General features: G+C 35.1%; 5 protein-coding genes across 8 annotated transcripts in view; 2 read left to right on the top strand and 3 right to left on the bottom strand.

Moving 5' to 3' along the window:
* The window catches only part of LOC110114214, a 1,416-nt gene extending 287 nt beyond the window's left edge, over positions 1 to 1,129 (top strand). Inside the window, exon 1 of the mRNA XM_020847011.2 lies at positions 1 to 1,129. This exon is cut by the window's left edge and continues 287 nt beyond it. Within this exon, the coding sequence (XP_020702670.1) occupies positions 1 to 910 (910 nt within the window). The 3' untranslated portion in view covers positions 911 to 1,129.
* Positions 1,130 to 20,682: 19,553 nt separating this feature from the next.
* On the bottom strand, positions 20,683 to 26,219 carry LOC110114260 (branched-chain amino acid aminotransferase 2, chloroplastic). 3 transcript variants are annotated; one of them, XM_020847082.2, is made up of 11 exons: positions 26,103 to 26,214; positions 25,840 to 25,946; positions 25,648 to 25,727; positions 25,072 to 25,249; positions 24,757 to 24,936; positions 24,485 to 24,616; positions 23,979 to 24,077; positions 22,189 to 22,305; positions 21,863 to 21,958; positions 21,556 to 21,668; positions 20,683 to 20,961 (listed from the first exon to the last, which is right to left on the bottom strand). In XM_020847082.2, exons 2-11 carry the CDS (start codon positions 25,924 to 25,926, stop codon positions 20,847 to 20,849), a joined length of 1,197 nt encoding a protein of 398 aa, XP_020702741.1. In that variant the 5' UTR covers positions 25,927 to 25,946; positions 26,103 to 26,214; the 3' UTR covers positions 20,683 to 20,846. The 3 variants fall into 3 exon arrangements, with proteins under 3 accessions (XP_020702741.1, XP_020702740.1, XP_020702742.1); XM_020847081.2 differs by having other exon boundaries at positions 25,840 to 26,219; XM_020847083.2 differs by having other exon boundaries at positions 25,072 to 25,246; positions 25,840 to 26,219.
* Positions 26,220 to 34,746: 8,527 nt separating this feature from the next.
* LOC110114244 (branched-chain-amino-acid aminotransferase 5, chloroplastic) lies at positions 34,747 to 57,390 on the bottom strand. Of its 2 annotated transcripts, none has more exons than XM_020847059.2 (10): positions 57,100 to 57,387; positions 47,369 to 47,454; positions 44,879 to 45,053; positions 43,890 to 44,066; positions 43,675 to 43,806; positions 42,469 to 42,567; positions 41,158 to 41,274; positions 40,726 to 40,821; positions 39,874 to 39,986; positions 34,747 to 35,004 (listed from the first exon to the last, which is right to left on the bottom strand). In XM_020847059.2, the coding sequence occupies exons 1-10, from the start codon at positions 57,208 to 57,210 to the stop codon at positions 34,890 to 34,892; spliced, it is 1,221 nt and encodes a 406-aa protein (XP_020702718.1). In that variant the 5' UTR covers positions 57,211 to 57,387; the 3' UTR covers positions 34,747 to 34,889. The 2 variants fall into 2 exon arrangements, with proteins under 2 accessions (XP_020702718.1, XP_028550322.1); XM_028694489.1 differs by lacking the exon at positions 34,747 to 35,004 and adding an exon at positions 35,103 to 35,297 and having other exon boundaries at positions 57,100 to 57,390.
* A 2,312-nt stretch (positions 57,391 to 59,702) lies between these two features.
* Positions 59,703 to 65,285, top strand: LOC110114261 (putative lipase YOR059C). The gene is made up of 10 exons (XM_020847084.2): positions 59,703 to 60,151; positions 60,805 to 60,872; positions 61,621 to 61,691; positions 61,940 to 62,206; positions 62,817 to 62,977; positions 63,057 to 63,112; positions 63,870 to 63,922; positions 64,005 to 64,137; positions 64,825 to 64,922; positions 65,142 to 65,285. Exons 1-10 carry the CDS (start codon positions 59,946 to 59,948, stop codon positions 65,211 to 65,213), a joined length of 1,185 nt encoding a protein of 394 aa, XP_020702743.1. The 5' UTR covers positions 59,703 to 59,945; the 3' UTR covers positions 65,214 to 65,285.
* A 1,487-nt stretch (positions 65,286 to 66,772) lies between these two features.
* LOC110114229 (NKAP family protein-like) lies at positions 66,773 to 67,095 on the bottom strand. Its single transcript, XM_028694495.1, has one exon. It carries the CDS (start codon positions 67,067 to 67,069, stop codon positions 66,773 to 66,775), a length of 297 nt encoding a protein of 98 aa, XP_028550328.1. The 5' UTR covers positions 67,070 to 67,095.
* Between the last annotated feature and the right edge of the window lie 4,994 nt (positions 67,096 to 72,089).

The raw sequence follows: 72,089 nt of genomic DNA, 5'->3' as shown, positions 1-72,089 counted from the left end.
CGCTTCTTCCTTATTCGGTTTCTTCGTCAACTTCCCATGCGAAAACCCCTTCTTTCTCCCCGCTTCGTCCTCCTCCACCGCTCTATCCGAGCTTGGCTCCGTCCAGATCCTCGACTCCCGCGCCGGATGGCTTCTCCTTCGCGATCTCGTCACTTCCTCCCTCCGCCTCTTTCACCCCTTCTTCAACAAAACCCTAGCCGTAGTTCAACCCTCGCTTGAAAACCCTACCACCGTTTACAACGCCCTTCTTCCCGATCCATACTCATTCAATCCTGTTCGCCGATTTCGAATCCTCCGTGTTTTGACGAAACCCTCGTCCCGTCCCATGATTGAGATTTTCTCGTCGGAATCCCCCGGTGAATGGAAAAAGATCCAATCTTTATGCAATATTCGTATTCGGCGCTGCTGCTTGGAGGTACATCCCGTTTTGGTGAACGGATATGTTCATTGGCTGAAAGGCGATTGTCAAATTCTTGCTTTGGATGAAGTAAACTACGAATTTTCGATTCTAGGGCTTCCGAGGGAGCTTCCTCTTTATATTATTAATCGTTGGTTGGGCAAATTCAATGATCGGCTCTGCTACTCTTACTTGGAGGAATCTGTATTGTATGTGTGGGTTCTTGTTGATCGATTTCACTGTGAATGGCATTTGGAATGTCAAATTAAGATGGGGAGATTTCAAGAGTTAGGTCAGCCCAACCAGGCCAAGCTTCTTGCTTTTGGTGTTGGAGGGAGTTCAAATGTTGCATTTCTTGGTTTGATGGGGAAGATCTTCTCGCTTGATTTGGGGAGTGGAGAATTGAGAGAGGTTGGTAATGCTGGTTTTGAGGTCGATCATGTCTTCCCTTACAATTTTGTGGAAGCTGATTGGTCCGTTTCTTCCATTATTGACTGTGAGGCACTGCTGTGAGTTTTCTGCAGTGCAAATCTTTACTCTTTTCTTTTTACATCTTAGTTATAGTGTCATTGTATTGTTCTTTTGTTATTTCCAATATGCTGAAAGAGGGAAACTTGTATTTATGTGTAGCATATTGTAGCATAAACTTGCTTTATATTAAACAAAGCAGGGATATTCTTTTTTTGTCGGATGAAATTTCTGACTGGCAATTTTTTCCTCAAGTTTTTGTTATATTTTACCTTTGCTTAATTCAGATGTTGTTGCAACAGTTTGTTAAAGCGAGTTTTTCATTTCCATATATAAGAGGAATGAAATCTATGATGACAAGACATTTCTAGTTTGTAATACATAACATTATTTGTGAGATGCAGTAATTGGGGATCATATGAGACATTTATAGTTTTCACCATGGTTTTTCTTTGGTTTAAAAGATCTATGAAATTTTAGAACAATATAATATTTGAAAAATATGCGAAAGAGAAGTTTTAGGGGCTGTTTGGTGTGCTATCCTTGGAAAAATTTAAGCAAGATTTAGCTTAAATCCTAACAAGTCTGATATTTAAGGATTTAAATTATACTATTTTGATAAATCACATTTATGACCCAATATTAGGCAAATATAGGAATTTTTAAATTCCACAATTCATAGGATTTAAGAAATTTTCATTCTCACGTATCTTAAATTCTAAAATAAATGACCAAACAATTTATTAGTATTTATTAAGATTTAATATGTGGGTCTTCGACAGGATTCTGCTTAGTGGGGAACACAATGCAAATGTTAACGATTGTGTTATCCCGTAGGACAAAACGATCGTAGGCCTTTACACTCTACGCAAGCAGGCCAATGGAAGAGCAGATGATATCATATATACGATTAGTCATGGAGGATAGCAGCTTTCACCTACACACCTCGATGAAAAATAATATATATAACCTAATCAAAGTCACGAGATTTACCCCATTCGATAGTTGTCATTTCAAACAAATTTTTCATGTGTTAATTCTCTCAAAATTTACTAAATCTGGGTTCATAAGATTTACGAAATCTTGCATGAGTTAAATCCTACTTGTAGCCAACCCCTTAGATTTTACATCATTTTCAACTTAGAATTGCATGAATTTTATAGGGTGAACTAATAAACTGATTGGATGCAAGAAAAAAAAATCTGGGAAGCTTGCTCCAATAACAATGTTAAAAACAAATATTTGCTCTTAATGATTTATGTTGGTTTTATCATTGAATTATTTAATGAAGGGATTGAAAAAAGGGAAAGTTATTAAGTTGGATGGATCAAAGCCAACATAAAACTCTAATCTTTCCATCTTTTGTGGAGCTAGGCGAATATTTTATTTCATAAATATTTTTCTTTTATATTTTAAATAGCAGCATGTAGAAAAGTGAATTTTTTCTTTCTTGTTTGTTGTATTCATAGCTTACCTATTTCACGCACATAGCCTACTTGGGCATAAATTTACTTTTTTTTTACCACCCTAACTTTTCCCTTTTCCATGTTTTCTCAATGAAGTATGTGTTTGCAAAAATTTACCCCTAACCTGCTACTTTGGAAGTGATTAATGAGCCTTGAAGCGAGCTTAAGGATGACAATAACCATGAAACTTGTATGTTCTAAGGAAGGACGTTTAATTTCAACCCTTCAAGCATACATTTTTAATCATATCTAATTTTGCTTCAAAGAAAATTGTTTGTTACACAAATATTTTATCTTTATAATGCAAGTTTTCTTAATGGCAAATACTATTTAAATTCTATAATTTTATTGTCAAAATTTTCAATAAATCAATTTATTCTTGTACCACTTTATTTGTTACGAACATGCACTAAGATCAATTACTTAGTGTTTAAGAATACATGCTAGACAAATTACTTGGAGGATTTGTGGGCTCTAAAAGATGCTCATGAGCTCGCGAGGTGATCTTTCTCTTTGAACTTTTTTAAAGTTTAGGGATTAGATGCCAATTAACATGGAGTTTTTAAAGGCATTCTATTTGATTTTCCCATATGTTGTTGAGATAGAATTTTGAGTTATCTAAGGTTTATATCAGATCTAAGGGATCAAGGCTACTTATGTCATAAATTCTTATGGTTAATTACATCTTAAGCACACTACTCTAGGTTAAGGTCATTTCACACTTTGAATTAGTAGTTAAATTTGTTTTTGTATTTGGGGATGGATGGTCAAAATATGCTATAATTCCTTTATCTTGGGTTAATTTAGTGGTCCTCGTCTACCAAAGATGGAGGGATTGAAAATCTTATCATTAAGAGACTATGATTAGCATTCTTTTCAGATCGTTAGTGGATCGGGGAGGCAAGCATGCTTAATAATACTCTTTGTTGGTGTGTTCCAATGGTTTGAACTTAAATAAATCATTTCAAGAAGATTTGTATGATTGTCAACCATGTAGATGTATGTTTAGGTGACCAAAGGATTGCATGGGTCTTGTTACTATAGCCGACATCAAGTCACCCACTATATTAAAAAAAAAAGACTCCTATGGGTGGTCCGTGAGAAACCTTTATGATTAGCCATTGGGTGCATCACGCTAAAATACGTGTATGACATTTTTATAGTTTCCTCTATATATGTAGTGATATGAGGCGTCGTAGTTTGAGATGAAAAAAGAGATAAATAAATTGATAGATAAAAATAGAGAGAGAGAGAGAGAGAGAGAGAGAGAGAGAGAGAGAGAGAGAGGTGGTTTGCGAGGGAGCTTGAGAGAGTGAGGGAGTTAGGCACGCGACGGGGGAGAGGAGAGAGTTGTGAGTGGGCAAGTGGTATATATATATGTATGGGGGGGGGCGCAAAAAAAGGCCATTAAGGCCATTTTACTATGCTTATTATCTTCCTAGGTGTGCATGTGAAGGTGAGGCGTGGGTTAGGGGCTTCATTTCCTTTGTTTTTCCATTTTAGGGGGCATTATGATTTATGGTAGGGAGAGAGTAGCATTGTGAATGAGTTTGGAGGGGATTAGAAATTGTATAAGAGTTGGAATCCAAAATCTTTAGCTTAAGGTTTGGATTTTTTAATGTGACCATGTGGGAGAGTAGTTAGTTATGTAGTTGAAGCAATAATTCATGTTATAAAATAAAAATAAAGTAACATAATTCTTACCAAAAACTATTGTGGGTTTTGACTAATGTCAAGATATTATGTGAAGAAGTTCTTCAATTCAAATGCATTTAAAAAGTTATCTTTTACATTAATAGATATTCCTTCTATATCACATAGAGTTCAAAACTAAGTTAATAAAAATTTAAAATTCAAATGGTGAGGGGAGTGGGGAGAGGGGAAGGTGGACGTGGATAGCTTGCATTGTGGGTAAGTTGTTGTAGAGCCTTGATTCTTGCATTGAAATCTTTATTGTATTTGAACTTTTCTTAGATAACCACTCCATTCTTGAGTCAATATGGATTTATAGACTAATTTTCAACCTAATCACAACAGACTTTTAAATCACTCACAAGTAACTTTTAAAAATCAAGATTATAAGGATGGTTGAAACATCTCATGCAAAATATTGCGAAAAACTGTTGGGTTTGGCTGGAAATGAACTTGGACTGCTGCATCAATTCTACCGCATCTTTTGGAACTCTGCTCTACACAGTTAAAATAGATCTAGTCCTATAATGGTCAGTAGAAATTTGCTCCAATCATCCATGTTGCTGTTAGGGTGATGGAGTGTTTGTATTTGTAGCAACATCAACTGGCGCAATGACTATAGATGCTAAAAAACTTGCATGTGAAAGCATCTTTGAAAATGGGTTTATGTTTTCTGTTAAGCGGGTTAATGTGTAAAATCTAATGCTTTAAAATCCTTCTAATGCTCTTATACAAAAAGAGAAGTGGTTAGAAAGCTTGATTCATGTTTTCACCCTATGGGTATTTATATACAAATCATGTTTATAACAATATAGGAAACTATGCAATTCACAAGAAGAGAAATAGGTATAGTTTATTTGAAATGTTACAATGTTCTTAGATGGCTTGGCCATTGGCCCCAAGTCAACAATCCATATTAGGAAACCTTCCAAACTAAGCCTACCATCATACCTCCCTCGTAATTCCTTTTCAAGTCACCAATACGTGTGAGTAAACCGTCCATATTGGTTTTTGTCATGTGCAGAAATTGTATGCTATGGGCTTTGGGTTTATTCCTTACCAAAAAAGTTGATTGAAGCATTTATTTGTAATCTCAGCACTCCCTCTCAAGCTAAATGATAGAGATCTACCATTCCAATTTTGCATAGAATACTTTTAAATGCAGGATTGCAAAGAATTTTGTTGAATATATCGATGAGTTGAGTACATGTAGAAACATACAACAAAATATAAATTAACATACACTCTAGTTTTTCTTTTATGAAATGCCCATCCAAGCCACATATATGGTTCATGTATTGGACTGTGGATAATGTTGATTATCACAATATATTCTCATAGTGACTTTCAATTTGAATTTTTAAACATTTTAATGTAACTTTAATCCATAGAAGTCACATGTACTTTGAATGATTGCTCTAAATTCAAGTTCATCTCTTGAATTTGAAACAACATGTTATTTATTGCTTCACCATGTTATAAGATTTCCTCCTAATAGTTTGCAATATCTTGTAGTGGGTCTCATATCCATTGGTGATTCCACATTATTAAAATCAATATAAACTTCGATTTGTAGCATATTTTTTTGTAGAGGATCCCTTTTACAAGCTTTGATCTTGAAGGTTTGAGAACTCTATAAGTGGGTTGAATGTGAGATTTTTATTTTATTTGTGCATAAATTGATTTATGATAATCGTTGCAAAAGTCAATTATTATGTTCATTTTAACAACATGGGCAAATGTTTCTCGATAATTTATCCCATACAGTTAAGTGTATACTTTTACTATTGTTGACCTCACTTTCTTTGGATCCATCGTAGTGGTTAGGGATTCCTGATTTTTCAAATCTGGTTTAAATTGAATCAACAAACAAAACTAAATGGAGTCCTATCAATAAAATAAAATATCTTTTTTGCAATAAAAATTCAATTAAATCTGAACACAACCAACCAACTCGCTTGAAGTAGGATTAAACTGACCCATGTTAAATTAATTTAGTCACCAGTGTTCCGCATTAAACCTACTTGGTTGGGGTAATTTGACTTTGATCAAATAAAGCTAACCATAATTTACTCCGATCCATTTAGGTTTCGTTTGAGATAGCTTTCATATTGCTTTATAAAGCAGATTTTTAGTACAAACTTTTTTGTTTTGAAAAAAAAGATACTAGAAAGCAGTCCCAAACGAAGCCTTAATTTGGGTTAGGTCTAATTCAATTTGACTAGCCTAATCCCTTTTAAAAAAAGTCAACTATGCGCATTGTATTATAGTTGTACAAAACCTTCCTATATCTATTAAGTGGATGGATTGAATGGCTCAGACAAGCCATGACTTTCAGCTTTCCACTCGTTCCGCAACCTTCTCCCCGATTTTCTGTTGTAGGAAGCAGTTAAAGCTCACTAAGGGCATTAAAATTTGTTTATAGCCAATAGATCAAGGTGTATGCGAGGGTAGGATCGTAATCTTCCACTGTCCTATTAATATTTTGCCAAAAAATGGAACCCCTGGGATTTTGTTCGTCCGTCCCTAGCAGAAGGACGTGTGTGCGCTTTTCGGGTTCGTTTGCCCTTGGCATACTAGATGGCGAGAGGTAAGTCAGCCCTCTTTTCTATTCTATTCGATTCTTCCTCCTGGGCATTATCTTGTGCTCAGGGGCTTGAGTGTGCTGGCATTGAGAAGAGAGGCACTTGGTTTGTTTCAATTCTTTTTTTTTCTTACTTGTGTGTGAGAGAGGTCAATGGCAAAACTGTCTGGTGGATTGCGGTTGTAGTAGGTCGTTTGCAAGATTTGAGGAAGGTTTTTGGTCTATATTTTGTGAACCAGAGAAAAATTAGAAAAAAGCAAACTAGAAGGCTGTATACATTTTTAAGCAATGTGCATATTCTTGCTTAACATATCAAATGAGTAACCTATCTTCTATAAATTAAATGATATTCTTGCTTGTCATTCTGAGAAGGGACAAAAATAGTGATATAGTGGCTTTACTTGCTTCCATATCGACATTCAAGAACAATGTATGATAAATAGAGCTGTAATCTAGAGACTTAAATTTATAGTGGTATTATGTCTTGTTGTTAACGTTACAGTTGATGTTTTTATTTGATGACATACTTAGCCATTTGAACTTATTTTACTAACTTTTATATGGAGAGTTATGATTCATTTTAGCATGTAGTTAGTGCCAGACAATAATCTAAAAGCCTTGCAGGTATGTGTTTACACATCAATCCCTTCTTGTGATGATTCTTGGAGAGTTCATTTTTTGATGGAGTATAACATTCATTATATTTGGTTGATATAAATTTTTCTTACGTATTGTTTAAGCCCATTGATTTTAAGAATAAAGGAGACATTGATTATACACCGAATTAGCTGTGGAATACTTGTGCTTGATTTCAATGCATCTAGCTGTTGTGAATCTTGAAGAAGCTGATTGTCAAGTTTAAATGTATTATGTTTATATTATTTGGAAGAGTGAGTTGGTTGCCAAAGTTTATAAATTATAAGATATTTGTTCATTATATGTGTTCATTGATATGACATAATGATTGTAATATTTTATTGGTGGTTAATTTTTGCTGGTAAAGAGCTCACGAACAACAGAAATTCAACAATCATATACTACACTTCTTAGCTTCTTCTTTTCTGTCTAATGTTGAACATTAGGTTAGCCACTTCATGTTTGTTTTGTGATGTCATCGATGTCATATGAATTGATATTTATGAATGACAACCACATACCCATTTATAGGTTATAATGGTTTAGAACATGAAGCTCACTTTACCTATAATCCTTGTGGGAGATGTTGGATATAATATAGAATTCTTAGGCATTAGGTTTCTATTAGTCTTTAATCTTCATGAACATAAACATGTAACTTAGGGTCTACATCCTAGGGCAGACAACATAAATATAGGTTCACTATCCATAAGCATGTGCACTTCCCCATTTATCAGCATAGGACTAGATCTTTAAAATCTCTTAGTTTACAAGGATCGCTTTAATGAGGTAAGTCATGGTTGTTAACAATGATCCTCTGGTCGGCTAAGGGCAACGACGAACTTGAAACGATGGAACCATAAGATCTTGATCGAGGGTGTCATACCAACCTTCTAGGTTAGTGCACCCTTCAATCATCAACCTATCTGGACACTTAACTTATATGACCTAAGTAAGTCATCTCTAAGATTCAAATCAGTGATAAAATCATTAATAAGTAATAAACTAAATCATATATACATAAACACATACCTATCTAAGAGAGAAACATAATAAAATTGAATTTCACCTTATGCTTAAAGCAATACAATTCATATTACATTCAAATAAACCCAACACTAAATGAAATATAAAATTAACATAAATCAATAAATAAAATTAAAATGACATATACATAACTAATACAATCTAATCTAAAAATTCAATGAATTCAAATTTAAATGTAATGATTAATTTAAAAATGAAAAAAAGAATAAAAGATGATAAACATAAATAAAAAATTCAATAAAATTTAGAAAAATTCTAAAATTTTTTATAAATATATAAAATTATAATGGACAATAACTAAATAAATATTTCAATTAACTCTCCATTTACTCCTTCAAATTTAATAAATTCTCAATCAAACTTAGAAAATTTATTAAAAATTCAATAAAAATAAAAAAAATGAAATAAATTTTTACAATCTCATAAAATTATAACAAACAGTAGTCTACATAGAGTGAGTAATATTAAAATAAAAAAGTAAAATTTCTTTATGCATCGTTTAAAAGATAATAAAAAATCGTAAAATATTAATATTTGACTCTAAATCATCTCATATAAAAATTTAATATATTTTAAAATGAAAGTTGAAATATCAAACTAATAATAGAGTTGACCACATGCAGGACCTTGCACACAATAGACGTTGTATATAGGTCGTCAGCCTTAGACTCTTAGGTTAGGGTGTTTACTTTATGTCATATATTTCTTACATGCTCTTATATATTATTTGCTTATTTTTTTATTTTTTCATGCTTTATGTTGTATTTCATTTTTCTTATTTAGTTATAAATGTTAAGCTATTAATTACAAATTTAAAACTCCAAAATACAAATAAATCCATGCACATACACTAAATTTTGAGTTTTTGAGTTTGCAATTAATGACTTAACATTTACAATTAAATAGGAAAAATGAAATACAATATAAACTATGAAAAATAAAGAAACAAGCAGAAAACATATAAAAGGAAGTAAAAATATATGATAGAAGCTAAACATCATAACCTAATGGTCTAAGGCTAGTGGCCTATATGCAACTTCTAGTATCAGCTAGGTCGTGCGGGTGGTCATCCCTATTATGAGTTTGGGGTTATATTTAATTTTTATATAGGGGTGTTTTCAATTCAAATATTAATGTCTTACGATTTTTTATTTGCCTTTTAATTGATTTATAAACAAAATTTTATTTTTTTTATTTAATATTACTCTATTCTATGTAGACTATTGTTTGTTATAATTTTATGAGTTTTTTATGAATTTATTTCGCATTTTATTTTTATTTTTATTTTTATTGGTTTTTAATGTTTTTTTTTATTTTCTTTATGTTCTACATCATTTTGTAGTGTCAATGTCGATTTCTTCCCATAGTAAGAATGCCTAAATGCTTCGTCTCTAGCAGCGTAGAAGTTGATCGTGCGAGTTTGGGAAACGAAGTAAGCTGCTTTGTTAAAAAATAACAATATGTTTTTAAAAAACACCTCAATCAAATGGTGATATTGGGAGATGTGTGGCTTTTTCTATTAAACTTAATAGAACAGGGGGATCAAATTGGATAATCTTCCATTAGTTGAGGGACTAAATTGAGACAAAGTGAAGCTCTAAGACAAAATTGGACACCTACTAATAATCCGGGGACTATTTTAGACATTTTTCCTAGTATTTATTAGTAGTTTTCATGAATGCTCTTGTCAGTAATAAAATTCCTCCAAGATTGATGGTAATTATTGACATTAATATTTCACTCTCATTGCTGCTTAAGCTAGAAAATATGCATTCCTCATAGTGTCTGCAAGAATCTTATTATACTCTTAAAATTTATAAAATTTCTTTCAATAAGATGCAAAGTTATTGACTCATTATGGGGCTTAGAAAGCGGCATAACAGCATGTACGCTGGATGAATGAAACTGTAAAAATGCTTTTCCAAACTAGCACGTATTCTGCTCGAATATGCCATTTTTAATACTCGTATTGGAACTTTTTGATGCAGAACTGCATGTGGATAGCTAGACTAAACTTTTAGTTGATATGCATAAAAGGATGGCTCTACCATATTAAACTTTCTAGTTCAGCAACCTACTGGCAGAATTAGATTTTTCCTCTTAATGCCCATACCCAAGAGCACGATTAGAGAGAATTTGAAACTAATAGTTGAGATTAAAAACTCTTAGCTTATAAGCCCAAGGCTTAAGTTAAGCTTTCTGTCAGATTTAGAAGCACAAGAGCTTGGTGACAATAGTTTATTGCTTGCAAATTTTAGGGGCTTAAAAATGCAACATATTACACATGTTGCAGCCAAAATGCACGAATTTTGAATAGTTTTTTAATGTAAAAAAAAAAATCTGAAAATAAGGTTATTATTTGTAGACCCCTTGAGAAATTATTAAACCTTTCAGAATTGAAGTAGACACTCTTCCATTTCCAAGAGTTTCCATAGCTTGGAGATTCCACATTTTGAAAACCTAAAATTATAATTCCTAAGTTGGGAGTTTCGGCCAGATTCCCCTCTCCATTACTTAGTCTATTATTTCCTTTTCTTGGGAACTTAAACACAATTTTGTTAAACCTTTTCAAAGGCTTTGACGCCATCACTACCCCCAATCCATTTAAATTATAGGCCTAGCCTTAGGCCACACCTGTGAAATTTTCCATAGTAGCTACCGAAGTACTTGTTGGACCATCAACATAGGAGTAGATTTTTCCTGTTTTCTTTTCATTTGTTGTTGTTTCTATTTAGTTAATGTACTCCCATTTGATTTATAGCAATGAAATGAAATATTTAATTTCTCTCTTGTTACTTATTTTGATATCATGTCTTTATTACTTCCATATGAATTTTACTATTTGAGTATAAAGTATGTTTTCTTATTCCTTCATCAGGTTTAGTTTTGCTGGGATTTTTCGTCTTCTGGACCTAGGGTGTTGACATAGGAAAACTCCAACTGTCTATGTAGTTAATTGTGGAATTATCATGGGCATTATACACTTTTTTCTTTAAAAAAAGTAGAAAATTAGATTTCTCAGAATTATCGCATTCAAGCACATTTTGTTTTGAAAAGTTTTTTCTCATAACAAATTTTTTTTGAAAGAAAAATAATTTCTCAAACAAATTTGTGATAGCGGTTTAAAAAATAGAGTTTGTTTCAACTTGCCCTGTAATAAAGTTGTTTTAATTGCCATCTAACCTTTACCTATCTCAGCTATTTATTTTGAAAAGTTGTTTCAATTGCCATCTAACCTTTACCTATCTCAGCTATTTATTTTGAGCTTTGTATGTTATGTTTACCCAAAATTTGAAATTGCGCAATTTAGTATTGAGGTATTTTTTTAATAAGACTAGACGTAAACCTAAAGGTATGTTGAGGCGTAAACCTCAAAATTAAACCATTAAATCTAAAGGTGTTTTATGCCTTCATTGTCAATGTCCTTGACGTCGTTGTCGTCGTTTCTTCGCCAAGGTATAACGCTCTAAACTCAAAACCCCATTTTCGGCGCTCATAGCGCGCCGGTGGACCACCCTATGTGCTCTCGTAGCACTGTGGGAGAGAACCCGATGCGGCGCTTGCGGCGAGGCGGGTAGGCCTTGAAGCACTCTCATAGCATGATGAGGACGAAATTAAGTACCCGTGCGTGCCTTAGTGTGGCTGGGAAAGAAAGTTGCGCATTTCTAAACAAGTACCTCGAAGACCCCTAAGCGCTCTCGTAATGTGGTGGGGATTGAATATCGTGGCTAGCTGTAGCCCGACATTTACCTGAAGCCCTCTTGTAGCGTGGAGGGGAAGACCCGACTCCCAGAATTTTTCCTAAACAGGGTAGACATTAGAAGGCTGCCGAATTTTTCACTGACATGGGACCTGAATTTGAAAATTAATAGGGGATTGGACTTGAATTTGAACTAAATGCAAATGACTTGAACTTGAATATAACATAGTCGAACCAGATTCCTAATTAACAAATGCGCAATGATAATTAAAACGCAAACACTAATAGCCACTGTCATCAAAATGAACTAGCAATGTGGAGCAAAGCTTCAAGCATGACTTGCTTGCAAGTAATAATGCAAAACTTCTCAAATGGACATTAAATGATTATCAAATTGGTTGAAGCACAAGCATCAATGAACAAATTTATTGCGTAAATCACAAACTATAAAAAATAATAAAAGGCTTGCAATTGCTGACATGATTAACTTGCAAGCAATAAAGTCAAAGAAAATGAATAATTTGACTATAAGCGAATGCATAGAACCTTTATAACTCTGTGAATGATGATAAGTGACATACAATACTCATATTGTTCATGCTTGTGCAAATAATTTGAAATATCAACAAGCAACAAATACAACATCTTGTAGTCAATGTCAATATACGACCAAGCATATTAAGCGCTGCAAACAACAAAAGGGTTCAACATACAATGAATGACAAAGGTGTATTCCAAAAGTTCGAAGCAAATGCAATCCTCATGCAATCAATGTCACTTGATTGCAAGTGAATACACCAAAAACCTGTGAACAATGTAGCTTTTTGCAAACACACATAATAATGTGTATGGTGAATACAAGCCTCCAAAAGCATATGTAAGAAGGATGCAATAAATGCACATGTATGCTTTAATGCATCCAATGATGCGTGTAACTTACAAACAAATGCGTCAACTTCTCATGAGCTCTGAAAGTAGAAGTATAATGCATGCTATAAATCATCTTCAAAGTTAACAAAGAGCCTATAACATATGCAATAGCTCATTCACGAGCAACTGCAATAGACTTGTGAGTCTTTTGTGAACAACAAAATATATACAAATGGATGCAATATGCTTATAAACCTACAAGTGAACTCAAGGGGTATGCAATGAATACAAAGATGTCCCTCCGATCAATGCTAACTGGCTTGCAGATACATGCAGCAGCCCTACAACATGTATACATACACATGTGAAAGTACACATGCAAGCATGTTAACATGTATATATGTAAGAATATACACCCGCATGGATCCCGACGAGCATGTTGTTGGTACACGTGATGTCTGAGGATGTTGCGCGGGTCAAGAAATGAACTTAAGTTCAAGTCCAATCCTTCTCTTTGATAGGATGGGAGTTGACATGACTTGAAGTAATGAACAAATATACAGTTGCGACATCGACCGAGATTATTTGTTTTAATACGTTTAGATTAGGCCTTCAAGGCCTATAATCAGAAAAGTTTGCTAATAAAGACCTAAAGCCAAAAACAAACCTGATTCCCTGTCGACAAGGTTCAATCAATAAAATAAAATTGCCCATGATATCGATGATGGCCGCATTGATAAAAAAATCTCAATGCCAGTTGTTACCTTTTGCCAGTAAAAAATGCCTCACAAATTCTCAAATGCCCATAACAATTCTCAATAAAAAAAAAATCAAAATACAAGTATTTAAAATTGAAGTTAACCATCAAATACTTAAAGCAAAATCAATCCACCCTCCGCAATAATTTGCTGAGGTGGACATATCTAAAAATTACTTTAGCTCACAAAGAGCATATGTCTGATCGAGAATATTACTTGGATTCATTCTCAATTAATCTTTTACCAGTAAGTATGTGACATTAGTCATCTAACAGTGATTTGGCCAAATGACTCTGCAAATAACCTGTGATTTGGCCAAATTGCTCCTCGTGGTTGATGATTATGACCACGACCTTTTGACCTAGTGTTTAAGTCCAATGACTCCACTGTATTATGGTTATGTTAACCTCTAGATAAAGAGCAAAAAAAAAACAAAGATACCTCGTATCTATCAAGATCCCGCGAATTCAGCCTGAAATCCCGCTACGGTACACTATACTGCGCCGACGCCACTCCTTGCGTCTCTTCCCGGAAAACCTGCCCGAATCGCGTGCCACCTGACATTTTTCTCGTCGTTAAATACCGAACAAATGAAGCTTTTGGGCCTTCTTCCTCTCAGCAGACCTCACGCACACGAGAACTCCAAAGCTTCCTTGCGGTAATTGCTTCGACCCAACTCGATGCGGACATTTCCGATTGGAGCCCTCCTTTCGATCTCCCGCTTGACCTATCCCTTGTCGCTTCTTCTTCGTTTCTTCTCCACACGCAAAATATCTTCATGGCGTCAACCTCGCACGCATCATCCAGCATAGAGAGGAGAGAGAGAGAGAGACCACGCTACTCGCATAACCTGCCGACTACAGTAGCCCAGCTCGTCCCCTTTCTCCTACTGCAAGCCGAACACAGCCCCTCGTGTTCTAGACTGAACGCGCTTGACCGCTGTACAACTCCTTTATACAACCGACTTGGCCGTCCTGCACGTCGATTTCCGTAAACAGGATAGGGTATAATATTGTAATAATTATTTAAGTTTATTGATATATATATATTATATATATATATATAGTATATTATATACTATATATATGTGTGTGTGTGTGTGTGTGTGTAAGGGGAAGACAAAAAAAAAAAGAGAAGAGAGAGAGAGAGTGCGTGTTTTATTTTTGTAAAATCTTCGTCGTCGCCGGTCGCCAGGGTATAAATCCCTAAACTTGAGAGAGCCCACCCTCGACGATTGCAACGCGGCGAACAACCACCCATGCGCGCTTTTCTTAGTTTGGTGGAAGGAAGTTCGTCGCGGTGCTTGTGGCGAGGCGAGTAATCCCCTTTAAGTCCTTTTTCGGTGTTTGTGGCGCGCCATGGGACCACCCATGCACGATTTTCTTAGCGTGGTGGGAGGGAACTGGGTGCGGTGCTTACAACGAAGTAGGCGATCCATTTGCGCGCTTTTCTTAGTACGGCCGGGCAATAAAGAACTACTTTTTCTAAAAAAAAAGCTTTTAAAAAGCTCATGCACGCCTTTCTTAGCGTGGTGGATGACAAAAAAAACTACGGCCGCGGTGTCTCACAACACCAATCGTGCATGTCTTTCTTGACGTGGCGGGTAGGCAGCCTCTTAGTTTTTCCTCTAAACGGGGGAGACGACGGGAGATTGCCGAACTTGAAAAGAAATAAGATTTGGACCTAAATGAATTCGAACTTGAATTTGATTTGAATATCAAGTGAATCATAACTTGAGCATGACTCAAGGAGTTAAGACTTGAACACAAATGAACCTGAACTCAAGTTGGACTTGATTGGCATATTAAGCATGACTTGAACATTTGAACTTAAGCAAAGATTTGACTTGGACCGTAGAAGACTTGAAAATTTACATTGAACTTAAACTTGAAGTCAAGTAAATAATTACAAGAGACCTAATTGAATTATACAAGACTTGAACTTTTACACTGAAGTTGACTCAAATGAATGGAAGAGGTTCATTAAGAGCCTAAACTATACTTGAACTCAAGCAAGGACTTGAACTCGGACTTGAACTCTACAAGACAGCAGGGGACTTGAATTCGCATTTGATTTGAACTTCAGATGAGATGGACAAGGACTTTGATCAATGTTGAATTATACAAGACTTGAATTTGTTTGGACCACGAAGAACTATGATTGAATCTAATTCAAACTTGAACCTAACTTGAGTTTAAGTATAATTGAATTGAATGAGTTGTAAAGAGTTTCAATTTGACAATAACGCAATATTGTCAATGGGATATTAAGAAATCGTCATCTCAATTGAGATGTAAATGAACACATACATAAAACTCATGAACAAGAGGATTTGCGTATGACAATATGTTCATTGCACCATAAAGAACTTTCAATCGGCACAAGAGTAACATGATGATTACAGTGCCCACATCAGTGGGTCCACAAGCTCATGTGAAGAAGCTTAACGGTGTTAATGAGACAAGCTCTTAATGAATAGAGCTACTGTTAGAGATGAGGAAGAACTTGCAAATACAATCTGCTCGCAAACAACAGGGTCTCCTGCCAACATACTCATTGTAATATGCAATGAATATCAGGACATTCCTACGATAAGCAATAATTCAATGCTAAGCAAATACACAACCCCCTTTGCAAGTTGAGTGGTGATTAATTGGGGATAGACACTAGTTTCTACAAGCTGTTATAAGAGACTCACTTTACGTACTATGTAGCAGTTGAAAGCAGAAATGAAAGAGATGCAACATACAACATCTTGCCTACGAATTGGAGGAAGAATTTGTAGTGGATACCATGAATATGCAAGGAACATCATAATGTTTCTCCAATCAACGATGACCCATTTGTAGTTGAATGTACTAGTTCCCTATAGAGCATTAGAAGGCTAGATATGACAAGTGTAAAGGGGATATGTTGATAACATTAGTGTTTTGTGGACAATATCAGAATAAAGGCAAATGTGTTCAGACAAATCAGTGTAAGAGACCTCTCCATATATACAAGTGACAAAACTCCAAATGTACAAAATGACTTGTCCATGAGTGGTGTAGTGATAGGCTTGTGAGTAAAGTTTAGAGATCTAACAGAGTCCCTATAATGGATAGGGTGAGCACGAAAGTCTACAATAGTTGTTCACATCGCCCGCGATGATGTTATAACATGCATACATCTCTATCTCTCACGAGTGAAAAGGTAAGACATACAATACGCATGACAGCTCAATGTACACAATGAAGCTTGAATTGTATGCAAGAAGTCTGCCACAAATGCAGTGATATACTTACAAGTGATGGGTGTCGGTAAACAGTGAATGTTACAGTATTCTAGAGCCAAAATAGATCAACATACGAATGACTACAACAAATGTAAATGCATACGGGCCACTGTGAAAGACCTGTAGTACACCCAGTCTATTGTCCATAAGTAAAACACAAAAGTAACTATATCAAATGCAAGTGCTTATGAATTACAGTGGGAAACTCATCGTGCATACAACAAGCTATCTACGAGCATCTATAAATGCCAAGCAGGAGATTCATTAGTGCACTATGATCCACCTGCATGAAGCAACAAGTAGTGCACGACAGTCTACCTGTACAAAGTAGCAAACAATTCAATTTAGAAGCTGCTATACCACGCCACTGGATCTACAACATCCCTACAAGCAGACATAAGGCTTCTACGAGCTCCCAAATAGAATGTTGCATTCAAATAGCAGTTCCTCGCACAATTGATAGGCATCAAACATTCTAGAATACCCTCGTACATGCACCGTAGTTTGTATACACATAGGTACACAAAAAAGGCAAGTGCAATCATAAAACTTGTATGGGCCCTGGCGAGCGTGTTGTGGGAACACACGTAACGTCTAGGGATGCTGCGTGGGTCAATACGTTTGGACCTGATCCTCCTAAGCAAATAAATAGGAGTTGACAAGGTCCGATAAATAATTATAAAAAGCCCCCAAAGCCCCAAACACCCGCATGGGCCTCGACGAGCATGTTATAAGTACACACGTAACGTATAGGGATGTTGCGCGGGTTAATAAGTGAATTCAAATTTCAAGAAACTATCAATCACTAAATAAAAAACTTATCCACCCTCCGCAACAGTTTGCTAGGGTGGACAAATTAAAATTTACTTTAGCCTGCATAGAGCTAAATGCCTAGTCAAAAATATCACTAGGATCCATTCTCAAGCAATCTCCTACTAGTAAGGACGTGGTCGTGTCCTCTAATCGGCGGTTTTGCCGCCAAATGATATCGCATGATAAACGGTTATTACCCGGGGCCCTTTGAATCGAGTGGTTTTGCCGCCAAATGGCACCACAGATAGCGGTTATGGCCAGAGCCAATACGCTCCTTAGTGACATCAAATCCTTGATATATGAATCAATATGATATAATCGACAGGGCACAAAACTCTCTGTTAGCTAAGGTGGATTCAAATTTGTTCCTTTAGGCAAATACCGACCCCAGGTCTACAAGGTTACCCTTGGACGAAGCAACCCATGGCTTCTGACAAGTATCCTTCTGTCAGGTTGGGTCGACTACCTCCTCTACTAAGTAGACCAGGGATCACGATGGCCCGGGACTACGGAACCATGGATCTTGATCGGGTCCATCATTCATTCCCCCACCATCCGCTTTAAGTGCAAGATGGTGAAATTTAATATTTTAAATATCAAACTTCTTCCAACATCCAAACTTTTAAAATACACGTGCCCATAATGCTACTATATGCCAGATAACACGTATCTTTATGTATTTGATTGACTACTAGCCTTAATCGAAAGTTCTCTCTCATTACTGGGTGGGGTAATTAACTATATGGGCTTGCACCTATAGGAAACCAGAACTCGGATCATAAAGTCCTCGCAAAATGAGAGCAAAATCTATGGGTAGTGTCTTATCTACAAACCCATCTGCCTTTCAAAATTTAACCTGGAAATTAATTCCGTTAAAACTCCCCTCAAAGAAAATAAAAGCAATAGCGGGCGGAGGCCGGGGCCGAATTTTCGGAGCCCACAGGTTACAATCATATAGCCCGTATGCTCCCCATTGACTTCAAATCATTGAGATATGAATCAATAAGATAAAATCGATAGGGCACAAAGCCCTCTATTAGTTAAGGTGAATTTAAATTTGTCCCCTTAAAAAAATAAAGAAAGGGGTCCGCAGAGAGGGCGGGACATGAATTTTCGGAGCTCAAAGATATTTTTAGGATGCAAAATGATTTGGACCCAACTCTTGAAAAGTTGTCTTGCCGTACCAACTGATGACTAGTTCCATATTGTATTCCACATATTATACGCATCTAATCATCTGGAATTATTTCTTGAATTAGGCGGTGAGTAAATATTTGGTTGGCTACTAAGTAAATATTTGACAGGTGTTTAGAATACCAATTTTTTGTCAGTAGAGAGAGAGATAGATGAAGAGAGAAAGCGATGTAGACAGCCGTTCATTTCCTCTACACAGTTCTCTTTATTATGTGTTTATTTCTCTCTGTGTGTCTGAACTGACCATGTTTTTATCCTGTACTTGATTTGTTTGAACTGCTGTAGAAGATATCTTGGCTGATTTATTGTCATTTGCATCAAGAAGGAAAAAAATTGCATGAGAATGCTTCGACCAAAATCTGGTCAAGATGAGCTCTATAATTATTGGATTTGTGTTTAGATTAGTACTACATATATATCAAATAATTGTACTAATTTTAGATCAAATCAAACTGTGATAAAGCTCATTCTGACCATAATTCATTCATGATATATCTGATACAGTTTGTCTATGCAAAAACTCTGCTTTGATGGTTCAATTAGCTTCTATAGAATATATTCAGACTCTCCAAGTGATCAACATATTCTGCTCAAATTCATATTTGGCTGATTAAAGCTTCCTATTTTTTATGGAATCATAATGAATTTGATCACTTATTTGTAACTTTTTACAAGCTGTTTATGTTTGTTTCATTTTCTTTGGAAATGTTTCAAATTTCACCCGCTATTGATAGCACAAACTAACTTGTCCCCTTGATCAGTGAAATTTTCTAAGTATCAGTAGATGACCTGTGAGTAAGAGGCTGTACAAAATTTGACTGCTGAATACTTTGTTTCATGATTGTTAAATTCTTAAAACAACCCATTATTTGCAAATCACATTTATACATTTTCTATATGTAGGGCTGCAAATGAACTGAGTTTTAAATTGATAGCACAAACTTTGTTTCATGTAGGGCTGAATACTTCGTTCATGATATTCTGAGTGTTCATGTTTGGTTCATATTCAGTTCATTTAGTGCTTATCGAGTTTTAAACAAACAAGCATTGACGAGCTATAAACGAGATCTATTTCTAGATGTTCATCAACTTAACAAACGAGCTTTCGAGCCAACTTACAAACAAATGCATTGAGCATGTTCATGAATATATTTAGCGAAATTTTTTAATTAGCATATATTGTAGTATTTAATTGCTTTAAATTTTATTATTTAACAATAATTATATCATTATGTTATAATAAATATAAAATATTTATATTGATCAATTTTATAATCAAATATTAATTGAGTTTTTATCGAGCTTATTCAAGAGTTCTGAATCAAACACGAATCGAACTTCTTATCGAGCTTAATGTCAAGCTTGTTCACGAGCTTTAAATGATGTTGTTATGAACATAAATGAGCCTAACACATTAGTGTTGATGCTTGTTTATGAAATAATCGAGTATTTAAAATCTTGTTCAAGTTTGTTTGTTTAGTTAATTAAATGATCACAAACAAGTTATAATCGAAAACCGAACAACGAGTAGCTCGTTGAACATTTGGTTAGCTTGCAACCTTATCTTGCAATACTTATTTGTTTTTCATGAATGAATTGAATGGCAGACTGTTTCTTATGTTGGCACAATGCAATTGGAGAAAAAAAAAAAAAAAAACTATTCTTCCTTTGCCATTATGTGCTGTCATATTTATCTTGAAAAGTTTTGTTTCTCCTTTGGCATCTTTTCATCAAAATCTGCCAAGTAAGGCTTTGTTATGGTTTTATTTTCTGAAGACTTTAGTTGTGCTAACAGGTAAAAATCTTTCTTATTGTATTCCATCAAAAAGGACAAAGTTATTCCATATTTCTGATAAGATGACAAACGAGGACTGTGGACTCTTTAATCTTTACCTTTTTTTTAATCTTTTTAATGAAAATAATTCAAAATCAACTATGCAGGAGGTATTAGTCAATCTCAACCGTCCATCCTTTCTTATCTTCAGCAATGCCCATTTGGATATCTGTAAGGGATTTGTATAGCTTTCTGGATACAGCATCTTCTCCACAATTATATTTGTATCTACATCCACCAAAAAAAGGAAGTAATCATTATTTTGAATATTATCCTGTTAAGCACTTAACTGGCAAATTTATCTATCACAACTTAAAAACAAGAACATATTTAGATTAAAAAACAAGAACATATTTAGATTAAAAAAGTTTTGTTTTTATGATTTTTCTTCTTGTAATGAGTCTAAATTTTTTTCTTTCTTTTTCATCACATTATTTGTTCTTTTTATTTATTCAAGATCAAAGAGTTAATGGTAATTTTATTTTTATTTTTTTGGCTTTGGGATAACAAAACCTCAATCACCTGCAACATGAGCCATATACAGTAAAAAAATTTGTTAAAAAATGATACCGTATCATATAGACATTTTGGATGTATAATATGAAAGAGAAGCAATTTAATTGATATTTATCTGTCATTATGGTGAGAGATTATTACGTGCGGAGTTCGGATGCATCCGGAGGTTAATACGACAGCGTCAAGTTATGCAATGTATTATATATTATGTATTAGGTGATATGGCGTGTCCGGATTGATCTCTGGACATGTCCGGACATCGCACGGAATAATTTTTGCATTATGAGATGCCCATTTGATCCATACCTTTGACCTTTATAAGTTATGCTGTTTACTGGAGCTACTACTACAGCAGTTCCAGTGCAGAAGACTTCATCAGCATCAGTCAAGTCCTCCACAGAAACCAACCTTTCGTCAACCTGTTCATTTTGTGAAGGAAAAATAAATATTTCTTCCATGCAATGGTAAAAAATAAGGGAAATAAATTAATTTTTTAGGAAGAGGAGGATTAATTATATATTTTTATTTATCCAAAAAATTAACATAACATAAATATGTTGATTTATGCAAATTTTTAGGTGAGCTAAATATTACTCAAATCAATAAAACTAACCTCATAACCAAAGTCACGAGCAATTTCTATGATGCTTGCACGTGTGATTCCCTCAAGGATAGTTCCACGTGCCATTGGGGTAGATATTACATTATTCTGTTCAAATAATGTTCGAAGATTGTAAAAAATAATTTAAAGAAATTCTTAATTATTTCATTAAAAAAATGTATTAAGCATAATTTTGTAAAAGAGAAAAATGCTATCTATCTCAGTCATTGTAAGAAAATATTTTTTAATTGTATTTGTTTGATTTATGCTACACAAATTAATAGTTAGATGCATCAAAATATAATATAAATGAAAATTTTGTGTGAAAATCAAAATACCTTTCGGATAAATATGTTGCAGGAAGAAGCTTCTTCCAAATACTTGTTGTCAACAGCATCGAGAAATAGAACATCTGTAAATCCTTTCTTCTTAGCCTGCATTTGCGCCTTTAGAACCTACAAAAGGTGCATCAGAGGATGAAAAATTAGCCTTAAAAAGAAGTTAATCTTAAGTATAATACTTAACCTAAAAATCTTTAGCAGTATAGTAGATTATTGTCAAAGATTGTTAAAAGGCCCTTCCACATTGAGTAACCTAATGAGTAATGACTAAGTCAACTAAGAAAAACTACAACACATGGATGATCAGTTGACAATGATGATTTAGAGCATATTTGAGCACTTTTTGTAAGAGTTTCCTCTCCCTTTTCTGAGCAATTATTATATCCGGTGTCCGAATGAGTTCAAAGACCAATAACCACGCGCCATGTCACCTAAAACTCAGTATTTAGGACTCGGTATTGCTCGGTATACATTCGCACCATTCGATTTTTGACCGGATGTAATAATTTCTCCCCTTTTCCCCCTGAATATGCTATTTCTTTATGGTACCAATGCCATCTAACTTCAAGGGCTGCTGCTTCAATTCTGTTTCAAAATGATAAACCCTATTTTCCATCTTTCCTTATCATAACTACATTTTTGAAAAAGTAATTGGTTTTTTTTTTTTTTGCTCGAGTCCTTTTCTGTTACGGTCTCCTCTTCTATATTTTTTGCTAGGCTGGATGTTATGATACTCAGGTTGGGCCTTTATTGTCTAGTCTGGTCAATGATGAGGCGGTTTTCTGCCCAACCTTTGGATGGACTTGGCTTGCTGGCAACCTTGGTGGCTCCTTCTCTTGTAATGATTGGTGGCATTTGTTTGAACTATGGGGTGATGCTTGGTCTGTGCTTAGTGCTATCAATGGATGGTCCTTGCTTGCCTTCCGGATGATTGGTTGATTTTAGCTTCGTAATTTTTTTGATTTTTCTTGTTTGTCTTCGTTGTATTTTCCTTTTTGATGAAATAAAAGCGCTTTATATTAAAAAAAAAAACTACATCTTTGAAAAATCTCTCAAGAGTTAGCTCTAACTCGAACCTTAGCACTAAGTTGTTGAACTTGCCTAAGAAACTCATGAAGTTGCCCGTTGATCAAGGTTATTTGTCTAAAATGATTCTCCATTCACCTAGAATATTCGTCAATCGACTAGGCCTTCTCATTAGAAGAACTCTTCAAGGGTACTCAACCCTTGATTCATAATTTGCTTGAAATTCTCCTAACTGCGCGCTAGTGGCGCTCTACATGCCTAACTCACCAGCCACAAAGCATGCACTCTATAGATTTTATATATAATTATACAATGTAGCCATATCCATGATGAAAACCTTGATCCTTGCCTACAATTAAGGAGGTCATTGAGCGAGCGCTGGCACATAAAAATCTAATAAGAAATCATATAAGAAAAATCATACTATATAAATTTTATGCTAAATCATATGAAATCTCACTAAAAATCTACATAAATTCTTTTTCTCTTCGTTTTTTTTTTCCTATAATCCCTAGTCTGTTTAAACAAGTTTTTAGGCTTCCTTGTAGGCCAATTAATCTCCAAGAACAAGATTGATTGGGACCTTGTTCCTCTCCCTCTCTCTCTTTTTCCAGTTCTTTAAGTTTGATTTGCTTCCCCAGTAAGATTTGATATCTTTCCACAAACTTTGGATCCAAAACATAAAGATGAATTTGCAGACTTTTATTGTTTAATTTCCTATCAAAGAAGAACTATAAAATATATAAAAGCAAATATCCCACCGGTGAATAGTTTGCAATTGTTTTTACAGCACCAGTCCCTCCTGGAGTTGCACGATAGCTTTCGTCTTGAATAACCAGATTTATTGGTGCCAAGCCCTCCTGCAATTATGATCATAGTATTAAAACTATAAAAAAGGAAATAAACTACAGCTACCAAGCACACTAAAATGAGAAGCAAAACTGAGCTCCTCTTGATTTGTTAGTTGAGAGCTTTGACTATCAATCAAGAGGTTTTGGAATCGAAGCTTGCGTATGTGATGCATGTGTGAGTTTGATTTAATTGACCTAAATGTTTAAAAAAAAACAAAAGAGAACGAGAAATAAACTGTCCTTTTCATTAAAAAAAACATCAGCTGTCCTAATAGCAGATCTTACCAAATTTAAATCAGACAAAGGAGGTTAATTGAGTTTAACTGAATTAATTGCAAATTCATCAGCATAATATCTTAACAAATCAATAGAAGATATCTGAAAAGAAGAAATGGTTTATGAAAAATCACTGATACCTTGAAATAGTTTCCCACTGGTGCTGCATAAACCAAAAACGTATACTCTGATGCAGGTGCCAAGCCCAATATAGGGCCACTTCCCATTAGCAATGGCCTAACATATAAAGAACCTTTTCCTGGAGGTGGAATCTGTAACATGCAAAAACATCAAACATAAAATTAGGCCAGTCATTAAAAGAATATATATATATTTTTATATGATTTTTCTATCAATGCAACATAAGAAGGTATGGTACCAAAAAATAAAAAAATCAATTTTGATTACAAACCCAACGCTTGTTAGCTAAGACTGTTTGTTTCACAGCATGAACAAACTGTTCAACAGAAGGAGATGGCATACACATTCTATCAGAACCTATCTGCATTCTTCGAGCATTCTCCTCTGGTCGAAAAATCAAGAAGCCATTACCATTCACCTTCCTATATGCTTTCAATCCTTCAAATAAACCCTGTGACATAAAATTTCCCAAATGTTTGTAGAAAGAGGGTTGATAAAATTTAACTTGAATGGTTTGGATGAGGCAAATGATAAAGATAATGCGTGTGCTCTTTGTGTGAAGAGTTTGTAATAGTTCAGTACTAACCTGTGCATAATTCAAAACTCCAGCAGATGGGCTGAGCTCAATGTTCCCATATCGATTGAGGTGGCCGTGTGAGAATTCATCATCTTGACAACATTTCATAATATACATGTAATCTGTTTCCATGAGACGAAAACCAAGCTTATCCCAATCCACATCAGCATATTCATCCACACTCCTGCTATCTCTCAACCAAAAATCAAATTTTCATCAAGGATTTTGTTCAGTACTTAAATCAGGGAGGAGCTAGAGCTAGTGTGGCTTTCATCTCCTCATATTTCACAAAAGCCTTATATAACTATATATAATATGATAGTTTATTTGAAAATTCTCTTGCAAGTAGATATATTACAGAAACTCTACCCCGGCCTCATAAATTTGGGGTAAACCCATTCACCCCGCTCACTTGAAATCCTAATTATGAGATTTTGAACAGAAAACTGATAAAATCATCAAATTCACTCATCAAAAACATCCTAATCATTCAAAAAAAAATGAATAATAAGTTCTTCAAATTATCAGCCCTTTGAAAATAAGCAAAGATTTAAACTTTTCATATGAAACAGAACAGATAGTCACCTTTCAGTATCAAAAGCCACCTCACATGCGGTTTGCAGATATGATGCTGGTCGAGATGTGAAGAAAGAACAGCTTCCAACCTGAAACAATATAAACTTTTTTTTTTTAATTATAATGCATTGGAGAATACTCTGAATATAGATAACTACAGAAGTTTCCAGGAAATAGGGTAAAACAAAGAAGGAAACTAACCCCCCATTGCGGCTTGATAAAATTGCTTACTAGCTTCATAAACATGCCTCTGGTGGAAATTTTTTGAGGAATTCTTCTTGTCAACATGTCCCGATAAGAAACAGAAGCTTATGAAGAAGAAGAAGAAGAAGATGATGATGATGATGATGATGATGAAGCAAGACACCCACAATCTCTATTTAAAGAAAAAAAAACAGAAAAGAACAAGCAACTTCCTTCTTATTTGAGATGAAAAACTGTTGAAATGAGGTTTGAATATTTACTCGAATAAAAGATTGGAAGACAGTAGAATTATGGGCACAGAAGAAGAAAACTAATCCTTTTGGAATTAGGGGGAAATAGCATCACAGAAGAAGAAAACAGAGGACCAAGGAGGACAAAATATTATGCCGAAGCCAGAATAAATAGGAAATTTAAATTTTGTGCACCTGATGCACCGCACCTATTCAAGAAGCTAGAATAAAATTTCCACACGAAAGTTCTAAATATAAGTGAGCGATGGATGATAATGCATTGGTTGGTAATCCGTTAATGTCGTAGATGTGTAATTTTCGTGTTAACAAGATAAAATTTTTTTATAAGGGGATTAATATATCTAATTTTTTATACTTTCTATGTATTTGTAGAATACCATAATATCTAAATAATATCAAAAAAATATATTTGTTTTAGATAAGCTTAACTTAATGATATTTTCCATATCATTTTAAAATTAAAATATTATATAACTAAATATAAATATTTATAATGATATGTTTGTAAATTTCTAAATTTATATCATAGTATTATTAAAAAGCAAATGTAGAGATAAATATCTCATATACTACCTATAGAGTATAGAATATCTGATTTTTCTCTCTGATATATAATAAAGTTGGAAAATTGTGTTATAATATTTCGGTTAAATTTTTTATCATTTCAAAATTATTAAATTTATTTTGAGATTAATAGTATATGAAAAATTAATTAAAATTTATATCGCGTTAATCTTAAAATAAATTTAGTTATCTAGCTAATAGCTTTAAGGCCAAATCCATAGAGATTTTCTGATAATATTTAAATATTATGACCCAAATTAATTTTAATCATTTTTTAAATCATTTTATTTATGAAAATGAGTGTAATAGACAACCTCATTTTAAAATAAATTTAATCATATATTTTTTTTAAAAAAAAAATTCTCCCTTTCATCTCTTTTTCTTATTAATTATAAATAATCTATGAAAATGTTAAGCTAATGACATTTATCTTTATTTAAAAATCTAACAAACACTTTTTATGTTAAGGGATAGAGACGCCAATTCATTTATTATTATTTTTCATTTTTCAAGAAAAATATCATGATGAGTCATATAAAGAAAATTATTCATTAAAAACATCTCAATCAACTTAACCTCATGAAATATATATATATATATATAATCTTTTATAAATATTTTGTACATCATATATCATTTAAAATGCTTATTTTTTATTTAAAAAAGCGCTAATTTAATTTGTCTGATCTGAACATCCGAATTAGAAATTGCTTATAATGATGAAGAAATTTTTTTTTAATTGAGAAATAATTTATTTTTCTCATGTTATATATTAATATTATAATTGATGAATAATTAAATATATTTCGTACAACAATTCACCAACTTGTTATCCAAAAATAATAATTTTCATTTCTAGAGACGTGCATGGACAGCACACGAGCTCATCCATACACGCAAGGCCACGTTGTCCGGTCAACAGGTCAATGCCAGATTGTCAATATTTATCCATCTCTCATTGGCTTTCCTTTCACTGGGCGCCCATGCAGCCCGTTTGGATAGAGCTCCAACACTTTTTGTTTTATACCAATAAAAAAAACATTTTTTTTAATAAATCCAACACTTTATTTCCATAATAGAAAAAATATATTTGAAAAGCAAGATTTTTTAAAGAGGATCAATCGGTTCAATATGGAACTGGCCAGATAATCTATCTGACTTAAGCTTCATTTGAGACTATTTTCTTAATGTTTTTTATAGCAATTTTTTAGTGCAAAATTAAAATTTTTGTACTAATAAACTGTTATAAGAAGCAGTAAGAAAATCTTCTCAAATGAAATTTTAAACTTAAAATTGTCCTAACTGATGATGATAATTGATAGATAGTGGGTGATGGCTGATGATGGAGAACATTCAATGCCATACAATGACATTCATCAAACGAAGATGTACCTCATACGAGGATGGATGAAAGAGCTTACAAGGCTTTATAGGAACTTGAGATTGCTCGCAACTTAAATCTCATATTGTGAAATGGCTCTCCTTCATCTTTCTCTCATTTTACAATGAAATCTGGTCATTCAGTCACATGGAGACTTCCCATCAAGCATATGAAGCCATGCCACTTAAGTCCACCCTCTCACGAAGAGAAATGTGTCCACCATGCTAAGATGGCTCTCTTCCATGAGAAATTATTTTATGCGGATATCGGATCATCCGGAGGCGAATCAAAACGCGCCATATCACCAAGTACACAACAGCACACAGCTGCGATACACAACAAACGAGTGATGTGAAATGTTCTAATTTATCTCCCGACAGCATCTGTATCCGCACAGAATAATTTCACCTCTTCCACGTTATCCAGTTTGCCAAATGGCACTCAGTCAATCATCAAGCACGTGGCCATACGTAATGCTCAATAACACAACAGCTTATACAATCCTTATATATATATATATATATTTTTTATGTTTACATTTGTTATTATTTATTCTTTTTTGAGAAAGAAGCAGAGTTAATAACTTCTTCTTTTTTTTTGTTTCAATCATCTCGTTGCAGTTTTAATTTTTATGTGAAATAAATTATGTTATGATATTACAATTAAAATTTTATCATGATGAATAAAAAATTAGAATTTATTTTCAGATAAATACAATTTAAGTTACAAGAGATTTTTCTACTAAATTGACTACGAAATAAAATTAAAGATTATTAAATGAATGATATTTGAGTCACATATGTAGAGAAAATATTTGATTAATGTATACCATTCAACTCTTTCATAATATAAAGATTAGATGTTATAAATTATATCTTTTAAAAAAAATTAAAACTACCAATGTCAGTCGCAAATCCAAATGAAAATTTTTGAAGGAATATTTAAAATATCTGAATTATATCCAAATTATTATTATTATTATTATTAATTTTTGGCTCAGCCACTATTAGCAATCATTTAACCATTCAGGTTAAAACCAATCACTTGATATCTTTTAAGGATAGCCATTTGGACCACATCCTCTCTAATAGTTTATAGATTCAGGATTTGCATAAAATATTATGCTAATTATATAGACATCTTAACAACCATGGCCTCCACAACTAAAATTTAATTATTTATAAACCTTTTGTCTTGTTTTAAGCCTTGGCTTCGCATATAAATTAAGTAGCATTGATCTTCTCAATTGATGCCATTTTGTCTTTAATTTGCATGTTTCGAAAATTTTAACTTAATTTTTAGTGTCATCTACACTTTATTATTTATTATTTCCTTCGTTACTTTAAATATAACTGCAGATAAAAATGTTATAAAAAAAAATTATTTTGAAACGAGATATCCACTCGCTGCCACCCCGGAAAGGATGCTTGACAGCGTGACTAATACTCGGCTAACCTAGAAGAGGCACCCACCCCAAAAATCTCCTGGCCCGAACTTGATTGAGCCCCACTTAAGAGGTGCCACCGCTCAAGGGAAATCGAGCACAGGACCGTACTCGTCCACCAACCAAGCTAAACATCACTGGATAAAAATGTTAAAATTTTACTAAGATGTATTATTATTAGTTTTATGTAAATTTGTTGGAGCCATCATTGATATGAGATATATAAAAAACAGTTTTTATATGCTTTGATTGTTCGAAATATTGCCAATGCTGTTTAAAACATATTATATGAACTTAAATTCTGACATCTTCCAATTAAAACAGGATTTAATTTATGTCATAATTAATTTATGCACTTCAAACAATTTGTAGTTTTTAAGAGCAACATGAAATGCATGTTTTATATATTGGCTTTAGAACAAAGACAAAAATTAATCCAATCTAATCTTCGAAATTAAAGCTCCCTTAATTAAAAAAAAATAAAAAAATGGTCACGTTATTGTATTTTAAATTGTTTAGTGAAAACAAAAATTTATTAGCCTAATTTGTAACAATTGTGGACAATGTGCCACCATTTTTTTAACGCTTGTTGAAAATGTGCCTCCATTTGATTTTCTCTACAGCAAAACAAATAGCTTGTGGGCCTTCTCAAAGAGAGGATAAGTTTGTTTGAATGACTGGTTGGTATATAAACGTGCTTGAAAAGAATAACAGGAATTATTTAATGTGCCACTAAATACTTGTAAGCATTGATCATCATTGTCAATTAATCACAATAACGATACTTTTAACCTTAACGATATTACCTGAATCTGAAAAAATATATAGATATGAATAAACTTTCTCTAAACTTGTCTTTTCTTGCTTTGCATTGTATGATTTTGATTCAATCACCAATTAATTTAATTCAACTTAAGATTAAATCACATTACTTCAAGTCTATTTTGAGCTAAAATTGAATCTTCTTGAGAAAGGAAAGTTAAAATGCCTACAAAGTGCTGCTTATTCAAAACCAAAAGTTAGCTTTTTTGTTATGCTAGGGTTTTTTCTTAGCCCTAGCTGCCACGCCTCTCCTCCTCCTCCCCCGGCTCTGTCGGAGGCCTCCCACCTTCATTTCATGGAAAGGAGTTAGTTTTCTTAATCCAACCGTGCCTCCCTATACTGACAAGACTCCTTTCCCTGCCGGTAACACCCTCCCCCCATCTCTTGCTTCCTCTCTAACTAATCAAATATTTGACGACGATATCAAATATGTTATTTTCTCGGGTTCCTCTACCTCTACCTTGGGCCCGATGGTTTCAATTTCCACTTTTACGAAATGGCTTGGCATATCATTGGTCCATCAGTTGCAAGGCAGTTAAATCATTCTTCCTTAAGGTGTATCTCCCTAGTAGTGTTAAAGAATCTGCCCTTGCCTTAATTCCAAAAACCAAGCATGCAGCATCCTATGTTGACTTCAGACTAATCACCCCCGGCAATGTTCTTTACAAAATCATCTCCAAGATTTTATCTAGCAGGCTGAAGACAATTATGCCTATGATTGTGAAAGATAACCAAGCTAGATTTATAAAGTCCATAATATTTGTAGACAACATCATTTTAGCAAATGAAATTCTTACCAATGCTCGACAAAAGGGAAGTAACAGTTTTTTTTGTGCTAAACTGGATATTCGAAAAACTTTTGATATGGTCTCTAGAGAATTCCTTCTTGCAAGGACGGTGCAAAAAGGTATTACGATTATTTTCATTCAATGGGTGAAAGCTTGCATTTATGATATCAATTTCTCTATTGCTATTAACAGTGTGCTTGAGGGGCTTTTCTCTTCTTCTGATGGCTTGCATCAAGGGTGCCCCTTAAGCCCTTATCTTTTCTGTTTGTTTATGGATGTCCTCTCATCTCTTATTGATGATAGTGGATTCAAGGATATTTCCTTTGAGGGCTTCAATCCACATTCTTTATGCGGACAACATGTTGGTATTTAGCAAATCAGATGTTCCAAATTGGTCAAAGCTAACTAACTATCTTAATATTTTTGTTAATGCTTCGGGTCTTCAGGAGTACCAGGAGAGGGGAGCCAGAGGTAGCAGTTCAGGAGGCTCTTACATGATGACAACCACACTTCTATCACCCAAGGGGCCTGCATCAAACAACATTAATAGAATTCCCAGGGAGAATCCAGCAGGAGGAGGAAGTGGGGGGAACTTCAAAAGACTGATGGAGAGGAAGATGCAGAAGAAGAGGATGAATGGACTATGCTTCAGATGTGATGAAAAATATACTCCAGGGCATAAGTGTAGATAATGTTGACTATATAGGGGGTTCAGATGAGGGAGAATTTTCTCCCATTTGAGCTAGAGAGCACTGATGTCATCCTGAGGATAAAGTGGCTGCAAATCTTGGGAGACACCAATGTCAACTGGGGGGCATTAAAGATAAATATGGTGGTGGAGGGGGAGAGAGTAATGATAAAGGAAGATGCAGGGCTCATCAAAGCCATGATATCACTTAAAACCAAGATGAGGAGCATAAAAGATGTGGGGGAAGGTTATCTTATGGAACTACATAGGATGGAAGAGATCAGATTGGAGGAGGGTGGTGACATTCCTCTTTCATTACAACAATTGATTCAGCAGTTCAGTGAGGTTTTTCAGCCGCCTTAGTGGTTGCCTCCTCGGCGGGAACACGAGCATGCTATCATCTTGAAGGAAGTAGTTTCACCTCTATCTGTTCATCTGTATCGTCATCCCTAAATCCATAAGGATGAGATCAAAAGATTGATTAGGGAGCTGCTGGAAGCAGGGATCATTCAACCCAGTATCAGTCAAAATTTCATCCATTTGGTTATGGATGCCTTCTCATCCATTATTGATGATGGTGGATTCGAGGGTATTTCCTTTGAGGGTTTCAACCTAACCCACCTTCTTTATGTGGATGACCTGTTGGTATTTAGCAAATTGGATGTTCCAAATTGGTCAAAGCTAACTAACTATCTTAAGATTTTTGTTAATGCTTTCAGGTCTTCAGGTCAACTTTGAGAAAAGCTCTATCATCCTCTCTGGTAACAGTCCTAATCAAGAGGCCATATGCTCTGCCCTTTCTCATTTTAATGTCAGTAATTGCATTATGTATCTGGGCATTCTGATTTCCATTAGAAGACAAATTTCTAACTATATGCCTCTCATTGAAAGCATCACAAGGAAGCTATTTGGTTGGCTAATCTACTTTCCTTTACAGGCCGTTTATAATTTTTTAAATTCACAATTTTAAATTCCATTGTATATTGGATTATATGTGCTATTCTACCTAAAACTATCATCAAATATGTGAGGAAAATCTGCTCCAATTTTTTTTGTTGTTTGGGGAGGTTGTGGCTCTTAAGAAATTGAGGTTGGTTTCCTGGGATAATGTGTGCAAGCCCAAACCTCAGGGTGGAATGGGTTTGCCTTCTATCTCTGCCCTGCAATTTGGTTATCACTGTTCAATTATTAGCAGCCAACATGATGTACAATCGTGACACTCCTTTATTCGCCTGGCTGACTCACAGATACACCTCCCCTTGGCGGCCTCCCTTTGCTCTTGCAACTCCCTTTTGGAATTCTGTGTGCAACACAGCTGCTAAGGTTTCAAACTGCTTTAGCTTCAGGGTTACTCCTCCAATATCTCTTTTTTGGGACAATTGGTGTAATGGGGCAGCTCTCATTGTTAACCCGCTTGCTGCTTCTTTATTACAAGACCTCCAATCTAATGCTCAAGTTAAAACTCATATGTGGAAAGAATTGGAATTTGCCTAATTACTTACCTTTACCTATTGCAAACACTATACATGATATTCCCATATATGACTATGTTGGTACTTGCCTGATGTAGGAGAATTCTGGAATTGATTCGTTTAGACAGTTTGTTAATAAATTCTACAAAGAGATTCCCTCTTACTCATGGTCGAACCTTATTTGACACAAACAAAATGTTTTGAAGTTCTCACTTTTTTGGCTGGTTGTTTATTGTGGGAGGACTCAAAACAACAAACGCCTTAATTAAAAGAAATATTCCTATAGATGCCACTTGTTTATTGTACTGCTCGTACAATGAGAGTACCCGCCATTTGTTTTTCGAATGTAGCTATTCCTTTACTATTTTTGCTAATCTTACTCCTAACTCAAGAGCCCTGCTCCTTAGGCCAACAGTTACTCAACTTTTGGTTTGAATTTATGATTTACCCAACACCTCCACGGTAGTTAAGAACCTCTATCTTCTTATAACTTGTTGCGCTATCTACTTTGTTTGGCGGGAAAGAAATGAAAGGCATTTTAGTAGCTCCATGAACAATACCAACACCGTCTCTCTTAATTAGGAAAGTTGTTTTCTTCAAAATCTAAAAGTGGAAGAATGAACATGACCTATTGGGTATGCTGTAATCGATCTAGGTTTGTTTGCATGAATCCAATTTTTTCGATTTTGCCAAGAGGGCTTTTGTTTTGCTTTTTTATGATCAGGAGAATGATGTAGGCCCTCTTCTGACGTTCCCTTTAGACGGTCTTAGGACAACCAAAGGACAATTCTTCGTGCAACATTACCTGACTGAATTCTATTTATGAGTCCTGGCATTGGAGGTTTCTCCTTTTTTTGGGGTTATTCTTGGTTTATTTGGCTGTTCATTTCTGTTGTTTCTTTTGTTTTCGAGTTTTTATAGGTGTTAATTGTTTTGGCTTTGTTGAGATAGCTCTCTTTTGGTGGAGCTTTTTTGTTTTACATTTCTCACATGTATTTTGATTATTAATATATGGGCTTGGCCCAAATTTTTCCCAAAAAAAAAAAAAAAAAAAACAGAGCTCTGCACTGAAACTATAGCAAAAATCTGAATCGATCAGAAAGTGATACAGAAGCGATCCAGAACAACAATTTAGTGCAAGGAACTCTTCCACTAGTAGCAAAAAAGGAGGAGAAAACAAGGACCAGAGAAAGCTATGGTCTATATGACCCAAAAAAAAAAGGGTTGCCTTGTACTTCTATGTAGCTTCGATTGAGTCTATATCCGAAAATAACTCATCACTCTTTTAAGTACCAAGTCGATAAAGACAGGAAGAATCCACCCCCAGTCCCCCATTTTCTTTGCGTGTATCTTATGGAATCTGTAACATTACGATAAAAAATGAATTATTGAGTTTGAGAGTTACAGATGGATATTTTGAAAACTTGTGCAGTGGAATGGGTGCCTGTAAAGAAAGCCATTTGTCCAATTTTAATCACAGGCCAAGAGCTGCTATGATCACAGAAAGGGAATTTATATTATATAATTCTTCCTTCAAAGTCCTTCTCAATCATACGGTGACATGGAGTATTTTTTACAAACAAAACCAAACCGAGAGGTAATTTCATCAAACTAAGGTGGAAATAATTTAAGGGCGCCTAATCTAGTACGACGGTCCAACCCATCGTGTCCTCTGTTAAGCCCATTTGCAGGCTTGTCAGTGCCGAGTAGAGCTGTTGAGACACAATTCCAACTCCATTTCCATATTTGATTCTGTAGAAATTTTGATTAAATACAATGTGAGATTTCTAGGTACTAGACTGACCAGAATATACATTGGCCCAAAATACATATTCAGTTATGAAGAAATTTTGGTTAAAGAGAAGGAGATATTCCAGGTCCTATAGGCTGATCGGAAAATATATTTGCCCAAAAGAGGAGGATGGCTTAATTTGGTGATACTGTTGACTTATAGCAGTATCTATTTGCTGATAATGAAGGATGATATCTCATTAATCAAGATTTAATGATATTTGTATGAGCTTGATGCTTTCTTGTTTTCCTTCCTGGTGAAAAGAAAATGATGGTTTAATCTAGAGGATTCAAACTCAATGAGTGGATGAGGTTAAAAACACAAGACTTCGGTAACAACTTCAAAGGCCTTATCAACCAGCCAAGCTGATCTCATTTTTTTGACATGGATTGGTTAAGTAGTTGGGTGCGGTTCAGCTTAAAGTAAGATATAAAGATATTTAAATGCATAAATAGGCAATTTTAACTCAGATTAACATAAGGAGAAAATGATCAAAATAGTTCCTTAATTCTATGGGAGGGATCAAAATGATCCCTATCTATTTTAAGGGATCAATTTGATCAGTCAACTATTTAAAATTAGACCATTTTGATCCTAACATCCAAACTAATGGATGTTGGATTTAATGGTACTAAAAATAGAGGTATTTTAGTAAATTTTAATTAAATTATTTATTAAATAAATTTTCAAGTAATTATAATTTAAAAAAATAATTATTTGTTTAATAAACAAAATTAATAATATATTTAGTTATAATTTTAGTCATATATTAATTATCTAACTTAACTAATAATAACTTAGGGATATTAATGTTATACCGATCCAGCCGGCCCCTTATGGACCGGCTCACACGGCCCAGGCGGAATAGAGGCGAATGTTCTGCCTCTCCTGTACGTGTAGCTCAAGCTGTTGGGTTCAAGGAAGCTATTTAGGTAGGATTTTTGAGGGAGTTGGGAGCAAATTTTAAAATAGGGGCTGCTTAGAGAATTTCTTTTGAATTGTATGCATTAAATAGTTTGTTTTCCTAGGGTTATGGCATCTTAAATTTGGCTGAAATTTGAGATCTCTTATGTTTCTTTGGGCTCTAGCGGCGTCTAGAAATTTCGGAGAGATAGATCATTCTCTCGAATAGAGGATCAATTGTATCTTGTTATTTTCTTCCGTTTTGCTTAATTCTTGCAGTTAAATTACTGTTTTTTCTGGTTTTCATTGGAGTTTGGAAGTGTTTCTCGCTGTTTTTTTTTTCCGAAATTGATAGAATTTACTTGAAATCTTCAAGTGTTTCCTATCAAATTGGTATCAGAGTGAATATTGGGACCAATTGTGGCTGATTTCTGAAAAAACAGAGGTAATTTTCGGCTAGAATGAAGAATTTTTTGCTATTTTTGATCAAAATCCATATTTTTTGTACCTAAAAAAATTCCGGATGGCGGCCAAGAAGGTAGATGAAGTGGAGGAATGCATTGAAAAAGAGATGAGCCAAATCAAAGCAACGGTGGAAGATAAAATTTCATCTGTAGAAGACAAGGTTTCATCCGTGGAAGGTAAGGTTTCAGATCTTCATGAGATGGTGAAGAAATTGAAAAATCAAATCCAAACGGCAGCATCAGAGGTGAAAGGACTGGAGGGGAGAACGACAAATTTTAAGTTTCGTAGGAGTGAAGATGAGGAGGAAATCATGGAGGAAAAAGGTGAAAGGTATGGAGGGAGGAATGAGTATGTGGGGCATGAATCAAGGGGTGCTGGTTGGGGAAGAAAAAAAGGAGAATATGGAAGAAAGGGTGCTGAGGGGAGAAAGCGAAGAGGGGTTTGTGTATGAACGTAGGAGGGAAGATCAGGAGACATGGGGAGGGCCAAGCACTTGGGAAAGGGGAAACTATGGAGGAATAAGGGAAAATGGGGGAGATCAGAAGATGAGGAAGCTGAAGATACCCATTTTTGAAGGAGTGATGCACATGGGTAGATCTACAAGGTGGAGAGGTATTTCGCTGTCAATGGACTGATGGAGGAGGAAAATTTGACAGTAACAAGGCTATGTTTGGAGGGGAAGGCGTTGTCTTGGTACCAGTGGAGAGATATGGGAGGCTCATAAAGAGTTGGAGGGAGTTCAAAGAATGCTTATTAGAATATTTCCGAACCGACAGGGGGGAGGACTTCTATGAGCAGTTTTTTGCACTAGTGCAGGAAGGTTCAGTGGCAGATTATTGGGAGAAATTTGAGTACCTGTCAAGACGTTTGGATCGACTATCAGAGACTGTTTTGGAGTGGAATTTTATGAAGCGGCTCAAATCAATGATTCGAGCAGCAGTGAGGCCTCATGACTTGGGAGAGGCTATGAAGCTGGCACAACAAGTGGAGGATTAGAAGTACCAGGAGAGGGGAGCTAGAGACAACAGTTCAGGAGGCTCTTACATGATGACAACCACCCTTCTAGCACCCAAGGGGCCTGCATCAAAGAACATTAATAAAATTAATTCCCAGAGAGATTCCAACAAGAGGAGGAAGTGGGGGGAACTTCAAAAGATTGATGGAGAGGGAGATGCAAAAGAAGAGGGCGAATGGACTATATTTCAGATGTGATGAGAAATATACTCCATGGCATAAGTGTAGTGATCAAATTCTTCAGGTTCTCACCGTCTATGATGACGAGGAAACTATGGGAGGTGAGAGTATGGGAGAGAGAGATATGGACGACAAGTTGCATCTGGACATGATGGATGTCTCTCTGAATTCAGTGGTAGTATTCACTTTGAATCATACCATGAAGGTGAAGGGTAAAATAGCATACTGGAGGTGGTGGTGTTGATTGACAGTAGGGCTACCCACAATTTCATCTCCAACCAGGTTGTGAACCAATTTGGGGTGAAATTGGTGGATACAAGACTATGCAGGTAAGGTAGAGATGGGTCAGGGAATTTATAGAGGGATAATGTTGACTATATAGGGGGTTCAGATGAGGGAGAATTTTGTCCCATTGGAGCTAGAGAGCACTGATGTCATCCTGAGGATGAAGTGGCTGCAAATCTTGGGAGACACCAATGTCAACTGGGGGGCATTAAGATAAAGATGGTGGTGGAGGGGGAGAGAGTAGTGATAAAGGGAGATGCAGGGCTCATCAAAGCCATGATATTACTTAAAACCAAGATGAGGAGCATACAAGACGTGGGGAAAGGTTATCTTATGGAATTACATAGGCTGGAGGGGATCAGATTGGAGGAGGGCGGCGACATTCCTCTTTCAGTAGAACCATTGATTTAGCAGTTAAGTGAGGCTTTTCAGCCGCCTTAGTGATTGCCTCCTCCGCGGGAACACGAGGATGCTATCATCTTGAAGGAAGTAGTTTCACCTCTATCTGTTCATCCATATCGTCATCCCTAAATCCAGAAGGATGAGATCGAAAGATTGATTAGGGAGATGCTGGAAGCAGAGATCATTCAACTCAGTATCAGTCAAATTTTCAGTCCAGTGTTATTGATCAAGTGTTTAACAGCAGTTTCTTTCGTTCCACCTTGAGGACAATGTGACAGTTTGGGAGGAGAGTATTGTTAGACCGATCTAGCCGGTCCCTTATGGACCAGCTCACGTGGCCCAAGCGGAATAGAGGCGGATGTTCCGCCTCTCCCATACGTGTTGCTCAAGCCGCCGGGTCTAAGGAAGCTATTTAGGAAGGATTTTTGAGGGAGTTAGGAGGGAAATTTCAAAGTAGGAGTTGTTTAGAGAATTTCTTTTGAATTGTATGCATTAAATAGTTTGTTTTCCTAGGGTTAGGGTATCTTGAATTTGGCTAAAATTTTAGAACTCTTAGGTTTCTTTTGGGCTCTAGCGGCGTCTAGAAATTTGGGAGAGATAGATCCTCCTCTCGAATAGAGGATCAATTGTATCTTGTTATTTTCTTCCATTCTATTTAATTTTTGCAGTAAAATTAATGTTTTTCTAATTTTCATTGGAGTTTGGAAGAATTTCTAGCTGTTTTTTTCCAAAATTAATAGGATTTACTTGAAATCTTCAAATGTTTCCTATCAATTAACTAGCTTAATTACCTAATTACTATTATAAATATTAATAAATTAAATAATTACATAACAACTATTCTTATTTTGAATAATGATCTAATTATTATTTAGAATATTAATTATCTAATTAATTATTTAATTATTATTTACATTATTTATTCTCTAATTAATCTTTAAAATTATTTAAATTTAAATTAAATTAATTAAAATAAATTCCTAAATTAATTAGATGATTGCTCCTCTTTTCCTTCCATCTCTCGTGCTCTTGGATCAGCGGCTTCGTGTGGGAAAGGTTTTGAACGAGTCGTAAAGCCTTCATCACCCGTTTCGACATATTGATTCAGTCGTATCAGAAGTCGGGAAAGTTCGCGTTCTTCTTGTTGGATCAGACGCAGCGACAGTGGCCTTCGCCCGCTGTGAAGGTAACTATATTAAGAAGGGTTTGGTATGCTGCGTTCATGTTCAAACGCTCCGTCTGAGGTTCGAAGAACTAAATTTTTTCGAATGCCGTATATATATAATATATAATATATATAAATATATAATAATAGATGTATTATAATAATAATTATATATATATATATAGTATATTTATTTTTTTTTTTTTCTCTGATATACCCGTGGGCCATCTCAATTTTTGGTTATTTTTCAACAGGACCAAAATAGTCCTATTTTAAAGAGTTGATGTATTATTTTGATCATTTTCTCTATCTTCTGTAATAACTTGAAATAAAAGTATTAAAAAAAAAAGTAAGATGGCAAGACTAAAATTTGTTTTAATGGCGCCAAAAAAAAAAGATAAAATTAATAATTTACCTTTTTTCAAGGTATGTTATGCTTCCCACAGGTGATACAACTACAGCTGTTCCCGTACAGAAAACTTCGTCTGCAACAAGCAATTCTTCTACGGAAATAAGCCGTTCCTCAACCTTCACAATTATTTCTTCATTATTCATTAAGAAGAATAAGATTCAAAACATAAAAAATAAGCCAATTTAATAGAATTTTACAATGGTAAAAGGAACCTTAAAAGGAAAACAAAACCGTAAGACTAAACTCAAGCACACTGCAGGCTGTAATTCAGAAAATTTATAAACGTCAAAACTCAGAAGCATCATCCTTTATGGGCAAGAGAGCCTTGCCAAAATTATTGGGCTTGGAAAAACAGTTGAGGCAATTTAAAAAAAAAATTATCATATTTAATTTGAAATATCTGAAATGTAAATAGTAGGGTGTAAGGAGTGCATTGGCCTGTACGCACCACTTGGTCATGCCATAGAAGCATCAAAGCAAGATCACATAGAGCCATGACTATGATGTACGACTACTGCCACAAAGGCTTTATACAAAGCTAAGCTCCTACCAATGTAGATTCTGAAGATGGATTGAGTACTTAATCTAAGCAAGGATTGAAATACAAGACTACAAATCTGCGTTCAAAAGCATCGTTTCCATGATTTGAACATGCAAATTTCAAATCCCAGCAAAGGCAACCTTACATCAGCTCTAGGATTACCCACCAATATGTTTATAATATTAGGATAACTTGAATGTGAAGATTTTGAGTTTAGAAAGCATAATTTCAGCTGCGAGTCAAATCCAACTGTAATGGCTGAAATAATATGTTAGAGGACCACGGAGTAAGAAGCAATTTGATAAATTCAATACCTGAAAACCTTGCCTTCGAGCAATCTCGATAATACTTTTCCTTGTAATCCCGGGCAATATTGTTCCACTTACAGTTGGAGTTGATATAATGTTATGCTAGAATAATGAAATAGTCAGTTAGAAATGTGCAAAGTAAGCACAAAAATAATTTAAAGGAAAAATTATGGATCTAGAGCAGGAAAAACTGAAGTACATTTAAAGTAGACCGAAGCTAAAAATATATCATAAACATAGCCAGAGGAAGAATAAGAGAAAGCCCAAAAACCAAAAAAATAAAACTGATGGGGAAGCCGGATGGATAATATCAAATGCAGCTTATAAAAACAATACTTAATCATCTAATCACCCAATGAGGCCAGCCATTTAGCTTGAATACTTTTAAAAAATAAGATGGAGGTGGGAGGAGTTGACATGACAAATATATATCTGTACCTTAACAACAAAAATATTACAGGATGAAACTTCCTCGACGTATTTCTTGTGAGCCGAGTCAAGGTACAAAATATCAGAATATCCTTTGTCCTTGGCTATTGATTGTGCCTTCAAAACCTGAAAAATAAATATGCATAATTTCAAGCAGCATTAGACAGACTAAATTGGTTGGAGTTTTTCACAAGAACAACAAAAATCCAATTTATACTACAAGGAGAACAAGAGATGTTCAGCTCCATCTGTATTGAAAGAAGGGTACAATAAAAACAATGTAATACTTCGATTTAAAATATACACAACCTTGGCCAATTAAGTGAATTGTGAAACAACCTCATGAATCTGAAAAGCAGGGAAAATCTGATAAATTTACTAGAATAATGATTACCCCGAAGAGATATTCTACTCTTCTGACATTTTAACCTTCTTGTTCGGCAAAAACATTATATTTACCACAAACCCTTCCTCACAAGGCAGGGCCCTCTTGAATTTGCTATTTTTTTCTGGTCGAACAAAAAATACAAGCACAACACACAAATATGGGCCGCTTAAAGCACCATCATCATATGCCTTATCCCAACAATTTCGCTGACATTAAAAATTCAGATTCTCCATGAATTCATGTGGAGTGTTGCATGAGGTATCAGCTTTTTTTTTTTGGCACAAATCTTTATGACCAACTTCTAGTCATGCTCGTTTTTCTTACTAATCCTTTCACATTAAATTTATCTACCCTCATTATTTCATCTTCTATAATTTTATATAGATTTTCAAATCACTTAAATTTAATTTTTATTATATTGTCTTCTACTCTTACTATCATTCAAAAAAATTTCAGTTTTCAAGCCATCACTCAGATTTAACCACATGTTAATGTTTTTATTTCATTTACATTCAATTTGGCTACTAGTGACTCATTTATCACTCTCAACACTTAGTTAGTTAGATCCATGTAATGTAGTGGGCATAGTAGCAGCTTTATATAAGATACATAAGTCTACAAAAGTGGATTAAGATTGTTCCTTAATGCACAAAACAGAATGCATAGTATCAGCTAGTTTCAGTATCATGTTAGTTCCTATAAAACTAAATAGAAAGATGTAACTGCTCTAGCGACAAACATTTCAAGTATATTCGTATAAATTTGACCACGTTAATAAAGCAACAGCTTGCACTGATACAAATTGAAACATACCAAAAATAAATAAAATAAGGATATTTAAGGGGGGGGGGGGAGGGGGGGGGGGGGGGAAACAATAAAAAACTTACAGCAATCGGTAATGTACGATTAAGTGGTTTCTAACAGGTGATTACCGGAGAATAGTTTCCAATTGCCTTTACACCACCAGTGCCACCAGGAATAGCACGATGAATTTCTGTTTCAATTATCAGATCTAGTGGCGCTAAACCCTCCTGATGTTTTGAAGATACAAAGCAATCAGTGACTTCTGATGATTTATTTCATTATGTCAAAGAGCATAACTGGTTTTAATCAATTAGTAGTTAAACTAAAGAGAATAAACAAGGAACAACAATTTTGAATAGGTGAGATGATCTTCTCACCTATTTAAAATTGTTGTTCATAATCAAATGCATGGTTGTAAAAAACCAAGCTGAATAACCAAGAAAATGAAAGTCTATGTTTCACTGATACAGATACGTCGACACGGTTACGACACGATACATGTCAATTCTTAAAAATACAGGATACGGGTACGGTGCGGACACGGCATTATAATTTATAAATCATACACAAAAATTAAGAAAGCAATCAAAGCATACAATTTGAAATTACAAAACAAAAATGACAACAACATCATTTGTAGCCTTGTAGCTTATAATATCAAAATATAAGTAAGCATTAAATGTCTAGTATAACAACAAAAGCATAAATATAAATTGTCTAGCACATGAAATTTCAACTATTCATTAGAAGGAATGATATGATTAGCTTCTTCAGTGGTTTGTCTTTGAACTTCTATATCATTTTCAATAAATATCATAGCTTCTAATTTAGGCTCATCAAGTGAAAGATTAGTAATTTCTAATATTCCCATATCATCAAGAGACTCAAATCCATCTCGGAAATGAGAGAACCTTGCTCGCAGTAGCGGAAGTAAATACGATGTGTCTTTTTTCAGATTTCTTTTTGTTTTTCAACGGACACGCGTATCAGATACATTTGTCCTTTTGAAATTAAATAGTATTTTAATTGGATACGGCTTTGACGTATTTGACATGTATCGGAGGCATATCCTTGTATCGGTGTATCGGATACAGCGCGCCTTTATAAATAGGTGTATCGGTGCAACATAGATGAAAATATTGACCAATCATCATTCTACACAAAATTCCAATTTATCAAAAGTATGGGGATTGCTATTGTAATGAGCTTTTTTATTTTTCTTATAAAAAAGGTAACATGTGAGCGATAAAATAAGTAATAAAAAAAGAAATTATAATCTCTTGTTATGGAATGCAAGAACTGCATGAAATAACTTAAATAGTTCTTAGGCAAACCTTGAAATAATTGCCAACGGGTGATACAAAAATAAGAAAGGTGTATTCCGAAGCTGGTGCTAGACCAAGGACAGATCCAGTACCCAGGAGCATAGGTCTAATGTACAATGATCCTTTACCAGGAGGGGGAATCTGCATTTAAGCAAAATAGATTTAATACGGGAAAGACATTGGTTACCTTCATGTTATTTCTAGAACCATGAACTGGACAATACCCAACGCTTGTTAGCCAGAACAGTTTGTTTTACGGCATCCACAAACTGCTCAACAGTTGGCGCAGGCATGCACATCCGCTCAGCACCCATCCTCATTCTCAAACCATTTTCCTCTGGGCGAAAGAGAAGAATAGATCCATCTGCTTTCCTATATGCTTTCATACCTTCAAATACTCCCTGGAGTAAAAACAACAACAATAACAAAGCCTTTATCCTACTGCATAAGTCAGCTATATGAATCTTTTTTCTCCATTGTATCCTATTAAAAGTCAAATTCTCATATAAATCTAATAAAAATTATCATTTTTAATACTTTCAAACCAAAATCTATTTGGATCTATCTCTACTTTTTTTTTAATATAAGCTATATATAATATATCTACTCTACGAACATGGTCATTGGAAATCCGATGTATTATGGGACCAAACCATTTAAGGTGATTCGTTTTAAAAGAATACTAAAAATCTTTTCAAACAAAACAACAAGAAAGGTTCTCCAGCACGTAATGTCAATACACCAGTTATACATATTCAAAGTCTTGGAAATCATATCATGCATCGAACTTGTTTGTTCTTTAAATTGAAACCCTGAACAATAAATGAGTGTAATATTGTTACACGATTCTTTCTTACCAAAAAAAAAAAGTGACGCCACTTATGTCGTGGGACTAAATATCAGTTAGTCATATCATGAACATTCAACTCAAAATGCATAGAACTGCCTCATGAGGAAAAGCACTGGTTTTGTAGGATGAATTTTTAAAATCCGAATGCCAAGCTAAGAAATTTAAGCAGGTTGTCAACACATGAGCAGAATTTCACAGGAGGGGTTACGAAAAATAAATTCTTTTAATAACTTAACCAACTGGAGTTCAATAAAGCTCGTACCCAGTCGACCAAAAGAATTAAGTGTAGCCACAAGTGAGAAATCACTGACAAAGCCGAAAGCAACTGACTAGAAAGTATTGACACAATGATATACCACTAACCTGCCCATAATTTAAGACCCCAGCACATGGGCTCATATGAATGGGTCCAAATCGCTGCAACTGACCTTTCGTAAAAATTCCATCCTCCAAAGATTTGGCAGCATACAAAAAATCAGTTGGTATTGGTAAAAATGCAATATTGTCCCAGTTTATGTTTGCCAATTCAGAGGCTTCCCTGCAACATATGAATAATACTCATCAAAAAGTGCTTCAGATTGATGACAAAAGATGCAATGCAGGGGTACGAATAAAATTGTGCCACAAGAAGTACTGCACAAATAAGACAACAAGACTTAAGAACTCCTCCACAAAGTAGTGGCTAAAAGAAAAGGAATCACCCAAATCAGAAAGCGGCACTTTTAATTCAGTTAAACTAGATCTAGGCACAATCCCACGGATCCATCCAAAAAGATATGCGCGCTCAATTCATGTACAGACTTGGGCAACATTTCCAACCTGAATCCTTTAATTGACCTGACAACACGTCTAGATTACATTTTTTGTTGATGTGCACCGAGAAAACTCTATATAGACCGATCCAAACCTAAAAAACAATTCATATTACCAAGATTGGTGTGTCACTACCAAATCCGAAATAACATTTTGGCTCCAAAGCACTGGTCTGATTACTGAGAGGGCTAGGGCATCTGTTCAATCATGCATAGGAAACTCACAATCTGCAATTTTTTTTTCACGGTAGTAGTGGAAAAACTTGGACGCTTCACTACCATTTACATCAATAGGCATGCACTAAACTTCAACGCTTTTTATCAGCAGATAAAACTAAATTTTCCCTGGTTGAGTATTCACTGATGTACATATTTGACGAAAAAGTTTTAATGTATATCCAAACCAAGGGATCCTACCTTAAGGTTGGGCCCCCCGGGCGAATTCCCCCCACCTTTCTCCCTCAGTGCTTCCCGTTGAAATGAGGGTCCATTATATCTTGTTTATCTTCTTCCCTATTTCATCAATTAGAAAGAGTTTCTTCAGTTATTTCTCTTAAATTCGTCTTGGAGATTATATTTGGATTGCTATAATTTAATTTCAACCAAGGGGAAGTAGATTTCAGCATCCATTTCCTAACACTTAGTTTCAGTAAGATGGAGACAAGCTTGTCATGGGGGTATCATACCCATACAAAGTGAAGTTGGCATCCAACTGATTGATCCATGCATCGCGTTTTTGGCATCAACTATCCCATCATATATATATAGAAATCTCCACATTAGCTCCTACTTTAAATGGCTACAACCTTCTTTCATGAATAGTAGTCATGTCCTCATCTTCAACCTCTCTATTTATATTTGTATCTGGCATGGAAAGAAGGTCAATTAAAACTTAGTCACTAGTCATTGTGGTCATTAGCTTTGCTAGTCTAGCCACTTGTAGATTCGTAGTGGAATTGTTGTTCACTATGGCTCGTCTTTCTTCTGCTTTTTTTTTAATCTCTTTCTTGACTTCCAATGCATCTCCAAGACAAGTGACCCTCCCTTATTATTTTTTTTTTGGTAGCCTTTTTTTCACTCCTATCATGCACGTAGGTATAATTGGTTCTCTAATATCAACTTGATCAGTAGCAAAGCTTTAAACATTGCTACGTAACCACATAATAAGAGACTAACAAGACTCCGAAAATGTTTTGAGAATGCTTTTGGAGTTTCTTTTGTTGTTCACAGCAAGTTGTCCTCTGTTTTCTCACCAAGAGACCAGCAAGTTGAGTACCATGGTGGAAACAAAGCAACCACAACCACCGGTAACAGAGGAACCCAGCTGCACTTCAACAAAGAGAACGATAATATAACAAGCAGCACAGCACAACAATGACTATTCCAGCAACATTGCAGCAGCAAGAGACGCCAATAGTAGTTTCTAGCGAGTAGCTAGCTACAGGACATTGCAAAAAATGGAGGTGTTAGGAAAATCCTTGATTTGGCTTTGCTACGGTTCCCAAGACAATAATGAATTAGCGACAATAGATTAGGGAAACAACCGCATCAAGATTGTTGGCACTCTACAACAACAACAACAACAAGTCTTTATCCCACTATGTTGGGTCGGCTATGAATCCTTTTTCTTCATTGTGCCCTGTTAAAAATTAAATTCTTATTTAAATCTAATAAAGAAAGGTCAAAATTATCGACTATTTATTGATCACCTGCTGGTTATGATCCCCATATTAGTATCAAAAATGGGAGAGAATGAGGGCAGGACTAAAAAGAACACATTTTTATGAGAGATGAGTGCAAAAAAAAAAAATACATACAAAAAAAAAATACATACAAGCATTTTTTTTATTTTTTTTCCAACGGCATTGACTATTTACAGACTACTTCAGTTTGGCAAAGGTATTTGAACGCAAAAAGGCCAGATGAGAGACGTAAATATCAACTTTAACAACTATATTGAAGGCAAATGGCACTGCAAAAAAAAAGTTAAAGCTGTTTGTATAAGATGAGCGTATGTTGCATCCAATGCATAAATACATACTGAAAAGTGCTTGATCTACTGACTTGACATCTTGCACTTGGTTCCATCAAAACCGTGGAAGACATGAAATGAAGATTATTCTGAATCTGCAACAAAAGAAAGAACATAACATATTCTCATTTACAATAATAAAAAACATGAAGCATATAAATGTAAATCCATATGTCTATGGTATATCTTGTGACGCCAACAAAAAATATAGGGGACCCTATATTTTTTTATCACAAAAAGAACAACCTTTCTAGATACAAAATAAAGACATAAAATGCTTAAAACAAACTTTAATATTATAAAAATGAAAGACTTATAAACTTTGACTCAAACAAGACACCCTAAAATTGCTTCACATAGAGAAGAGGGATACAGGTGGAGTGGCACTTGCGGAAAGACGAAAGAGGTTAGAAGCCAAGACGAAAGGTTGGAAAGAGCTTGCAAGATTTTCGGAGGGGATGAGAAAGAAGACGGACAAAGCTCGCAAGCTTTTCCATGAAACTCATAGGTTTACATTTCCAAAAATCACATCACATAACATATTCTAAAACATTACAAACAACTCATATATATAGGCATGAGAGGAGAATACAAATAGCCGCAACATTAATTTAAAAGCTTATTTAAATATGGAATATGAAAAGCCAATAGTCACTTCCCGGAAACGAAGCACCAAAGCCACGGAAGAGCCCCCATTCATTCACAAGAAACAGCCCAGCCAGGAACCGAAGAAGCAGCCGCTAGAACCAAGGAGCCAAGGCACGGAATTCCAAGAGCCATCCACGGGAAACCAAGAGCCAATCCGTGGGAACCAATGAGCCAAGCACGAAAAACAACCAACATTGGGATTCCAAAAGCCATTTTGGAATCCCAAGGAACAAACTCAACTTTTAAAACTATAAATAAAAGTTATATAAATAAGACAATTAATGAACTAAAACCTAGCTAATAATGAGCTAACCTTTAGTTCAATAAATGAACTAAACACCAGCTCATAAATGAGCTAAATTCCAGCTCAAAATTTATTGAGCTTGTAGACTCGAGGGAGGTCAAAATTGATTTATTTTGGACATGGGTTGACCCCCCCTTTTGTCTACATCATCTTGTCATCCCCAAAATAGTCTGATTTGCCGTAATCCATGTTAGTTGAACATTACTAATAGTAATTTCTACAGTGATGTTATCGGTTATGAAAAATACTGAAAAAACGAGTTATTGATGAAATCCGTGCAATAAAAAGAAAAAAAACACTTAAGCATGTGAATATGCATAATTTTGATTAAAAAAGGATACATTCATGCCAATATAGAAAATTTTGATTGACTCGAGAAATGATAACTACATGCTACAATAAGTGTACAATAGGATAAGTTTTTAAAATGATATTTGTTACTAATTATTTTGGCAAAAACAAAATAAAAAATAAAAAATTAGAAATGATGTTAGTCGTTTGGTAAACCAACAACTGGCTCTAATGGGGCAAAATCCACGTGATAGAGGGCATAGCTGGTCGGTAGTTTTTATTCAGGCGCAAATGGGTCGGATCATAGGCTTGGATGGACGTGTCTGGTCGCGGAGTAGGAGGGATGGGTCGATCGCGGGTCAGGAGCTAGATGGCAGGTGGGGTGGGATCATCTGCGCAAGTCATTTGCGCTTCAGATGACTGGCCAAGGTAAGTAGTTGCGTTTCTTAGCGAGTGGCTCCATTTAATTTAATTTTAACTAAATTATTCCAATTCACGGTACTATATTATAGTTCAATTAATAAATTAGAAGGGAGAAAATCATTTAAAAAGGAAACGACTTAACTATTAATAAATTAAATTAGCAAATTATATTTTAGAAAAATTAATAAATTAAATTAGAAAATTATATTATAGTAAAATTAATAAAGTAAATTAGTAAATTATATTATAGTAAAATTAATAAATTAAATTAATATACAAGAAGGGCAAGTCGTTTTTAATAAATTAAATTAATATACAAGAAGGGGCAAGTCGTTTAAAAGACTTGCCCATTAATAAATTAAATTAATAAATTATATTAACAAATTATATTTTATTAAATGATTCCAAAATATTAAATATATTCATCTGCAAATAAATTTAATAACCAATTCATCAAAATCTAAGGAGTAATTTAATTTAAAAATAGTGAAAATTTTGCTTAAAAAATAAAATTTCATTTCTCATAATCTAAGTTAACCCGACCTGACTTTAATCCGACCAACTTGAACACACAGCCAGCTTAATTGCGTGAGTTCGCCCATTCTCTGCTAGTCATGGGAAGGGTTACCCATGGCCACAACCCATTCCACCAGTTGTTGACCTAGCTGGGGCCTGACACCCTTTGCCGGCTAGATTTGTCGTATTAGAGCCAGTCGTTGGGTTACCAAATGATTGGCATCATTTCTTAAGTTTTTATTTTTAGTTTTTGTCTAAAAAATTTAGTAACAAACATTATTTTAAAGATTTTTCTGTATACAATAACATGTCATATCAAGTCAAGTTTGAGCTAGCTAACCTCCATGCAAAATTGAAAATTTTGATTTTAGTTCAAACCAAGTTAAAGTAAAGTCATAAATGATTGAGTTTGAGTTGATTTTCAAGCTAATTCAGCCAAACCTATTAATAAAAAAAATCAAAGTTATAAATCGAGTTTATATGTACATACCTATATGTAAATATATAAAATATATATAAACTTTGAGAGCTCCGAAAATTCAAGCCCTGGACTCTGAGATTTTAGGGTGTTCTAGAAGGTAAATTATATTTATAATAAAATACCACCCAGAGATTTCACTCACTTTACGAGGATTTTATTATTTGGTTTTAGGTTTCCCATAGGTGCGATCCCCTACGATTTTTTTTTTTTTTAATAAAATTCCAAAAGGGCTTATATGTTAAACAAGAAAAGGATACAAGTACATAAAAGACAAAGCTCACTAATGCTCCCAAGAGCAACAGTAAAGGAGTTATGAGGAACATAATGAACCAAAAATCAAACTACATAACAAATAGTAAATCAAAATACAACAGTAGAAGATAAAAAGAACCAAAGATTCGGGCTCAGGAAAGAGGCCTCGCACATCCGCCCCAAAGCCAAGCAAGGGCCTTCCATTGGAGGTTGCAAACCATGATCCAAAACCAGCAATAAAAGCCCAACATTTAATGGAGGTGTGATCCCCAACGGTTAATTATACTTCTTGATAAGGTTTAGGTAGAGTTGAAAAGATAAATGCTTAATGTATAATAGATGTAAATTTACTGTAGAGTCGAAAATTTACTCCTTTAAATTAATGTGGATGATGACGATCACAATTAAGATCTTACTATTTTGTCAGCTTAGGTTGTCATGTACTATGGTCTACTTAGTTAGAGTAAGCAACCCAACCTGACGGAAGGATTCTAGTTGGCAGTATGGATTGCTTCATCCATAGAAACTTATAGACCTGGGATGAATGTTCGTCTAAAATGATATATTTAAGTTAATTATAGCTAACAAAAGGCTTCATATCACATCAAGTGCACCTTAAGATTCATTACTAAAAAAATTTAATCATTGGAGAACTTGCGAGCTCTAATTGTGACTATAATTTAATTGTGTCATTTTATAACGAAATCATTCAGTTAGAGGACCCCGATCATAATGATTTACATATGGTGTTATTTGACGGCAAATCATCGGTTAAATGATACGTATTATACCCTTCCTAGCAAAATATCATTTGAGAATGAATTGAAGTGCTATACTCGATAAGACATTTACACTTTGTGAGTTGAGATTAGTATTAAATTTATCTCCTTCGATGAATAAAGATGGAAGATGGATGAATTTTTGCTTTAAATTTGTAATGGGATGAATTTCACTTATTGATAGTATAGTATTTTGTAACATTTTTTTAGATGCTATATTTTTAAGAATCAAAATGGTCAATTGACTCTTTATGAAAGATCAAATAGTTCTCAACTATATTAAATGACATTTTTAATATTAGGATTTGGTTGGAAAATATTAGGAATGACCTTTCTTTATTAGATTTAAACGAGAATTTGGCTTTTAATAGGACACAATGGAGAAAAAGGATTCATGTAGCCGACCCCACGTAGTGGGATAAAGGCTTGATGTTGTTGTTGTTGTTGTTGTTATATTAAATGACATTTTTGGTCCCTCAACTCCTCAAAAAAGAACCAAAATAGCTCTATCGTGGACTACTTGGATTCGAGCCCCACAATAACTAGTCTTCGAATTTAGGGGCATTTTGAAAGATATAATCCCCCACCTCAGTTGATATATTCAGTCAACATGATCATCATCAGGATATTTGAATGATTTTATTTTGGTACTTGAACCTGATGCTGAGAGAATCAGGTTCAATGATTGACTTTAAAAGCTATGATATGACAGGATAAACCTGAAAGTTTGTATTTTTTTAATAATGAATTTACTTTGTCAAGGTGTTAAGTATTTGAGCTACAACATTCTTTTACAAAGGCAACTCGCTCAAATGCTTAACATCACAAGCAATAAACATTTAAATAGCGACTTTTACCATTTGACATTTGATATATTCTTTTGTGCACCCCAATATTCACCTGAGCCTAGTAAATCAAGTCAAGATTAGATATATTGGTTGAACCGGGAATTAAATCACCCATGTCAAGGTAGCTAAATTAGATTGAATAATCTTAAACCTATAAATCATCCTTATTATGTTGTCCAAAATCATCTTATAAGGCATTTAAATATAAAGACGCTCAAAATCATAGTCCTTATTAGGTTGTATGGATTCATCATGTAAAGACAAAAATGTTGAAAAATATTGTCAACCGATCAATTCAAATAGACAAGTTGACCTAGATGACTTGTAGGATCATTAATAGGATAGCACACAACAACTAACTAGCAAAATTCAGCTCACATTACTCAACAATTACTCGAGAGATAACCAACTAGCCATAGTTCATCCAATTATAATACTTAGCAGGTACACTAAACAAACAACCGATTAATATTACTCAACACGCAGTACTCAATAGGTCTACTCATTTGGTGACAACCGATAGGCAGCACTCGATGGGGAAACTTGGTCAAAAACTCTTCCAAAGGCTTAACTATACATATGTACATCATCAGCTACAAAAATCAATGTGACGCCTCCATACTAGACTAATTTATCTATAGCTCATCCTGCAATGTCGTCCTTGCCTAATGCCAAAAAATAAAGATAAATTGTTTGATGTAGGACATGTAATTCAATAAGCAATTTTGGGAGAGCAAGTTAGGCAATCACATAATGCTAGGCAATTCTAGATTTTAGAGTCCTCTACCTCTAACAGAGGATAAGTTCAGCTTATACCAATCACTAGATCCATGACCGCTAGTAGACATTGATTCACTTATATTTTATTGTATTTTATTATTTTTATTTTTATCAGAATTCAAGGAGAATATTTTTTATGATATCAAAATGTCAAAAAAATTTTAAAAAAAATTATATATAATTTGAGCTAAGTTTTAGTCTAAGGAGGGTCTATAATGCTATGTCACCTTTGCCACCTCACTTTGTAAGTCATCAAAGTCAAAAAATAAGCATAATCATCTTTTGAGACATTTGGAGGATTGTCTATCTTAAAATAACTCCATTGAATGTAATTAAATATCTTTTGAATTTCAAAGATTGAGTTACAAAATTAGAAGCAAGTTTCAACGTGAATTTATTATAATTTAACTGTTTTTATGTGATAAAAAAAATTGCAATGAAAGATATTGAACTATTATTTCTTAACTCTTCACGAAGTTAAGGGCTTGATGGACACTTTTGCATATCCTTGGTTTGGTTACTTAGATAAACCCTTCTAGAATTGTTGATTACATTATAATTTTTTTCTTTCTGCTTGTTAAGTGGAAATGGTTATCTTAACTTATGTTAAATCATTGTTTTAATCACTACAGAAAAGTAAGTATTTTCCGACGGACAAATCCACAGCAAAACAAGCAAAATCCGCCGCTAAATATGCTTTGCAGCAAATTTGCAGCAGAATATATTCCGACGCAAAAATCATGTCGGAAATATATTTGCGTCGGACATAATTAGTCACAAATATATTTTGCGACAAATTTACGAAGGATTTAAACTCAAAAAAATTATGTGTTCGTTATAGTAGGCCGCTACAAATTTCGTCGCCCGCCACAAATTTCGTCGCAAATAACAGCGAAATTACGAAGGATTTGCGACAAGAATACCGCCGCAATTTGCGACAGCATCACGGAGGCTATGCCTGCCAGTGGCAGAGCCAAAAATATTATTCAAGGGGGACTAATTTAAAACAATTATGTTTTTCGTCTCATTTGGAATGTTAGAATAAACATTTGCCAAGGGCGGTCTTTGTTTGGGGGCGAGAGAGGAGCGAAAGGTAAAACAAAAACCGTGCTCGAAGTAGTGAGTCGCGAGAGAGGAGCAAAGGGAAAAATGAACCATTGATGTTTTTCATGTGTCCAGAAAAAAATTTTGATGGCTTGTCTGGATTAGTAAATAACTTTAAAAGAAAGAATTACAAAAATTAGAGCAAATTTCCTCGTTGGTGAACTTAAAAAATATATATAAATAGAACCATATTACTCAAGTAAATCTAGTTGGAGAAATTGAAATTCAGAGGAGTAAATATAAATATGACGAATGGCAAGATGGAAGCCATAATCCCACTGCTCGTTGGGGAACTTGTTGCTCTGTTAAGCCACAAAAATTTTCATCATTCTGTCAATCCATCCACAGGAAAGTCATTCCTCCCTCTCTCTTTCAAAATTTTACCCCATTAGTCTTTCTCTCTCTACAACTGAAGCCATGATCCGAGTAGAAGGTGGATTGAAGACTTGAAATGGAAAAAGCCTGTTAAAAATAAAATAAAAGTTGACAAAGGGTTTTACCATAATGGATGATTTTTTTTTAACAGTTGAAGCATTGTTTGTTCCAGTTAGAAGGTGGATTGAAGACTTGAAATGGAAAAAGCCTGTAAAAAATAAAATGAAAGCTCATAAGGGGTTGTACCATATGCATGATTTTTTTTTAGGGGGGGCACGTGCCCCCCCCCCCATAATGCCCGCCGCAATTTACATTGTTAATTGCGCCAGATATTTCTGCCGCAAATCTGCCACAATTAGCGATAAAGATGCATTGTATCGTTGTTTGTGGCAAAATTTCCGCTGAAAATCTATAGCATAAACAAAAAAATAGCACCTTATATCAATTATTCAACTTTTTAAATAAATTTATATTAATAAGATGATTATTGGCCGCCATGTAGGAGACAAATATGATTTTTTATACTAATAAGATGATTTTTTAATATTTTGTTTTAATAAGAGACATAGTGAGAATAATGTTAGTAGAATTAATGTATATGATCACCCGTTTGATCAGAACTACATAACTATTCTCAAAACCATTATATTAGTTTATCCAATTTGACCAAATTGTGCTCTATATGTCCTGATTCTATGAAATTGCCCTAAATTCTTTAGAATATGAAGTTATGTTGATTGGTTTATGTATCATATTAGGGTGTTGAGAATAAAGAAGCACACAATTAATATATGCCAAAGAATCATACAATTCATGTATGTCATTCTCACAACAAATTAAATCATCTGTTTCCCTCTTTTTTGTCGTAAATCCCAGATTTACTTAATCCAGGAGTTCAGTGGATTTACGGGATTTGGACGAAGAAGTGCACAAAAGGAATAAAGATCGATACCTTCGCAACAACCAAGCTCCTGTTGTCCTTGTTCCTTCTGATCCAACTGAAGAATGGCGAGGAGGTGTGACTTCAGATGCGACAGGAAGGAACGTTGTCGAAGGAGACAAAAGTTATTTAGCGACTCATTCAAAACAACCTCTCATGCAAGTCGAATAGCAACGAACAGCCGGAGAAGTGGAGATGCAACCCTATAAACCAAGCGACGGTAGAGATAAAGTCAAAGAGCAAAGTCGAAGCCGAAGTCTAAAAGGAAGAAAGGGCGGAAGAGCTAAGTTGAAGAACAGAACGAGCAAATGAAACAGATGCACAACCAATCAATTAGATATGTTAGTTTGCGAAGAATTTATGGTGGAGTTGCGTTGGATTTGCGGCAGAAATTTTCGCTGTAAATCCCCCGCAGAGTCCATCCAAAAATTTCGACTAAAATTTTCATCGCAAATCCGTTGACATTTTCGACAAACAATATTTCGCCATAAAATCTATCGCAAATTCGCTGCAACTAACTTTCCTATAGTGCATTTTATTTGCACCTTAGTGTTCGCATATTTCCTCCTACTACATTATGATTACTAATCCATTTACATTTTCAATTCTTTTCAACACCACCAATTTAATTATACAGGGTAGAATTCCTGAACTTGAAGAGAATTGATGTAGGATATGACTATTAGATGACATTATCTCTCTTACACTTTATCATATTTTATTATTTTCACTAGGTTGCTTTTCATTTCAGTTCAAGAAGAGTATTATTTATAATGTAAGAATCCCATAATTGAAAAAAGAAATATTGTGAACTAGTACTTTAGTCCAAGCGAGGTCCACATGTCACATCACCTTTGCCAACTCATCAAAGTTTAAGTCAAAATAAGCATGTTCAGTTATTTTTTAAGAATTCTAGAGGGTTGTCCATCTTACAACAACTCCACTATATGGAATTATATATCTTTGAATTTCAAAGTAAAGTTTTGAAGTCAAAAGTAAGTTCCAAAGTGAATCTGTTACAATTTGAATGCTCATTTTATTTGTTATCTTCTACAAATGTGTAATGCGTATATATATCATGTAATATACAAGAACATGACATTTAAGTGAAATAATAACCAAATAAGAGAAATATTCTTTATCCTTAGAAAAGTTTGGTGGTTTTTTATTTATTTTTGGTAAGATCATTTAGAACAACCCCTCTTTGGTGAGGTTTATCTTTATTATTTTGCTTTTATTTCTTGTGATGTTTGTTTCTAATCTACCTCAAGTGTTCTTGAACTTCTTTCTAAGTTCCAATACTTTCTTCCCTTGATCTCCCCAAATTGTTCAAGTTAGACAAAATAAGTCATAATGCAACCAATATGTCCTTCTTTCACTTCAAAATTTTTATATATAACCCCTAACAACCCTTGCAACCTTTTTTTAACATCCTAAACTATCCATAGAATACGTACATCCATTATATCTGCTCACCTAACCCCTTTTAAGCTCAAAGCACGCTATCCCTTTATAGGTCTTTGGATTTCCACCTTCCCAAAGCCCTCCAAACAGTAAATCACTTTCACTGGGTTCCCCTACCTTCGCTCACACCTAATACAAATAATCACTATCAAAACCCACCTCAAGCACCGAAAATCGTTTGTCAACAATAGTGTTAAATCTTGTTAAATCCTGATAAAGGTAGAATTTATTGTTTCCATTAAACCATTAAATAGTGGGATTTAACAAATCCTTCAGAATTTAAGGAAAAACTTGCTTAAATCATGCCTGAAAGGGGATGCCAAACAGGCCCTTGGGCTTAAAATCTCACATAAACTCCGTCAAAAATAACTAACCATAAATGAAAGCATCGCTTACACCGACACCCTACCCTAACAAATGAAAATAGCCTATGAACGTGAATGACGAATCAGATTTGACCAAATGTGCACTACTGACCAGTCAAAAGCAACGATGAGAAGAAACCCTAACCGAAAAAGAAGAAGGGATGAACGACCTTGAGAGAACTATAGCGGCGCCTATCATCGTAGAACGGGGACCTGAACGGGGGTGAAAGGAATTGGCTAATATTGCCATGAAGACGACAGTGAACGAGAGCAAACTCCATCGCACTTCAGTTCTTCTCTTCTTCTACCAGCCAATTCGAGAGAGAGAAAAATAGATGAGTGGAAGACTTGGAAGCTGGTAAGAAGACGATCGAGAACGAAGCAATAGATTTCACCGGCGACACGATCGTCGAAGTGGCGGGGAAGCAAATATTAGGACGGGCTATAGATTTAGATTTCTGAGAAAAGCGACAAATTATTAGTAATTATCATTACTTGTACATGTTAATAAATAATAAATACGAATTTGAAGTATTCGTATTGCGGTCATCTACCGTTCGAATTTCTAATCCAACGGCTGGTTAAGAGTCGGACCCGGAAACGCCCAAAATGCATGTACAGCACTTCTAACCTAGCTCTACATTCGGACCCCAGTAAAATATTACCACATGTTATCAGTATTTACCGCGCGACCCGACAACCCCAACCCGGAATGGAGCCAGGATGGTTTTTATTCGCGTATTGCTATGTATTGCTCGGTATTGGTGGATTTTGCTCGATAATAACGAGAAATATCATTATGTGAAAATCAATACCGAGCAATACCAAGAAATACCGAGTTTTTCTCGGTATTGTTTGGTATTTCTCGGTATTGATCTTCACAGAGCGGTATTTCGCGTTATTGTCAAGCAATACCTAGCAATACGCTAACATAGCAATCCCGGATTCCCGGGTTCCGGTCCGAGTCGGGTCCTGGGGCCGCGCGGTAAAGAGTAAGAGCACGTGGTGATATATTATTGACGTCCGAACATAGAACTATATTATATCACCTGACCTAATAATTGTTGGTATGAATGAAGATGAAAAAATGGGGCCACACCATACCGAGCTGAGATCCGAGGGCAAGTTCCACCGTGCTACAGCTTTTCTAAATGTACGTATTAAATTATTAGTATAAACTTTTTCTGTAAAAATTAATCTTATGTTCAACAAAATAATAATTTATTAAAAAAAATATAAATAATAATCTATTTTATTTATAAATAAATATAAATAATTTCAGCATCTATAAAAAAATCTTGAACACGAATCTTGAATATTCATAAAATAATTAAAGTAGATGTTTCAATAAAACAAATCCAACAATGTAAAAAGTAGCTTGATCTAAATCCAAATGAATTTAAATAATACACTTAAAAGTACAGCTGAAACTTCATGACACTATTTAACGAACAAAACAATATAAAGATCTTACATGCTTACTTTCAAAATTAGTGTTTAGACTGAGAAATTCATGCACTTTCATAAGCATTCAAAAACTTAAATGCTCAGGAAAGGGTCAATGATCAAATAGATCGATGTGGGCCATCTGATTGAGTATTCAAAAATTTTTGAGTAAATAAATGGCAATTCATAAATATATATAAATATGCCCATTATATGTATAGCGAGGAGGATGAGTTGGAGGGAGCACATATATTTGAAGAATTGTAGTGATCTATTTGACGATCAATGTTGACACTCATCATCAAAGCTCACTATTACTTATAAGGTCAATGCACATTGTCAACACCAATGAAAGCCCACCATCACCAATAAAGGTGATTCACGCCGTTGAAACTGACGTTAATGCCTTTTGCCACCTTAACGACTATTATTGCTAATATAATTGATACTCGTCACCAATATTGATGTTTAACATCACTAATAAAGTACAGTTAATACACACAATCGACATTTAACATCAATGCCCTCCATTGCCAAACAAGATTGATAAACATCATTAACGCTAACAACAACATATAAAATCATCAATAAAATTAATACACGTCATCAACACCAATGTAGTTGTCTGCTATCACAAATATCATCAACGCCCACTATGACCAATAATTTTAATGAATGTTGTCCATGTCATCATGGATATCACTATTTTGTCGTCCATTATTATATATGAATAATGTTGACTTCCTTCACTACCAACAAGATTATCACTCATTCCAGAGACCTACACCATATATGTTGTCCACCTGCTATATATGAAATTCATGCTTATGTTTGTCGACGCCAAATCGTTGCTTAATGTTGACATCAAGACTTATGATCGATTGTCTCTTGGTCATTAATCTCTCATCTTATAAGGAGATCAGTTAGACAAATCACCAACAATTTTTTTGAAAATAACTCCAACACCTTAATGCCTCTTTTACTAAGAAATTTTAAAAAAGTTTCTATATATATAATTCTAAATTATCATGATAACAAATGGTTCATACACTCATATTTCTTTCATTTTCTACGAAAGACTCTTTATTTTTTATGATTGAAGTTCCCCTCTGATATGCGCATGCGAAACTTATTGGACTCGCTTGTCGGCCAAAATTATTGCCGAAGAAAAAATATTTATTTTTTACATGTTGAAGTGACCTGTTTTCAAAGCATTTTTCCTTCCACGAAAACGACTAAGACCAGCTCCGAAATTCCAGAAGCAGCTTATTCAGTCAAACGACCGGCAGCATTGGCCTATAAACCGCTCGCCATGTAATCTTCCATGATCCTTTACGCCACGTGGCTCTGATATTATGATGCGGTGCCATTAAGATCTGTGGAAGAGCAGCTCTGCAGTTTTCTTCCCGGCCTTCTCTCAACCAACTCCATCTACGATATTCCAAGCTGGAAGCGAAAAAAAGACCGCCATTTGGAATTTTGGAATCCTTTCCCACCTATAAAACCCTAACTTCCTCCGTCTTAAAAAAAAAAAAAAAAAAAAGCTGCGCCTGGTAGAGGTTTCACGGGAATGGATGGAGCTGCGGCGGTCGGTGGAGTGGACGTCGACTTTGGTGGCAGGCGGAGGACGAAGGTCCGTTCTTCGTCGAAACATCGGTTGATGAGCTGTTTTCGGCCGTCCAGTGATCTGAGGGACGATTCGGGGTTGGACGGAGGGGACGCGCCGCGGAAAATTCCGACGCATCTCGTGGTTACGATTAATGGCATCGTCGGGAGGTCCGCAAAATTTGCTTTTGATTTTGTTTTCTGTAAGATCTGATTGTTTGGATTAGAGAAAAGTGAAGGAAATGAAATGTAATACAAGTTATTTATGGATTGATTATGAATTAGCGGCTATTAATTCGAAGTTTCCATTTTTTTTCCAAAAATATTTTCATTCAAATTCTCGTCATTCAATCAGACTTTCGGTTTATGAGGAAAAATGCTTTCCTTTCTTGTATGTTCGAATGTTTTCGTTCTTCTTCGTATTCTTGTCCTAAAAACTTTTTACAACTTTTATGCAGCAGGTTTTACAACTTTAGGTTCATTACTTTTCTTCTTGATTTTTTTTTAATTATATTTTTTTTGTTTTGAATTATTTCTTTTTTTTTAACAAATCAAATTATTTTTTTAAAAGTTCAAAATAATCTTAAGATGCTTTGAGCATCACCACCGAGGCACCCAACAATTCAAATATATTTTTAACTTAACTTTTTCAATATTCAATATTCAATCAAAATAATATATTTTTCAGGTATCAAATATTTAGTATTTTATGACAAAATATAAATAAAGTAAAATGTATAATAAAAAATAAAAGTCATCCCTTACTGCTCGTTAGTGAATAATCCTTTATTTTCATTATTTCTTATCATTTCCTTGGTGTGCAGTGCCGATAATTGGAGATTTGCAGCAAAACAATTTGTGAAAAGATATCCTGAAGATGTTGTTGTACATTGTGAGTTCAGTGTCCCTGACTAGCTCTTTATTATCTCTTCGAAAGGATGAAACGTTTACAGTTTTAATAAAGCAAGCTAAACGTTGATTTTATAAAGTTTCTTGACTTTTTAGAGTAGTGGTTACTATAGATGACTCAATTATGTTGATTTCTTTGCTTTTATGATCCCTTGTGCTTGGAAACTTACTGAATTGCAGAATATTTGCTTCCCTGAGAGTTTACTTATATCTTATTAGGAACAGTTTATATGTGCTTTGTGAAGAAGTATCCTTCTCTTAGAGGGTATGACTAATTATGGTGATGCTGAATTTATTATATGCCCACTTAGAGGGACACAAAAGCTTTTCTTGTATGGAAAATGATAGAATGGAATTATTTTGTGGCAATATTCGTTAAAATAAGGATGTGCAGTTTTGGTTGGTACTGACTATATTTTCTGGAATAATGATTGTTAGTAGAGATGAATAGTAAGGGCCTACGTTGGGTCAGATATATTAGTAGATGGCCACCATCAATATATATAATTTAAGGCCCTTAGTAAAGTATTATGATCAGAACTCTTTCTTCACTTTCAATTTAGGATTATTCTCCACTCTCATTTTCATCTTAGCAATGATTTGAAACTTCTTGTGTTCTGTGTATAATTTTTTCCACTGTTATATTCCTCTTAATCTATCCTATTAGATAGAAAAATAGCAATCCTGCTGTGCTATTGAGATGAGTATTATTCCTTGGTCTTAATTTGCAGGCAGTGAATGTAATTGCGCAACATTGACTTTTGATGGTGTTGATGTAATGGGAGAGAGATTAGCAAAAGAGGTGCATATCTTCTTCTTCACTTTGTTCTTTGAATTTTTTTCATGAATGGAGCTTTGATTGTGTCATACCCTGCTTGACGTACAGTTGTCATGAATTTGTTATATTGTAGGTTGACAAAAGGTATTCAATATGCATTTGGTTCTTTATTTTTTTATATGAACTTCATAAGTGTACTTCTAATCCCTTCTGTAATTAGATTCACCTTTGCTCATGAGTCCTATTGTTAATTCATCTTATTCTATTTGCAGGTAAGGTTAGTTGTAAAACGGAGGCCAGCTCTTCAAAAGATATCCTTTGTAGGGCATTCTCTTGGCGGCCTGGTAGCCAGATATGCTATTGCTAGATTATATGAAAGAAGTGTCATCCAGGATTGCTCTGATGAGAATGGGTCGTGTAAGGTTAAAAAACCTGATGAATCTTCAGAACATAAACTCAAAGGAAAGATTGCAGGGCTGGAGCCAGTAAATTTCATCACATTTGCGACACCTCACCTTGGCTCTAGGTTCCACAAGCAGGTTAACTTTCAAGTTCACTTTCAGTCATTATATAGACTTTTAGGTACGCCTTGAAATCAGGAATCACTGCAAAATGCAAATGAGCTTTTTTTATTCTTAGTTGATTTTTTTGTCTCCTTTCATATCATTGTCATAAAACTAGGCCAAGATACTTTAACTTGTTTTTCCTGGTTTATCTTATTTTCAACGTCTCTTTTCTTTAGAGTTTTGCGTGAGATAGACTAAACTATTGTTTGTTTTTAGACTGTGATACCTTTTTGATTGATGGAAATGTGGGTTGGACTATGTAATAACACCTGAAACCAATCACGCAAATCTCTGGCGGAGCTTCTAATTTCTGTAGCAATTAATATCAAATGATCTATCACGAGTTTCAGTGCATGAAATCACTTTGCCTTTTCAACAAATTTGACTACTCATATCTTCTTTCCTTAAATTGGATATAGAGCAACTTAATGCTGGTTTTTTTAACTCAATATCAAAGTTAATCATATGTTCTGCAATTCCTAATGCCAGCTAATTAAGCTTTTTTATAAAACTTGGAGATTGGCTTCTATTTAAACCCCATCGATCAAATCATCTAGTTTGTAAAACTATTGTTTGCTTACAGATTCCCATGCTTCGTGGTTTACATGCATTGGAAAAGATGGTGTTTCACATTTCCGGCATTGCAGGGAGATCAGGAAAACACCTCTTCCTCAAAGATCATGATGAGGGAAAGCCCCCTCTTCTTCTCAGGATGACCACAGACTCTGGAGATCTAAAATTCATGTGGGATTTCATAACTGATGGTTATTGTTTTGCAAAAACACTTTGCGACCGTTCTTATTAATTTATATTTCTTTTACAGGTCTGCTTTAGGATCATTCCATAGACGAGTTGCTTACTCAAATGCTCGTTATGATTGTATCCTTACATAAAAAATGCACATGATTATGATATGGAAAGTTTTTAGTTAATAATGGGTCAACTTAGTTATCTTTTGGATAATTTTTGTTGTTTTGCGTAGCAAGTGCAGTCACGATTACTCTCTCTCAGAGATGAATGAACTACTCAACTATGTTCCCATGTCTGTAAAGTCATTTGTGGTGCTGGGGGACCTTCATGGTATATTCACAATTAAATCATGAATGAGGCATATCTTATTTTTGAAAAGAGACATATTCAAAACAAATTCCTAGTCACCAAAGCCCTACATAGGGTCCTGGTTGGGTACCCACGCTCTGTGTTGGCAGGCTTTGCTCACCCACGCCCACCCATGATGACTTTCGAGATATCTTACCCACCCATACCCACTCACTTTCCACGTTTTTTAATGCAGTCCGCCACAGACTGATGACCTTGAGGTTTGTTACGCTTTGCTCTGACTGCAAACTTTCAAGCCGCATATCAAAATTTATCATGGTTGTAGTGCGGCTCAGTGATGCACACTTCATAGTGAGGATTATAATAATATACGTCCTATGGTGATTAACAATGTAAATTGATTTATCCCCCGATGTTGAGTACCCACTCATACCCACCCATGAGGTTATAGGCGTACCCATACCCACTCATACCTATTGGGTATGGGTGGGTGGGTATGAATATGGGTATCCAATGCAGGACTTTGCTAGTCACCAGGTTAGTTGTGTTGCAATGTTCAGTACTTGACTATTCTTAGTTATTGTGGGATGGAAGACATCATCAATCCGCCGGAAGCATGAGCTTCCAAAGGTAAATATTTGACAGTTACTGCATTGTTGAGTTTCTTGTAGCCATCTTATGTAAGCCTTTCCTTTTGCCGGCTTCAATCCAGCCCAGCAATTTCACAAAGGATGCAAAATATCCTCATGTTGTTTATGTGGAAAAGCCAAAAAACACCAATGTGGAACAAGAAGATTTCAGGGAGGCAGTAATTTATGATCCAAAATCTGCCTCTGAAATGGAAGGTGGGTCATAAACTATCATACTTGAAACTGCCATTATATGTTAATCCAATATCTTTTTTATTGCAACTCAAAAAATTTATGCTCATCGAATATGGGAATCTCCTGTTGGCGTTGCTTTGCTTTATTTAAATTGTCTAGTTCTTTTTATTGTAAGCATACCTAATGATGAACACACAAAAGAAACATATTATTAGAGTTTAAAAACAATTGCAAACAGTGCTAAATTTGTACATCAGATAGGAAATTATCCTTCTACTTATGAAATTTAAGAACTTTTTTTTAATTTACTATATTCATCACACTTGGTCAGCGTCACTATAAGTACTCAAATTAGAACGTCTGTGCTAATTTATATCACCAATTCATTTTCTTCTAAGCTGTCAGTGTATAGATTCTCTTGCTCTATTAAGTTCCATTGGATATTTCCACAAAAGAAACAGCTTAATAGCATTTAAAGGCTAAGGAAAAGAAGTATCTAACGTTTCATATAAATGTGCTACGTACCAATTATCTTTTGCTGCATGGGGTTTACTATTAGCTGCGCTCTATTTGAAGTTCAGAAAAAAAATTTTACTGTTAGCTGTCTTTATTCCTAACCTATCGTCATCACATCATTAATTAGGATTTTTCTAATTATTTGAGGTTTGGTGTTTGTTCTTAATCCAAATCTGTCTTTGAACAATGCAGAGCTGATGATCAAAGGTCTTAATAGAGTCCCCTGGGAAAGGGTAGACGTGAGCTTCCGCAAAAGTAAACAACGTGTTTTTGCTCACAGTACTATTCAGGTATATTGCTTCTCATTCATGGGACATGAATGAAAGCTATTTTCTCTATAAAATTCCTCTTTCTTTTTACGTTGAGAAACTGCAGGAAGTTTCTCTTTGAACAATTCTGCATGTTTTTTATCTAATCAAAATATTCACTACTGTATTCATGTCATAAATATTTCTATATATGATTTTGTGTGCTCCTTTATGATTAACTATTTCTATGATTTTGTGCAGGTGAAGTCCAAGCTCTTAAACTCTGATGGTGCTGATGTAATTTTTCACATGATCGATAATTTTCTCTTGTAAATCTGAGCACACCCAAAATTTTGAAGCAATAATTTCTCTGATTACCGTTTCCTGGTTTCATGAGGTATATTAGTTCTGCAAGTCCCCCATAGTTTTATCTAATCAAAATATTCATTTCTAAGAAGAGTTACACTAGAATCATAAAGCTACTCAACAGCATGATCATTGATGCTCTGAATAATAGGAAGAAGATATATAAGGGGATAACTAAGATTTTGTTTGGGACAATTTTTTTTCTACTTCTTAAAGTAACTTTTTAGTATAAAAATTCTTTCTACTAAAAAGCCGTTTTAAAGAACGGTAAGGAAGCCGTCCCAAACGAAGCCTAAATCTCATTGGGCTTTCGACATTAGAGGCGGGCTTCAAAGGCTGTGTGATTCCATAATAAGATCTGAAGAGGTTCCAAATTTTGTGTGCAAGTTTTATCTGAAGTAGGAAAAGCTGTATCCATTATGTTTGAAGGTAAAATTTAAGCATCTGTATGCTTCCCTTATTTAGCAGTTAAGTTAAAAATTTTGTAAGAATAATAGAAAGTTTTGATGTGGCACAAGTTGCTCATTTAAGAAAAAAGTGGACAAATAACTAGAGCTCATAAAAGGAAGGAAGCTGAGAAGATTAAAGGACCTATGACAGATCAGAGCAAAACAAAAGCTTTTGAGTTGCTTTTTTATTTTTTTTTGAGTGCGTAGATATTGTAAAAATTGTGTGTGTTTTTGGTTTGTAGTAGAAATTATAATTTTAAAATGAGAAATTTAAAATTTTGAAATTTGAATATTAATTTTTTTTAAAAAAATTTTGAGGTTAGATTTTCTTAAGTTTTGAGAGAATATGATTTTTTTTTAATGTGCAAATGCTAATTTCAATTAATTTATTCAAATAAGTATGGGCTCAAGCATGGTAATTGATCAAATGAAAAAGGAAAGGACAATTATATTGACAGTTACCTCATATTTTCTTAGGCTTCGTTTGAGATGACTTTTTTACTGCATCTAAAATTAATTTTCTTGTATAAAAATTTTTGTACTAAAAAACTGCTTTAATAAGTAGTAAGAAATCCGTCCCAAACGAAGCCTTAGATAATCTAATTTGGCGTCCTCTCACTTTTTTCCCCTTTTTGTGTAATTCAAATGTGGAAGTTGTAAAATTATGTATGCCTGATGGAATAAAAAGGTCAAACAAGCCTTTGTCTGAATACTTTCTAGAATTGGCCTGCACAATGTGCAAATCATTAATAAACCACATAAATCAACTTCATCCACCAATTAACTCTTCTATTTATCTCTTTCATTCTCTTATTTCATATTAATTAGTAATGGCTGTTGAGAATTATGAGCCTCAATTTAAATCATCGATAGCTAAATAATTTTTTTTTTGGATTTTTACATATATAACACCTAAAACTATTATAATTACAAAGCTAACACCTAAAGTATACTATTTACTTTTCTACCACCTAAATACCATTCATCTCCCCTAAAATACCACTCCGTCAACTGCCGTCAAACCCCACCCCAACCTTCGTTCGCTCCTCTCAATCTGGCTTCTCCGAATGGAATCCATCATCGATTTTCTCCGCTAATGTTCTTCGCTGCATCGTTGATGGCTTCTCCTTGCCTGCTTCCACTCATCACATTGCCTAAGTCCTCAAATTTCTGAATCTCCTCAGCAGAAAGACCGACCTCTCCTCTCCTTGGAATACGCTTGCCTTGTTGTACATAATGTGCTATGGCATCTCCTTCTCCTGGCCTCAGAGCCCCACCATAGCTTATGTGGCCTTCTGCATGTGGAAGAGGCATAGGTCCTACAGGAAGCTCACCATCCAAAGCCTGTTTCTTCTGCAATTCAATCATCTCCATGAATTTTACGGCTTCAGGATCAATCTCAGGTTTATTAGCGTCAGCAGATCCGACATCAAGCTCTGATTCAGACAAGTTCACCGATTTAGACTGCTTATTTTTTTTCTTATTTGAGGTCCTCCTCTTCCTGGCTCTAGGACTGGACACAGAATAAGAATTATCACTGTAATCCGAAGCCACTTTCCTGCTTCTCTTCTTCCTACTACTTCTAGATGACCTCTTCCTCTAGGTTCTAGAACGCACGCTTTCCTTCCTGCTCCCTCTTCGCTTTTCTGAACTCCTCTTCCTCCTCCTCGATTGATCAACTAAATCGCTCAAGGAAACAGAATAACTCCCTGAATAGCCATCGGTATACCAAAAAACACCTTCCCTGTCTCCGACGATGTTTCGTTAAATGAAAGTCTGGGTGGGGTTGGTGAAACGAAGGTCGGGTGGGATTTTGACGGGAGCTGACATAGTGGTATTTTAGGTGAGATGAATAGTATTTAGGTGGTAGAAAAGTAAATAGTATACTTTAGATGTTAGATATGTAATTTTAATAGTTTTAAGTGATATGTATGTAAAAACCCCTTTTTTTTTATACAAATTAGTTTAATTGATGATTTTGTTCTGTTGCCACCTACATGAATTTTATATAGTAATTTTATTTATTATTTATTTGTATTCTTTTTTATTAGGAGAATGATTTTTATGGATGGATAATGTATATATTTTTCATTTTATTTTTTATATAATATGTTACATATTTTGTGTCTGTTTTTATCACACTCTTTGTGTTCAAATGTATCATATAAACTTGGTTGTTCAATGTATATTATTTTATTTTGGTGTGAGAAATATTAATTTATATAGATCCGCCAATAATCCTTTTTTGTTTATTGTAGTTAGTTGTTTTATCTTTTAAATGATTTTTTTTAAAAAAATTTTTGTTTGACAAAAAAATCAACTAATTTGTCATCTATTTGAGTGGATGCTTTAATTATTTTTGGAGCAAATTTTGAGTTAGATATTCTGATTTAAATTTATTCAATTGAATTTTATTATTATTAAATTTATTTTATTGTCTTTGTACTAGTATAAATAGGCATTGAGTCTTGTCATATGGATGTAAGAGAGAAAATTTTATAATAGAAGTTCCTATTGTTTTTATCCTCTTCCACTCATTTAGAATAATTTCTCTCTAACACTAAGGTCATAATCAACAAATTTCAAATAAATGCTCAAATTTTATTTAAAATTTTTTCAATTTACTTAGAATATATGACGTCAATCCGATGATTACGGAGAGAGCCACCATTGCTTACTTTTGAATGTTTCGCTTAGCAAACTGTCCATGGGAGTTGAAGGGTGATGACTTGAGGAAAGAGATGTTCTTCCAGATTGATAATGGCCACTCCATATTTCCCGGAGGAAGATTTATTTATCCCTTTTCTTTTCCATTGTAGGCTGCTCGTTAACCCTATGGTTAGCCATATTAAAGCGGCAGCAACGACTGAAAGAAGGAAAAGCTTCAGATCAAGAAATATCTCAGATAGAATTGTTCCCATTTCTACTATTATCGCTTCTTCTTTGGCATTCTTAAATTTGTAGTGAGTTTGTTCTGTCTCATGAACGTACGCAAACGTACGTTAATGAGTATAATGTAATTATTCAAAAGATATGAACCTCTTGGAAAAAAGAGATTATTATGTGAGGAGATAGGATAGAGAGAATCGTTCGATTTTGTTTATGACTGATACGTCATCATAAAATTATCTTGATTGGGCACGAATCTCGAGGCAAAATTAGTTCGAAACTTAAAAAATTAAATTTGAGAGCATATGAACTCCGATTTCAGCGAGCTTACAGTCAAACAGAGCGTCTCGGAAATACGAATCCAACGAATCAAATTCGACCCAATCCGAGCCCAAATGAGTCCGAATCAAGGACCCGAAGCACCGTTGAAAACTTCAAACTGCAATTTGTGTTACCAAATGATCTCCGATTTTAACGAGCTTATACTTGAATCGAGCGGCTCGACAAGACAAATCCAACGAGCTCAAGATCTCCAAATTCCAACAACATTAAGACCTTCAAATGTCCAACAAACGGTGCACGATCGTAGGATTCAATATCGGCCATTCATTCAAACCACTCCCAATTCGCCCATGATCTCACGCCTATTTACGGGCTATGCCACTCCAAAAAAATATAAATAGAGCCCTCATTCTACACAAAGGGGACTCAAGTGAAAAGAGAGAATAAGAAGAGAAGAAGAAAGAGAAGGAAGAAGCTCCTCCTCGACCAACGCCGGAGCTCTTCTTGCCGCCTGAAGACGTCGGAACTCTGCTGAATTTTTGGGAAACGCCGGAAATTTGCAGAACTTTGTAACTTTGTGAGAAGCTGATTGTAAACTGATCGTCTTGATTTGTAAGACGGATCAACCTCTGTACTTCATACAAACACTAGTGGTACTTTACAACTGGGCGAGGCCCCGTCAGGGGCGGAACCCAATGGGTTCCAGGGGGGGCAATTGCCCCCCCTCAATTTTTTTTTAAAAAATTTTTTATATGGTTTTTTAGGTAATTTACCCCTTTTATTCATTTTCATACAAACACTAGTGGAACTTTACAACTGGGCGAGGCCCCGTGATTTTTTCCCTTTTTGGGTTTTCCACGAAAAAACTTTGGTGTTCATTTCTCTTTTCTGTTTGTGTGCGGGATACTCGTGCAACGCTAAGATGAATAGTTTCTAACTCTACTGCCGCGTATATTCTAGCACGCAACAGTTTGGCGCCGTCTGTGAGAAACTTCTATCCCACAAACTTCAAGTGTCGCTGCAATGGTTAACAGACGTAGCAGTCGCATCGTTGGAGCTTCTCGCTCCAACTCCCACCAATCCAAAAAGTAGTCCGTGAATCACAGACGCCCAGCATCTACCTCTTTTCACCCTGGGGGGCAGAATGCTGCCGGAGAAGGGATCTTGAGACCTTCTTTAGAAAAAAGAATCTGGAATATGGAAGAATCTCAAAACGAAATCCTTCAACTCCTGCGAGATGATCGACAGCTGACATTGGAGGAGGTCCTTCTCCCTCGGTATCCACCAAGGGTTGAAGATGTTCAATTCGAGCATCTTAAGAAGAGATTCTTCTTCCTCCACCTAGGAGACATCCTCAATCACGACAGGAATATGAACTTGCCGATACAGCGAGTTCAACACATCCTTCCCCCTCGACTCGGCAGCCTCGCATTCTTTCGGATCTACTAGAAGGCTCTCTCCAACCACATATTGCGGAACTCCCTCACAATGTCCTGCGTCGCGAACTGCGAAAATTGGTACGAGAAGACTTCCCTCGAGTAGATGTGAGGCATGCTCTCCAACAGAGGAACTTCCTAACTGAAGTCATTCTTCATCACCCCATTCTAGTCAGATTCAAAGTACCAAACGTTGAGTCCTACGATGGAACGACCAACCAGTATAAGCATATCGACTACTACAGAACCATCATGCATATTCAACGAGCATCGGACGCGCTCCTCTGCCAGGTCTTTCCTGCCACCCTTAAAGGACAGGGTTGAACGTGGTTCTATTCTCTTCCATCCATAACGATCCATTCATTCATCAAATTAGCCAAATTATTCGTTCAACAGTTTGTGGCTAACCGAAGAATTGCTAAGGATTCTCGCACCTCTCCGGGATCCGCCAAAATGAGGGAGAATCGTTGAAGGAGTATTTTCAGCAGTTTTCCACCGAGGCTCGACAGATTTTAGGAGTAGACCCTGAATTACTCAAAGGAGTCTTCCTTGGAGGCCTTCATCCTGGCCCCTTCTATTCGGCCCTTATGCGAGACACCGTCCATTCATACGCCGACTTGATCCATCGCGTGGAGGCGCAAATCTCTGCATATGAGGTTATAAATGCTCACAGGAAGCAGTTTGAGCAAATCAATGGGAAGCGCAAAGGTGTACCTGGGATGAACAATTCTTTCTCACAGCAGAAAAAGCATGGGAAGAATAATCTACCTCATAGGTCTCCATCACCACGATGGGAACATCGACATGAGGAGGAGTATACACCACTTAATATATCTCGAGCAAATTTGTTGATGGATGTTCGAGATCAAGATACATTGAAATGGCCGAATCCTTTGAAATCGAACACAGGAAATGCAGATCAGTGCTGTCACTTTCATCGAAGTCGTGGTCACACCACCGAAGCCTGTAAGCAATTCAAGGATGAGATTGAAAGACTTATCCGCCAGGGCTACCTTCGACAATTTATTCGGGATCCACCTACCCGAGAGGAATCTCATCCTAATGGGGGCAAAATCAACAACAAAGGAAACCATTGAATAATATTTAGATGGTTGGAGAGATTAAATGATCACACATTTAGCGCATTTGTATTAGCAATACTACTTATCTTGTTGTCTTTTTTATGTTGAGTAGGGTGTCACTTTGATACCTCTAATGTCTTCATCCAAGTTAAATATTGTATTTTCATTGTACGTATACCTTATGTAATGAGTACTTTGTTATTTGTGTATCTCTAAGTCATACTAGGGAACTATTGTACTATCTTACATGATGCAGTAATATAATGTTCATGTTGTTGTGATATTATTTTCTCTTATGAAAGATAAGAAAAAATTTCTCAAACTCTTTCTCCGTGATTCGAGAAATACACAATCTACATTGTATCTCAATCACCGGATGATCAATCCCAGGGGGATTTGATCTGACCTCTACCACACTGGTTAATGTCGTCGAGTAGGGCTCCGACATACAACCTCGGATAGGTCTTACATCCTTGGTGGATTCTCCCGACCTTTTCCACACAGGTTAACGTCGTCGAGCAGGGCTCCGACATACAACATCGGATAGGTCTTACATCATTGGTGGATTCTCTCGACCACTTCCACATAGGTTAATGTCGTCGAGCAGGTCTCCGACATACAACCTCGGATAGGTCTTACATCCTTTGTGGATTCTCCCGACCTCTTCCACACAGGTTAATGTCATCGAAAACATGCTCTGACATA

Source organism: Dendrobium catenatum, unplaced genomic scaffold (genome assembly GCF_001605985.2).
Source record: "Dendrobium catenatum unplaced genomic scaffold, ASM160598v2 fragScaff_scaffold_490, whole genome shotgun sequence".
In the NCBI taxonomy this organism is placed as follows: domain Eukaryota; kingdom Viridiplantae; phylum Streptophyta; class Magnoliopsida; order Asparagales; family Orchidaceae; genus Dendrobium; species Dendrobium catenatum.
Note: the sequence above shows the minus strand (reverse complement) of the source record. Positions and strands in the feature narration are given on the sequence as shown.

Excerpts from the sequence above, each read along its gene's own strand:
- LOC110114260 (XM_020847081.2), bottom strand. The coding sequence starts at position 25,926 with ATGTTGACAAGAAGAATTCCTCAAAAAATTTCCACCAGAGGCATGTTT. Across the intron at positions 25,728-25,839 it reads TTATCAAGCCGCAATGGGGG|GTTGGAAGCTGTTCTTTCTT; the intron begins GTTAGTTTCCTT and ends ATATTGTTTCAG. Across the intron at positions 21,959-22,188 it reads GCAACATATTTATCCGAAAG|AATAATGTAATATCTACCCC; the intron begins GTATTTTGATTT and ends TTATTTGAACAG.
- LOC110114244 (XM_020847059.2), bottom strand. The coding sequence starts at position 57,210 with ATGGAGTTTGCTCTCGTTCACTGTCGTCTTCATGGCAATATTAGCCAA. Across the intron at positions 41,275-42,468 it reads CAATTGGAAACTATTCTCCG|GTTTTGAAGGCACAATCAAT; the intron begins GTAATCACCTGT and ends TTTATTTTTCAG. Across the intron at positions 35,005-39,873 it reads ATAACATACCTTGAAAAAAG|AATCAAATATGGAAATGGAG; the intron begins GTAAATTATTAA and ends AAATTTCTACAG.
- LOC110114261 (XM_020847084.2), top strand. The coding sequence starts at position 59,946 with ATGGATGGAGCTGCGGCGGTCGGTGGAGTGGACGTCGACTTTGGTGGC. Across the intron at positions 61,692-61,939 it reads GAGAGAGATTAGCAAAAGAG|GTAAGGTTAGTTGTAAAACG; the intron begins GTGCATATCTTC and ends TTCTATTTGCAG. Across the intron at positions 63,113-63,869 it reads CTCAAATGCTCGTTATGATT|TTATTGTGGGATGGAAGACA; the intron begins GTATCCTTACAT and ends GACTATTCTTAG.
- LOC110114229 (XM_028694495.1), bottom strand. The coding sequence starts at position 67,069 with ATGGAGATGATTGAATTGCAGAAGAAACAGGCTTTGGATGGTGAGCTT.